A 72089-nucleotide genomic window follows, 5' to 3' on the forward strand; every position below is an offset into this window, starting at 1 on the left:
CACGAGCCGGAATGATTTATGTATAAGAAGACTCAGCTAAGCAAGCTGGTATTCATTCATGTTGAAAATGGTTTAGTTCCGAACGCAGACAAGGATGTTCTTTGCTGAATTCTGCGCTAATTATAATGTACTAATGTATAAATAGCGGGTACACTTGACTGACAGTCAGTCAGTCAACCCACGACTGCTTGGTGCTGTCGTACTTTTCTGGGGACAAGTCCACCCAATAAAGAGTATATTCGTGACTCAGTGTTGGCACTGCCTCGTTCAAAATGACAAAATACCGAGAAAGGACGGTTTTCTGAAGCCGACGCATACAATGCGGGAGAGCGCCTTCGCAACAGACATTCTGCTTTCCGAGACATGATGCTCATTGTCTGCTAAATTTGCATCCACAAGGCGCTTTATCTTTGCAAGCTTCTCGCGATACGCCTTGTACACGGTACAAACATCTCTACAGCTTATCTGGAGGAACTGAGTGCTATGGAAGAATATCCGGCAGGAGTCGACATATATTTATCGCAGCTCTTGGTCAGTTTCAAGGCAACAACATGACGCTGCTTGTAATGAAAGGCCTGCAACAAGAACGAGATTGTTTGGAGATTTTTCGAAAGGCACCTGTCTGCGCCGCAACATGATGATTCTTACAGGGTTGGTAATTCCAAAGACAGGGGTTAGTTTTTCTGTGGCAGCAAAGGGCAAGAAAGCGCTGGGATAAGCGCAGATGTGGAGGAGGAAGAATTCTTTACCAAAATAAGAGCTCGTCAGTGTGATGAAATCCTGCATAACCGAGGATGAGAATAAGAAAGAGTGCGCAGAGAGAAGATGCCTCGTAATGGAAAATGTAATGGAAATGCTTCTGTTCTGTTTATAATAAATGTTTGCGAAGATAAAGAACCAGTTCTAGATAACAAAGAGCGGCGTTTGTAGGAACCGAAAGTTGGACCATTCTTGAGAAAATATTTGTTAAGTAGAGCACAGAGATTGATTGAATACAGTCTTGATTGGCTGGTAGTCACAGTATATATGCGTGTTTATTACTCCCTTGTATTTTTTTTATTTAGATACCCTAAAGGCCCTTATGGGCAATACATAGGGGGGGGGGGGGTTAACAACAGGATATTTCAAACACAATTAGGGGGTGGGAAGGCAATATAGAACAACGTGGTAAAGATCACCGAATACAACAAGAAAATATAAAAAGAAAAAAAGGAGAGAATTGCATACATTGATGAAAAAAAAATCAACAACAACAACACTCCGTACAAAGCATGTAGATACACTTACAATGCGTCAAAGGCATAAAATTCTGCTTTTACCCAACATGCGTAAAACTGCGCTTCAAATTACTTACAAATGAGTCATGATCACGTATAGAAGCAATTTCTTTTGGCAGCTTATTCCAGTGATGAATAGCTAGAGAGAGCGGTGATTGTCGCAGGAGATTCGTACGCGCAAACATGGGACGCACTTTGAAGGGATGGTCGAGGCGGGCGAAAATCTTTTGTGGGGGTTTGATATGGGATGCTGTAAAGGATGACGGGGTATGATACAATCTGTGAAAGTGGGAAAGTAGTGCTAACAGTCGTCGTGTTTCTAGAGACGGTAATTGGAGGGACGCTTTGATAGCCGTGATGCTGGATGTTCTAGAGTATGTTTTAGTGATGAAGCGTGCTGCTTTATTTTGTAAAGATTCCAGCTTGTTTATTAGGTAAGTCTGATTTGGATTCCATATTATGGAAGCGTATTCAATCTTTGAGCGAACTAGAGCTGTGTAAGCTAATAATTTAGTTGACTGATTTGCTAAATACAAATTTCGCCTAATGAATCCAAGTGTTTTATTTGCTTTCGAAATTATTTCATCAATGTGATCATTCCATGTAAGGTTAGAAGTTAAATGGACTCCCAAATATTTTAATGTAGACACATTCTCTATGCATATGCTGTTCATAAAATATGAACTTAAGTGAACGTTACTGGCTCTGGTAAATGTCATTGTTTTTGTTTTAGAAACATTAATTTCCATTTGCCATTGCTTGCACCAAAGTGAAATTTTGTTTAGGTCGGCCTGTAAAATATTAGTGTCTTCAGAGGTGATAATTTGTCTGTAAAGAACGCAGTCATCTGCAAACAATCGAACTGTTGAGGTCAGGTTGTTACTGATGTCATTAATGTAAATTAAGAATAAGATTGGGCCAAGTACGGATCCCTGAGGAACGCCTGATTTAACTTGTGCTAAAGCGGAAAAGTGATCATTTACGGAAACAAATTGGTAGCGATTGGTTAAAACTTGAGATCCAATTAACAATTTTACCATGTATGTTAAGCCGGCTAAGTTTCATTACTAAGCAAGAATGGGGAACTTTGTCGAATGCTTTCTTGAAGTCAATAAATATGGCATCGATTTTTATGGAATCGTGAACAGCTTGATGAAGATCAGTTATAAGTTCAAAAAGCTGTGTTTCACAAGAGCGTCCTTTCTGAAAACCATGTTGATTGTTAGAAAAAAAGTTATGTTCAGATAAATATTTCATAACTGCGGAAGATATGATATGCTCAAGTAATTTACATGGAATACTAGTCAATGATATAGGTCTATAGTTTGAGGGCACTGATCGGTCACCTGATTTGTAAATGGGAGTGATACGACCGACCTTCCAGTCATCTGGTACAATTCCTGTATCTATTGATTGCTGGAAAAGGGCGGCTAATACGGGAGATATTATAGGTTTAGTTATTTTAAGCATCTTTGTGCAGATGCCGTCTGGACCTGGCGCTGAGTTATTCGAAAGTCGATCGATGGCCGATTTTATTCCTTCTGGTGTAATTATGAGATCATTCATAGATGAGTTAATTGAAGGAAACGTAAGGTCAGGTGGAATTGGATTTTCGTTTGTGAATACAGAGCTGAAAAACGAGTTTAATTCAGTCGCAGCTTCAGATGGTGAGAGCAGCACACCGTTATTAACGATTGGTATAGTGGATTGGGAAGAGTGCTTAGGGTTAATTACTTTCCAAAACTTTTTCGGATTGTTCATTATCATGCTGACGATGTCACCGTTAAAAAACTTGTCTTTCGATTCTTCAATTTCAGCTTTACATTTATTTGATTGTTCTCGGTATCGCTGCCAATCACCATGCGAGTGGGACAACTTAGCTTTAGAGTAAAGGCGTTTCTTTTTATTTATTGCTCTCTTCACATGGGACGTGAACCATGTGCTCTGTGTTGATGACGTTATTGTAATTTTGGGAACGTGCTTTTGTTTTAGTTCAATAAGCTTTCTTCGGATAGCGAGCCAGTTATCATTTGTATTGCGATAAGCCATGGTTTCCAGAACCACACAGAAAAATATGACAGCTCTGTAAGAATTGCGTCGATATTTGCACGGGAGTAATCGTAAATAGATTTCGTTGCCTTTTCTGGTTTACTACTTTGTAATTGGTATTCACAGTGTACTACGTTGTGGTCGCTAATACATTCAAGGACGTGAACCAGCATATTTTCCGGTTCGGTTGTGAGGACTAGATCTAGAATAGCGTTTCCACGTTTTGGTTTGCAAACTATTTGATGCAGATCAAATGAACAAAGAACATCAAGAAATTCCTTGCATTCGCTCTTCCTTGCGCAACCTAGGGGCGTACACGTCTGCCAATTTATTGTGGGGTAGTTGAAATCACCAGCAAGGATTATAGGTGAAGTTGGATACTTGTCTTGGATTAAAGTTAGGGAATGATTAAGACTCTCGATGAATTCAGATGTAGCATCAGGCGGACGGTAACAGACCCCGACTGCGCAAGTCACAGAGAGACAGACCTGAAGTGAAATCCACAAAATTTCAATATTTGACTTGTGTCAACAACGCGAGCACATAGATTAGGTTTCACGGCAGCTACAACACCACCTCCCCGTGCGCCCACCCTATCATTTCTAAATATAGTAAAGTTTCTAGAGAGCGACAGCTCGTTGTCCCCAATATCGGGTGTAAGCCAAGTTTCTGTCCCAAGAACAATATCTACAGAACAAGCCTCAATAAATGCACATAGCTGGTCTTGTTTGTGAAACATGCTTCTAAAGTTACACAGCAGGAGTGACAATGAATTGCCTTGATTAGCATGACTGTGTCAATCATTCTGGTTAGTTTCGTCCCCTCGTGCGCCAACATTAGGTTGCTCACTCAGCCGACATACTTCGGCTTCATTGCGCGTTGAGAGACAGGTTACTTTGTTTTGCGATGAATCAAAGGTGTAACATTTGCTTCCAAGAAGAAGTTTATCGTAGACCACAGCATAGTTTTCGTTAGGCTTACGTACTTCGCGAGCGAAATCTCCGAGTTTTTTTCTGATGAGCTGAATTCGGGCAGAGAAATATTCTTCAATCCACACGCGTGGCTTCTGCAGGTCCTTCAATTTGGAAGCATTTCTTAAAATGATGCTCTTGTCTTTAAAACTCAGAAATTTCACGACAATTGGTCGAATGTGACCTGCTTTAGGTCGACCTATTCTGTGGGCTCGCTCTATTTCGCATGCATTGAAGCCTAGCTTAGTTAACACAAACTGGTTGATGATGCGTTCAGTGTCAACCCATGTTTCTTTTGGTTCTTCCGGGATTCCCTTAAATATTAGGTTATTTCTGCGCATGCGGTTATTTAGGTCATCAACAACCAGATCGGCCTGCTCCAACTGTTTAGTTTCTATGCTCTTCAGCTGCTCCTGCGATTCCTGAACGGCTGAGTTAACGGTGGTGACGTCATGACACAGGTTATCAACTGCTTTTAGTCGCTCTTCGACACCACTGAGTCGCCTTTTGATGTCAGTGACGCTCGTTTGAATATCCTTTAGTTTCTTCGAAGTGGCTTTCTGAAATTTTTCATTTGACAACGTTAACTCTTTAACAAGCGCGAGAACTTGGCCCACCTTATCCGGGCCTGGGTTGGTCTCTCCGTCGCCAGCACAGAGTATCGAATGAGCAATACAAAACAAAACCAAGGAACAGCGTCCACCCATGCGCCAGCAACCAGTAGCCAAGGCAGGCCTAAGCCATATTGGCGAAAAACCACTGGCAAAATGGCCATGCGCTACAAAGCGGCCTATCCGCACACGGTAAGTACACAGATCAATGCCTATGGTGAATCAAACGACACTCGGGATTTGCAGCCTAAACAGTACCGAAGTTGAAGAAGCTCTCGTCACAACCCACTCACCTATGATACATGAAACAACATGCGTGAGCTGCGAACAGTCGGCTGCAAATCCCGTTCGGTGCTTGTGGACGATCCATTTTGTAGGCGACTGAGTGTAGGGCGCTGCTTGCGATGCCAGCCGCTTCTGCGTGGGTTGGGGCGCAGATCGCCTGCGCGATGGAAGGCGATCAGGCTGTAGCCACGAGGCAGCTCGGCAGGTGGTCCGATGACCAGCTATCAGCTTGGAGCGCCACAATCTTCGTGTCGTCGCTTGGTCGCTTACTTCTCGAAATTGTCAGAGCCTATGATACATGAAACAACATGCTTGAGCTGCGAACAGTCGGCTGCAAATGTATTTTCAAAATAGATGCACACAGTAGAGCGGAGGACATCCTCAACCCTTTTTAAGCAGTTTTTATGGGCTTAACTTCATTGGCAAACTGCCAAAGAAGCAAAAGTTTGAATCTTGAGAGCTGTCATTAGAATTTTGCACGAATCGTGTGTACTGCGAATACTGCCTAAAACGGAGAAGCCCTTCTCACATCGTGGCTCGGCTCTCTCCAGGATTGTCAAGTATAGAATTGTTCTATCGTGCTTGCGAGCCGCTGTTTCAAAGGCTTGCGTTGACAGTCGTTTCCAGCGTTGTTCAGCAAGTAGAATAAGCATTGCCAGCTACCCAGAGTTTGTAATAATGAATACGTGCGAAAAGGTGGCAAAGTTAGCTAACGCGAGAGGCATAGTAGAGGATAAAGAAATCTAGCAGAATCATAACGTCACCATAATTCCGTATGTTCAAAGGCTGGCCCACAAGTTAAAGTATGTGATGTACGGGGATGGTGTGAGATATGTTTTCGGTGCCAAATGGTCTTACTGACGTATGTGTAACATTAGCAAAAAAAGAAGAAAGCCAGTCAGGCAGCTTCGAGTCGTTTATTTGGGAACGAACCCAGTGGCCCAAGTCTGCTCGGCAAGACAGCAGTCAGTACATACCCAGTAATTCAGGCTACTAGACAACTGAGATCTCTGCGTATGTGAAGCAGCTTAGGTACAAACCGCAAGTGAAGTCCCCGAATAATGCTAATCGCAATAAAAGTACTTCAAGAAAACAGAAATTCGTCAGCGTAGTATCCAAAAAAGTGCTTTCCCGGACTCCCGGTGGTTACTGCGCCCGAAAACTTACTCTGAAGTAGTTTCTTGTATCGCGATAGCAATTATATAAACACTCCAGGCGCATTTCTGACGTCTGCGTTGCCTGTGGTTCCGTAAAGTCTAAAGCCCGTCTCAGATGGTGCGACAGGAGTGACGAAAATAGGTGCAGTCACCCGTGTCCCAACGCGATTTTTAGAGTTGCGATTTCACATGACTGCGATGTCAGCAATACAACTTATGCAACACCCATGCTTGCCTGCTGCCATGTTTTGTGGCACACGATGCATAATTCTTAATATAATAAATCAAGCATAGTAAATCAAGAAAACGTGTGCATTATATTTTATTAACCTGTCTTTTTTAGGAGCGATAAGTGCCTTTTGAGTTTAAACACGTTATGAAGTTTAAATATTTTTGTTTGGAGTGAGCAACGGCGGTTTCTGGAGTTCAGTGCGAAGAGACACGGCATACTTAAACGAGTGCTGTTTCCAGCTGTTTGTTCAGCGCTGTGTGTTTTCTCACGTGCACCCTAGGTCCGTGCCCTTCTGCCTGCGCTACAACAAATTGCAAAATCACCTATTAACAAGCCCATCTAGCTGCCCTCACCGTATATGTAGTTTTCGGAATTCGGCTGCAGCGAACTTGTGTGAGCGCAAGGAACTTCTCCTGCTACCGTGCTCAGCATCAGCTTCACGACAAATGATGTGTGTATATTGCTTGTGATTAGGCACAAGTTGTGGTGCCTGCTCCCAGCCATATTATTGGACCACACGCAGCAAAATGCACCGACCCGAGAGTCTACGTCTGCGCCTGAAGAAAACCGCCGACGGTCTCGGTGTGTGTGTGATTACTTTACGTGGATTGGTTATTGTTCCCCGCAGGCGCGTCTGCGTCAGCAGGCGTTGGTGTGTTGCCACACCACGTACCAGAGCACACGAGGGTTGGACCCTCCTGCGTGTAGCCGTGCGCGGCTTAGCCGTGTCTGGGGAAAGGGGGATCCTGGGCGTTGAACCGATGCTGGTGTTTGGACTGTTAAAGGCCCCCGGGCAGAGGCAACACATCCCTTAGGCCTCTGCTTCACATAGACGGCACCTCCAGAATGATGCACCAGGTGGAAATCGGCAGTAGCCTTTTCCTGTCTCTCTCTCCTCAAACCTTCGTCTTCATCTCTGACTTTTTGACCTTTCCTGTCTTCTTCTCTCTTACATTTACTTCCTTTCTCCACTGCGGCAAGGATTAACCTTGTGTGGCTATCCTACCTTGGGTACACCATATCTGGTTATAGTGACGGCGTACGGCTGGCATCGTGCAGGCTTGAACTCAAGCTCTGCCCCGTCCCCTCGTTGGCTGCGTGGTGGGCGGTCGGCGCTGTTGCCGAACATACACATTTTCCTATGGCAGCACAAGCCTCTGTTGTCTATGATCGGCGTCTGAAAAGATGCCGCACCGAAGTATCATTCCAATTCTCCTTTCGAAGCAACGCTCCATCTTTCCCCAAGTACTATGTTGTCCACAGCGAAACCAACATGCCAGTAAGAAAGCTATCTCCATTTCTTGTAGCCAAATGCCTGCAAGATAAAATCGGACCGACATACAAAGCTTCCAAAATGTCTAGCGGGGACCTCCTCCTAGACCTGAACCATAAAGCTCAAGCAGACAAGCTCACTGAGCTTACCAGTATTGGCGACGCGACAGTGACACTTTCAGCCGACAGAACACTTAATACAAGCAGGGGAGTTATATCTGAAGAAAACTTTATTGGTTTAGGCCATTGGGAACTGCTAGAAGGTTTCCAGGAACAAAATGTTACTAAAGTACAAAGAATACTAATCCGCAGAAATGACCAAGAGATCCCAAGAAAGCATGTCATACTTACATTTGGAACAAGCGTAATGCCTACCTCTCTGGATGCAGGGTACGTAAAAGTAAACGTCAAACCATATATCCCGAACCCAAGACGATGTTTCAAGTGTATGCATGCCGAGGTCAAACAACCTGTGCTAAATGCAACTCAAATGATCATCAATGTAAAAACTGCACTTCTTCCTCATATTGTGTTAACTGCAAAGGAGACCATCCAGCCTACTCACGGTCCTTTCCATGCTGGAAAAAGGAAAAGGAAGTCATTGCACTAACTGTGAAAGAAAAAAATTTCGTTCTTTGAAACCAGAAAGCGGCTATCGTATCTCCCGCGAAGAAGTTATGCCGATGTGACGCAGGCGGGGGCAGCGTCAGAGAGGCCTCCGGAGTGCTCCGAACCCACGCGCAGTGGTGCCACAGTGACTCCTCCCGCCCCCGTGATGGAAGCAGCCGACGCTACTCCATCCTCTTCAAGTGCCCTGCAGACACCAGTCCCGCAGGGCCCTAAGATAAAGGGAGCTCCAAGGCCCGAGACATGTGTGTCGGCGCCAGACTCCCAGTCTTCCAGCGCCTCAGAGAAAGCGATGGAGGTCGGCATAAAAACCCCGGTGTCATCGACACCGAAGGACAAGCGGTCTCTCGAGCGCGGTAAGAAGGACAAAATCCCAATAACTATTCAAAATATGAAACCAATAACCTAAAGGTTGTCGCTCCTTTGTATTAGCCTTCTTAAATCCATGTCACCTAACATGTCACCTCTTATTTTTGCCGTAGTGCCATTTCTGACCTTTCAATTTCAAGATGACTTTTATTATCCATTGGAATTGTAGAGGTCTCATACACAATCTATGTGACGTCAAAGACATAATCAACAGCTTTTCACCAGTTGCAGTATGTCTCCAGGAAACAAATCTCGGTCCAAAAAAGTGTCAAATTCTCAAAGGTTTCACCGTTGTCCGAAGGGACCGCGATTGTTCCAGCCGTTTGTCAGGTGGAGTGGCTATAGTCGTGCAGGGCGGCACACCTACCCGAAATGTACAGTTGAATACATCCTTAGAAGCCGTAGCTGTAACCATTCTTACAAAACCATCACCATTTGCTAACTGTGCATTTCACCCCACACCCAGTTCACTACTAAGCAATTAGAAAATTTAACAGATCAATTACCGGAACCATTTGTTTTAGTAGGGTATTTTAATGCTCACTGTACTCTTTGGGGCAGCGTCAAAACGGACCAAAGAGGACAGTTGGTTGAAGATTTTATCTTATCCAATAAGATCTGCCTTTTAAATTCAGGTGCCCCGACGTACTTTTCACCAACTTCCCGCAGTTTTACTTGTCTAGATTTAGTTTCCTGCTAACCATCTCTTTTTAATGATCTTAAATGGGAAGCCGTCGACAGTTCTTACGGCAGTGATCACTTGCTCGCAATCATCAAACTTTTATCATCACCACTAACCTTAGTCAAAAGGCCACGTCAGTGGAAATTACAGCTCGCTGACTGGCAGGCTTTTATGGAAAACGCGAAACTGGAAGCTGTATTTTCACAAGGACTAAGCATTGACGAACTCAACAAAAAAATCACTGAGGTCATAATATCTGCAGCAGAAAAGGCAATACCGCAATCATCCGGTATTTTGCGCGAAACGCTAAATCCCAGGTGGACGAACGAGTGTACCGAAGCCAAAAAGACACAAAATTAGGCCTGGGGAATCCTGCAGAAGTACCCCACTTATAGCAACCTTTTAAATTTCAAACAGGCCAAAGCCAAAGCACGATTTATTCGAAGACAAGCAGAGAAATCGACATGGCAAAAATACATATATTTAATTAATAGTACCGTCACGTCAAAACGAATGTGGGGAAAGGTGAGGAAATTGAAAGGAGAGTGCACATCATACACAATACCACTACTCACATGTCCAGGCACGCAAACAACACTACAGGACCAGGCCGACTTATTAGGCGAACACATTTACAAGGTCTCCAGCTCAGCAAACTATTCAAATTGATTCCTAAAATATAAAAAATCGGCTGAAAGAGAGAGACTGCCTACCACTGGGGCTTCAGCTGAAATGTACAATAACCCCCTCACAACGCATGAATTAAACAGAGTTCTCTGCTGGTAAAAAAACGGCGACAGGTCTTGACCGTGTCCACTACACAATGCTGGCACACTGATCTCAGGCATCGGTAGGGGCACTTCTTAAATTTTTCAATAAGATATGGGCATCTGGGGTTATGCCTACAGAGTGGGAAAATGCAGTAGTAGTGCCGTTTTTGAAATCAGGTAAACCCGCAACGTCCCCAAGAAGCTACAGGCCCATTGCGTTAACAAGCTCTCTAGCCAAATCCTACGAGAGTATCATAAACATAAGGTTCACATTCATCCTTGAATCAAGGAGTCTAATAGACATGCACCAGTGCGGATACAGAAAAGGCTGCTCGACAACTGACCACCTCGTACGACTAGAATATGAAATACGTAACGCGTTTCTACACAAACAAAACTGTCTCGCAGTTTTTTCGATCTAGAAAAAGCGTATGGTACCACGTGGTGGTATGGAATTTTAAGAGATCTGGCTGACTAGGGAGTGCGTGGCAGAATGCTAAACTGTCTATCTGATTTTGTGGCAAATAGAACATTTCAGGTGCGTCTCGGCACAATACTTTCACGCACATTTACACAGGAAAATGTCGTTCCACAGGGTTGCATTCTGAGCACGACACTCTTCATAATCAAAATGAACTCTGTTAATAGGATCATTCCATCCTCTGTTATGCATTCAACATATGTCGACGATTTGCAAGTGGCTTGCCGCGCCTCGAATCTACTCACTTTCGAAAGGTAACTACAAATAACCATAAATAATCATAGACAATGGGCGGACAAAAGTGGATTCCGTTTTTCAACAGACAAAACTGTTATAGTTCTCTTCTCCCAGAAACGAGGGTTACACTGCAATCCAGTTCTCACATTGGATGGTACAACCTCGCCGGTCAAAAACGACCACAAATTTTTAGGTGTTTTGACAGACAGCTGAACTTCCTGGCCCACATTAACACAACTATAATTAAAGCAAATAAAGCAATAAACATCCTCAAGGTGTTATCGCACAAGCACTGGGGATCTGACCGAACTTGTCTACTACATATATACCGGTCCCTTGTACGTAGCATCCTCGACTGCGGTAGTGTAGTTTATGGTGCAGCTAGGTAGTCATACATGGAGCGACTTGATCCAGTTCATAATCTCGGCCTAAGACTGGCGAGCGGTGCCCACATAACATCGCCTGTCCAATGTTTATAGGTCGACTGCAATGAGCCTTCCTTACAGCAACGCAGAGCGCTACTTACACTTTCCTATGTACTACGAATTCGATCATCACCACAACATATATGCTACAGCATAGTAACATAGTGTAAATCACGGGTACACTACACAAACACCGAACGTGATTCGGCTACTAATCTTACGACACGAAGAATACTGTCAGACTTATGATGCTCCTTATGAGGCCCTGCAGGTTGCTGAAAGGCCACCAAGATTGCCACTATGGCACAACTTTTTACAGCTGTGTGACTGGACACTAACACATCTAAAGAAAAAAGACATTCCACAGAACACATAATGCAAGAGTTCCGAGCTATTAAGAAAAATATCAAAATTACACGGAATTTTACACAGACGGCTCCAAAACACCAGAACACGTAGGTGTCGGAATAATAACGAAAAAATTGCAAAATAGCATTCGGATAAATAATTTTTCTTCAGTGTTTAGCGCCGAAGTTTTTTCGATATGTACGGCAGTAGAAAAAATTACCAGCGACAAGCAGATGGATGCTATTGTTTATACCGATTCATTAAGCGCACTCAGACCTCTAAACCTTAACTCTGCGTCTGAATCCCTACTTGGTCTTATCCTAAACATGTTGGCCTATAATGAATACGGAAGCACTTTACGATTTTGCTGGGTCGCAAGCCATGTTGGGATACTAGGGAATGAAGCAGCAGATCGATGCGCATTCGTGGCAGCGCACAAAGGTATGACACAAACAGCCATTCCATACAGAGAAAGTATCCGAGCGATTCATAAGACCTGGCATCAAAGTGGCAACTAGAATGGGACTTTTGCATAAATAACAAGTTACACACAATAAATCCTCTGCTTGGAGAATGGAAGTCGTGCAGCCACCATCAACGCTTATATGAGGTGATCCTATGTAGACTGCGAATAGGGCATACACACCTGACACACAGTTTCCTACTTGAAAACGAAAACCCGCCAAATTGCGAGAAGTGCCATGAACCACTCACAGTAATGCACATTATCAGGACATGTTCACATATTGAAACACAGAGACGGAAGCTTTTATGTAACCTCTATAACTTAAACATACCTTTACACCACGCCTCAATACTCGGAGATGAACCGCTTGTGCCCTTCACTGACATTTTGAGCTTTCTAGAAGAAACCGTTTTTTTATAGAAATTCTAAAGTAACGCAGCTTTCGCTGCCTAACATTTGATCTCTAAATATCTTGTGGCTGGCGCAGCATAGCGCTAATCGCTTTTGCGCCATTAAACCCGAATTAACTAACTAGCTACTTGAGAAGGGCACATGTAACCAGCAAGCGGAAGCCTCGGGAGAGCACCTGTGAATAAACTAACTGTGTGTAAAGGCACATCGGACGTACCTGTTTTCGCGGCTCTGCCATTTCCGCCTACTGAGTTCTGCAAATGTTTTTACTGAAGGACGTTTCTGCAAAAACATTTGCAAAACTCAGTAGGCAGTAATTGCCTACTGAGTAAGTTTTAGACAGAACTCACACTGTTTGTTTTGCGACCCTGCTTAGCGATGCTACTGGAAATTGTTGCCGAACTCCAGTTTCTTATTCAATTCTGAAAAAAAAGGAGTCTATATAATTCAACGCTGTTATACGCTAGAAAGCTGTCGCAGCGGCTTCTGTTCGTTTTATATGCATTTTTACAGAGAACCTGTCTATGGCTAGGATCTGAAAAATAGATGTCCGAGATGTTGAGAAAAAACAAATCATCATGTAGGCCGATCCTGGTGATAGTGGAAAAAGGGTCTAAGCTCAATGGCATCTACCCCTGTTGACTCGGACACCTGTAACGCGCCCTTGAACTACCCCATAGATATCACAGGCACAAAGGTAAACAGATGCTTTTGAAAAAAATATTATGTACAACTTTTTAAAAAGAGGACCGTTAAAATATTATCGGTGCCAACGGCGCAAGCGCGCCAGTGCCACTGCTCACGCGTTCGTCGTAAAAATAAAAATAAATAGAAAGAGGAAGAGAAAGACAAATAAACAAATACAAAAAAAATTTAAGACGACACAAACAACGAAGTTAGGATGTTGTCAAAAAACAATGTGCAGTGGCGATGAACGCTGCTGCCCAAACCCTAGTCTAGATAGATAAATAGACAGATAAACTTTATTAAAAGAATCATCAGAATATCCGCTAATGATCGGGGCCCTATTCCAGGGCTACGCTGGCTTTTGCCATATTGTCAGCTCTCGGGATCAGCTTGAGCTGGTCGTCGAGGGCCGAGCTGGACAGCAGTGCCTCCCGTTGCTCCCTCGTGGTGTTCGTGTCGTGGTGTTCTATGTTGTGTAGCGTGCACTCCCACTTAATGTGACATATGGTTGGTGTGGCCCCGCACCACATTCATTCGTCCCTGTAGGTTGTGGGATGTATGCGTGTAATATGTGTAGGTTCGTGTATGTGCCTGTCCGGAGCCTACGCCAGGCAGCGGCATCCTCTGTCTTTAGATTTAGATGGGGCGGTGGATATCGCAAGCGACTCCCTCTGTGGTGGTTTACGATGGATGAATACTCGAGGTCGACAGGGTCCGGGTCTTGTGCAGTCGGTATGATAAGTGCTCGGTTATGCACGAGGATTCGTGCATAACCCTAGTCTATTACGATGCGCCTCCAAACGTCAGTGTACGTGTATAAATTTAAAAAATAATAAGTAAGAAAATAAAACAAGCAAAAATAAAAATAATAAAACAACCACATAAAATAAAAAGTGAAATAAAAATAAAAATGTAAAAGGCGAAGCGAACAACGAAGTTATGTGTTTGTGCCTTTATTCAACCAATATAGCATAATCACCACATAGAACTCACTATAGCTATTGAGCAATACAGCTTCGCTGGTCTTCCATCTTCACATGATGGAAGGGCTCTGAATTTTCTTTTTTGTTTTCGCCGAACTAGATACCCGAGTGAGGTAACGGACGTCGACACTAACAGATGATGACGTTCACATTTTTTCCGGGGCCAGGCTCAAGAGCTTCTTGGTTCATGCTTACAAATCCTCTGTAAGAAGACAAACATCCCGTAGAAATAACAGAAAAAAATGAGGTCATTGTTCCAGATAAAAGCACCGTGTTAAGAAAGCAAAAGACACGTTAGGGAAATAACTCATACACCTAAAAGGAAATACTTCATAGACGTGTATTAAAAATTTTGCGCTTGAAAGACGCAGAGGTTGTGTACAAATAACTACATTCTCGACGCACTGCGCAGAAAACGCCAATGCTTACAAAAAGAACACGCATTGGTACATTTTGACGGACACGCGCTGTTTGTACGGAGAATACGATGTTCTACTATGAATTCTGTAGGTATACACGCAGATTTGCCACCGTCCGAAAGGGCGTTTTAGAACGCGGCTCTTAGGTGCACGTTCCTGCGGCAAGCGTGGGCGTAACCGAGCGAACGAGCACAGCAGATGAGAGCGAACGCGAAGCACAGCGAAGGATGAAAAAAGCGGCGAGAACCAAGAGAGCGCGAGCAGGAGGGTTCAGTGCAACCATGAGGCGGAAAACGGAAGAGGGTAGGGGAAAACGCGACGAGAAAATCGCATTCCTTTCAATAGAATAAGAGCCAAAAAATGACAGCACACAAGAAGAAAGCCAGACAGGACAAGGCGCAGTGCCGCGCATCTCGTTGCCATCGCCGCTTTGCGGCCATGGCTACGAGATGGCTCCACAGTAGCGCACGTCGTCTGTATGGAAACAAAGCGCTTCATGAGCCGAGGCTGTCTGCGGCGTCTGCCGTGGATGGATGGATGGATGATTGTGGCTCAACCCTTTGAATCGGGCGGCGGCGACGCGCGCCACCTAGCCTTTAATCGTTCTATATGCATGCATACCTATGTATTTGCTCCTTTACTTTTGCGTTGATATTGTCCACCAATCAGATAGCCTCCGTTTAGTTATTTCTACCTGTTCAAAGTGTATTCTACTTTCACTGTCTTTAAAACCCAAGGCTTTGAATAGTTCCCCGTTAGATTCAACTGCAAGGTGAAGTTGTTTACAAGCAAGTATCAGGTGTTCCGCCGTTTCCTCCTCCTCTCTACACGCCTCGCATACCAAATCTATCTCCTGGTATCTGGCTCGGTACGTTTTAGTCCCCAGTACACCTGTCCTGGCTTCGAACAACAATCGCCCCCACGCGCTCCCTCTTGCGATCACCCGATTAGCGAGGCCGTCACGCCACACATGGCCCCATTTACAACGCGGTGCACGAGACAGATTGTCCGCGCCAGCCAATATATCGCGAAGTAAAAGTACGTATGCAGCTGCGCTCAAATTTCGAATTAGGCATAATCGTCAGTGATTCTTTTTTTCCGTACAAGAAGCCATCAGTGCCAAGGTGCCGTCGCTGTTGAAGTTTTCTTACTTGAGCAGATGCGCAGGCATTCCTCAATCTCGCGGAAGTTGTTTGCGTTGCCCTTGCAGCCGCTGTAGAAGAACTGCTCGCACGTTACACTGGTGGCGTTGTAGAAGTAGCGAGGGAAACGGCTGGAACACGCACCTCGCTTCTTTGGAAGGTAACAGATGGGCCTCGGGCGTACTGCGCAGAATACCGCGAACACGTACATCAGTCGCGATGATTTGATTTATTCTTCATTTTTATTGAGTTCTCGCTATACTTGAGCAATAGTATTTGAGCTAAACCGGCAGAGTACTCCTGTGCCTCCAGTGTACAAATGCGTAGCGTATAGCATGGTTAAAACAAAGTTCGTAAGCACGTACAGCAATCTTCTAAAACACCATGTAGCACAAAAATAGACTGCTACATAGTTTGCAATAATAAGTGTAGCATACAATATCTATACTGGCTATATTATATACAACATTTCAAATACGGATAAAACAGAAACATTTCCAGTATACAAAGCCGCGAATGGGCAACTACCATTTCTTATTGTTCAAATGTGATGATCACCCTGAGTAGCATATTCTTTACTTCGATTTTAAGAGCCATTTCCAGGTTTGTAAAGTAATGTCGTTGCCTATATTATTTCTGATCGATGTTGCCTTGTACAAGTGAGTGCTTTTTTTTCGAAGTTTGTTCTTGTTCGTGGAGCCTTGAGTGTTCCCTGGCTTACCGCTTAGCAAGAGTTAATTTGGTTGTCATTCTGCATACCAGATGACAGCGCCTAGAGGATTTGATGTGACGTGCTTTTGCGACCAATACAAAATAAAGCTAAAAGGTACATGATTTCTCACAGTGGTTAGTTGTACTTCCACTTAAGTACGCCTGGCACTGCACAATCATTTTGTCGGCGCACAAATCATCTGTGCTGTTGCATATACAGGCACAAACTGACACATTAGAAGTGCCACAATGCTTCGGCGATTGTGAGGGGAGCTAGTGTGTCAGAATACGCTCGATGCAATCCCGAAAATCTGGTTTCCACTCAGTAGCAATGCTTTGAACATCACTGTCAATCGAACACTTGCTGCCTTCCTGTGAGCATGAGGTGACAGTATAAAATTTGTGTTGCTGCAGTGAGCATGAGTGAGGATGAGGTAAGCATGAGGCGACAGTATAAAATTTGTGTTGCTGCAGTAAATGCCTCGCCACGGCCTATTGACTTTATTCTGAGATCAACTTACTTCGATTCCCTTAAGCATATTGCCGTATTCTTTCGAGCACATCGCATAGTGCAGAACTCCGCAAGCAGCGATGCAAAAGAATAACGATATACGTGAGGTCAGGAGATTGAGAGAAAGCTGTCAATATGAGTGATCAAACGTGGATACGGGGTAATCTATTGGTTGACATGAGCTAACTCCGATGAGGAAGTCATGTGCGCAGAACAGGCAATAAGTGGCGAAGTAGGCAACATGCTTCATGACAAACAAAGGAATACGTAGCCAAGGAGGTAAGATACACTGTGTGAAAAGACTAAGAACTTTAGGAATTTTGGAAATATGCCTAATACCTCCATTATGCTGGGCAGGAGACTTCAGCTAGACTAAGTATGACATATCTGTACTGAAACTCCATCTGACGGTGTGGAAAACTTACGTTCACAACTCACTCTGCACTCTTCAAGGGTCTCGTAGTTATTCACGTTGCCCTCACAGCCTCCGTAGATGAATTCCTGGCAGGTCTTGTTCTGAGGGTTAAAGTAGTAGCGAGTGTGGGATTCGTTGCATGGTCCTTTCTCGGGCGGATCTGAACAGGTAAACTGGTCGTGTACTGGAAAGAAGGTGAGTGAAAAAGTCACCAAGGTGCAAACAAGGTCGACCACTTTATAGGTAGGCCTCACAGCTTGCTCACAGGGTAACTAAATTTAACTCTAACGCTAACTCTCTGAGAACGTATCTTCAACGTTCGCCTATTGCTGCATTTGATGACATAACGATACGCGAATGACGCGCAATTCTTGTTGGCATTTGTAAGTATAGGAGCTCATTCAGAACAGGGAACAGGGCCTGCGTTTCTTCTCGTAGCGACCAAGAATTCAAAGTGGTACATGGTTTACTAACTGTTTTTTTCTACTTCTTTCATACGTGACGCTAACTCAAGCCTGATACCTGTGGGATCAGTGGACCAGCGCTGGCGAAAGAGAATCCCTGCTGCGCGGTATTGTGTGAAAGGAGAGGGCATCGCCTTGACGCCCCGTCACCCTCGCTCTCGGAAGTCTGTTATCCGCGCGTTCCTTATCCGCGCAAGCTCAAAGCGCTGAGTTGTGCGCCCTAAAGGGCTGTAGAAAATAGCGCCTTTTCCTCTTCACAGTCACACTCTCTCTCCACTCAAACTTTGCCGCCGTTCTCACTGCGCCTCGGTAAGGTCAAATCAAAACACGTCAAGCGTTTTGATTTGAAACACGTTAACGCGGTCGCTTTCCCACGAGTAGTTAACTACTCGAAGGACTGCTCAACGGCGTTCAACTGAACATAAATGCTTACGCATTCACAACTCATGAGAAGTGCATAGGGATTTTTTCTGAGGGGCCAGGAGGCTGCATTATTGAACTAGAAGCAAGAAATGCATGTAGCATGTCACGAAGTGATGCTGTACGCCGGACCACCTCCTTGTGCACACTTTGTCTTGCTCTCCCGTGCTGGTGAGGTAAGCAGCGCAAAGTAAATATTCTTTGAGCACTTCTGAGTTGTTATACACCCATAATTAAGCTCCCTATCATTTCGGCTGTAATATATAGTAAAATCACCACAAGTGATACTGCTCCTTCAGCCACAGCAGCTTCTAGAAAAAAATGAAAAAGACGTGTTCGCGTTTTTCTTCACTACTGCGAGCAGAGTTAATAGCATGCGCGGGTGGTATACACCGTTACAAGAGTTTTCGTGTTACTATTACTTAATCTGTTTCAACAATCTCTACCTGAAGTAAGAAAATGTGCGTGTAGCAGCGTTGACCTTATTAGCTTTTATTACTTTCTTTCTCCAGTATGTCTACACAGATGGGTCGGTAAACTCAGCAGCTCTGTTGCTGCAGTCATCATCCCGGCAAAATGTGAAGAAATCAGGCTGAAGACTTCATGTGTGACCTCCTCGACGGGTGCAGAACTCGCGGTACTCCGTACTGCACTTGATTCATTAATCAGAAATCACCGCAACAATTGACAATCCTTTAGTGATTCCAAGGCACCACTTCAGTACGTACAATGTCCTTTGCGCGATGGCCCCAGTGAAGAAATGGCCTCAGAATTTCGACAAATATATCATGGTAGCCATGATAAGGGACACAACATAATCTTTCAACAGCTTCCAGGACATTGCAACATCAACGGGAATGACCACGCAGACGAAGTCGCCCGATTTGCACATAAAAATGGTCAAGTTGTCTTGGTTCCGCTTTCGTGAACAGACGCTGCGGCTGGGCTGCGATTGATGCCCAATAATTGTACTTTGCCCCTGTTGGATTCGAACGTTTCCGCCATGTGTCGTTTCCGTTCACTGTGTCCGGATATACGGATGCAGCTACCGCCTGGGTTAACATGACTTGAGCAGACCATGCTGTGCCGCCTGTGGCTCCACGTTGCATTTACAAACTCTAATGCTTTCCTTATTGCAATGGCCAAGAGCCTCGCGTGCGACACATGCAGCAGCGACGAGACGCTCGCACACATTATCTGTGTGTGCCCGTGATATAGTGCCCAAAGAGAAGTGATGTGCAGAGTGCTGGACCAATTCGACAATCGTCCACTATCAGAAGTAAAAGCTTTATGTCAGTGTTCACAAAAAAATTACCGACGATTACGTTACTTCCTAATGCGAAATTTGAGCGCAGCAAATAAGCTGTTTCACCTTTTCGATAGATTGAGGCAAAGAAATCGAGCAACACATGTATGCGCTATCACAGAATTTTTTTTTTATTTTTCACACGTATTCCTTTAACAAAGACTCCACTAACAGTTCTTGACAGTCATGAAGGAAGCTTTGTGGTCGGAGAAATAGACTGATATATGTTCGACTTGGTACACCAATGCTTGATTCTCAAAGACGAGATCTATACAAGTGCCTCGCGAGGTTGTCACAGCCGTGGGACGCGTTACGAGCGAGAGGAACGGGATGTTCTCCCGCATGAGTGTTAGGAAATTGCTGTTTGTCTTTATGTCAACATTAAAGTCCCCCACTACTAACATCGGTGTGGATCGATGGACGGTTAATGCGAGTTGCAGGAAGTGCACGACGTCTTTCGTGAGTGCGGTAGGGGCGAAGTAGGCAGCTACTACCAGCAAGCCGTTGGGCAACTTTGCGGCGCACAGTTCGCCAACTTCAAAGTTCGAGCCGGCGCTTTGACAACCGGAGACTCGCAGGAAGGGGTGGGAGGGGGGCGGCGTGTACACCCAGCGGCAAACGATGGGGGCAGAAGCGCGTGCAGCAAGCGGACAACACGATAAAGGGAGGAGGGAAGAGATAGCAGCGACTGACTGATGCCGCTGACGCCGATAGTGAGTCAACCCCAGCTGCGGAGTTGGTTTCAGGGACAACGCCGCCGATGCCGACACAAGCAATATGATACCCTCGCTTCCGCAGCGCTAAGAACCAGGGGGGGGGGGGGACCCTTTCCTCCTCTTTCTGCATGGCGGCGACGGTGTTCTATGCAGTCACGTTATCTTGACTCTCTAGCGGCGTCAGCGGCATCCAGCGGTATCAGTCGGTCGCTGCTAGCGCTGGGGGGATGAAAGGGGGGCGGAGCTGGTTACGAGGCCGACGACAACGCCGACGCGAAACCCAGGAACGGACGCCAAAGAGCTGCGCTCTAAAACATCCACGCTCACGGCCTTACCAGCGTCACTAAGGCCCGTGCGGTCTACGGGTCTTCACAATAGACTTTAAGAACGCTGCCCCGAACAGCTCCATAGCATACGCAGTATGTTTGTGTTCGTCTGTCTTTCTCTCCCTTTATCTCCCCCTTACACTCTCTTTCTCTTTTTATTCCCCTCAACCCTTCCCCCCGTGCAGAGTAGACAACCGGAACTACCTTCGGTTAACCTGCCTTCCTTTCTATGTATCATTTCCCTCTCTCTCTTTCTCCAGTGGTGAAACTTGTGCCAACGTAATGGCCGGATTCATTTCTGCTACCGAGTTTTCATTCAGTTCATCATGCTTCCGCATTTGTATCTATATGACCTCTTATTTTATCAATTCGTTTGTCCCTTGCACAAAAACGTGCAATGACTGGGCGCAGGTAGTTATACCATGGGCGACGTGCCTCGATGTCACGTAAAACTCTTGCTTGGGCTAGTTGATTCATGCTTGAATGTGTAAAGGCCAAGGCGCAATAGACCATGACAGAAGAAGAACACAAACGACAGGACCGGCGCCTGTCGCAGCTGTCGCAGATGTCTTAGCTGACGAGGAAGATATCGGGGCGCCCTGAGTTAGGCATGCTAACACGCAATATGTACAGTAGCTGCACGAGTGAGCAGGTGAAGTGGCGTCAAAGCACCGATAATGCATTTCGCTCGCACAGCTTTTCCCCTTTCCTTCGCTCTGCAATACCGACGGTATGCGCCGTGTAGAATTCGCGCACTCCAGGCTGCGCTGCTACTCAGCACAGGATAGGTGCACAAAGAAGGGGGAAGGCCCTGTCCCTTTTGTTGCTCCCAACACGGACCTTGCCCGCTGCCAAAAGAAAGTGGTCGCTCTCTGCCTCTCGGAGAAGGAGGGACCCTTGGCCATACCTTTTCGTCCACATTCTGCTTTTGCCTGCTTTGCTTGCGCCACGTTCTGCACCCGAAACTTGCATCATCAAGACCATAACTTCTTCAGTAGCAGCGGATTTAGGTCCACGACTACAAGCTTGTGGCCGCTCTGCTATCGGGTGAAACAATAAGAACTAGCCGACCACAGCAAAGTAACGTCGTTGGAAAACTGCATTTACTTCGAAATAAGCTATTGAATATACGAGTATTGTTTCAACTAAGCACATTGCCTGATATGTGCACTTCTGTTTCTGTAGACATCGTACGGACACTTACGAACATGGTGGCTATTACACCGCACCTTTTTTTTGTTTTTTTACATAGTCGGTGTTGCAGCGTGCATGTAAATGCAGTATGTTTTTGAAAGCCTCCAGCACGGTACATTCCGGCTGAAACACTCAAGAAGACCAAATTTCGATTGCCGTAATTACTGAGGAAGTACATTCTGCGAGCTCACTGCTGTTCAGATCTTCCTGCTTCGCAAGATTCTATTGTTATGCACCTTGGCTATTTATCATGAAATAATGCACCCTTTCACTGTTATCTCTTTTCTAAAAGCTTATGCATTGTCAAAGGCTAAGTACAGCTACGCACAAGCACTCACGAAAAGTCTCGTGATGAAGGAGAAGCACAATTGACCATGTATGGCTAGTTAAGGGCCAAAATCGCATATTTTCATGCAGCGGCGTTTGTTGCCTAATGTGTTTATTCCTGTCGTTTTGTCATTTCTAGCGTGAACAACCTCGTTGAAGGAAAAGATCATGCGTGTGGGAGGTTGCCTTCAATATAATGAACGCCATCACGGGCCGTACAGTTCAACTGCTCTGCAGCCTGGATGAGAAGAAAAGCAAGAGGACCTCTTTTAAATGTCAGTATGCAGTGTGACAAAAGGCGATATGTGTTTAATTGCTGACTTTTGTGCCCCTTGCATATCTTCTGTACCGCTGGCCACGCTGGCATAATATAAGTATGTGTATTGCATGCAAGTGCTGTCTGTCTGTGAGACACAGCAGGGCGACTTTGCAGATGCGCAAGACTTCATAAAAGATGACAGCCAAGCGACGACGACTGTGCTAACTACAGAAGTCGACATTGCGCCGAAGTGGCTCGACCCGTTCAGCCTCTTCCAAGTGCTTGTTGTGCGAGCCTAGCCCCAACCCTATCTACCGTCATAAACATATTTCTATAGGTGTTACGAGCAACATCAAAACGAGCTACAATTGCATAAACCTATTTCAAGACCTCTCAAAAACTATGTAGCATTATTTGGTGATATTATAGTAAATCGTTGCATCTTGTATATTACCGTGCGAAACTGCAGCACTCATTTGTGCAATTTAAAATCGTAGCGAATAATGGCATCGCCAACATACATCACAACCTGCCAATATGACCACGCTATTGGGTGGAGTCGGACACTAAATTGACTAAAAGCGGCACAGCCAACTATTGACCAGCACCAGCGCTGCCAATAGGCAAGGCGTGGCGTATACAATAGCTATGAATAGAGAGCCGGCTCTCTGCCTGTATTGGCGCTGCCAGTCGTTACCTAAATTAGTCCTTTGTTGGCATGACAGCAGATCTTCAGTGCTGACGCGGGTAGCGTTGCCGCTTCTCGGCTAATAGTTGTGCCGGTGGCTGCCGTGATATGGTCATGCTGGTGCCAGCCTTTTTGAGCTGCCTGGGTACACCTTCTGCCACGTCATTCCGTTAATAAGACGATAGCTTTCTAGAGGCGTTCGGGTTTTCGCTTACATTGATCATCATTATCGATTGCTTCTCTACATTTCTCTCTTAATTTCTCCTTTGGTGCGACGGCACGAGTTCACGTGGAGCAGTTTAACGAAGTCTACCACGTACGCGCTTTCTACAAAAGCGTGCATCTCTTCTTATTATTGTTTAGCGCTAGTTACCGCAGCCTGCCTCTTTCTTGCGACGGGTGTTAGTTGAATTCCTTAAAATTTGTTCTCGTTCTTACAGTCTCCTTGCTGCTACGCATGTACGCGCATAGTACGTGGGCGTGTACTTGTGCTCGCTTTCTAAGAAAACATCCTTGTTGCATAGCCTAAGTATAACGCCTCTAAGAAAGAGGGCAACATATAGAAAAGAGCAGCGCGATTCCTGTACAAAGCAACGGTAAAGAATGGTAAAGGAAAAAGATAAAGGACTGTATGTGTCTCTTCCCTTGCAGCAGTACCGCCTCTTTACTACCAGTGTTGCCCTCATGTGGCTACAGTGAAACCATTGAAGAGCGAAACGTGCAGGTTCGGAGAATAGTTTTAATGCGGAAACGACTAACGATGCACTAGAATTTCGCTGCTGTGGATTTTCGCCTGCATTGGTGTATGCAGCAATGTGACTAGGTATATACTCCGTAGACTATCGTTTAATAATGGCTTCTACTAGTAGGTTTCAGCATAATATAGCCCAACACTACTATCGTCTGACGTACTGCCGTGAGCAAATTAAGAACGGAAAGACACACCTCAAGAAGTGCAAAAAATTTGGAAGTTGGTGCTTGTTGTAGAAGACGCAACATCGTGGTTAATTCAAATTTCGACCTAAGGTGGAGATTTCTGTGCTTGCAAAACGAGAACGGCGGTTTTATACAAACGGTGCCTGCAAGAACACTGCATTTGCTGTGATGTCGTTTTATTTGTTGGGAACGATGTGCATATTTAACAATGGGCAACAATAGGAATGGCAGCATTAGACAAATTAGAGTAGTCATAATTGTTCTGTTGTTCAGTCCATGTGAGATGAGTGGCGTAATGCTTACTACTGTTTGTATCTACAGACGAATTTACTCACATTCGAGGCCTTGGAGGATCCGTGCGACGCGTTTATCAGCACTGTGCCAATATTTAAAAAAATTCCAGCACAACCCATCTTACCACGGCTGTCAACGCTAATGCGATTAACATTCAAGGTAGCGACACGAAGTATTGCCCAACATTTTTATTTACGAGCTGTAGTGCCTGGAGGAAGAAGGGTAGGAATGCGAATCGCAGTCATACACCCGCGGGTAACCAGCCCATACAAACTACACATTGTCTACACCTTCGACCGCCACACATGCAGCTTCGCTAAATGCGGCCTCGTACCCGCAATTAGTTTTGTCCAGTTTCATCCAGCCACTTTTGGGGTTCAGCATACCTCACTTGAAGCGAACTACGCCACGAATTCATAGGTGTCTTTATCAAACGTAGAACATCTATTCTCGGGTAGAAGAGCTCCCGTTCTGACATTTCTTAGACGGAAGTGTAATTTACATTTTGTTTCGCGACTGAGAGTGACGCTTCTAGGGAAAGATAACAGTCGCGATCAGCACGCCAAAAGGGCCGAAGTACGCTAAGAATGCTAATCGAAGTAAAAAAAAAAGTTTCCAGACAAAGCAATATGTCAGGCAACTTCCAACGCACCAAGAGTGGGCTCCACGACGGCGCAGACTCCGTGGATACCTGCACAACAAAACCAGAACATTAAAGCTAGACACGTCATCATCATCATCATCATCATCAGCCTGGTTACGCCCACTGCAGGGCAAAGGCCTCTCCCATACTTCTCCAACAACCCCGGTCATGTACTAATTGTGGCCATGCCGTCCCTGCAAACTTCTTAATCTCATCCGCCCACCTAACTTTCTGCCGCCCCCTGCTACGCTTCCCTTCCCTTGGGATCCAGTCCGTAACCCTTAATGACCATCGGTTATCCTCCCTCCTCATTACATGTACTGCCCATGTCCATTTCTTTTTCTTGATTTCAACTAAGATGTCATTAACTCGCGTTTGTTCCCGCACCAATTCACTACGTTCCTGTGAGTAAATCATCCCCCCCCCCGCCCCCACTCCTTCTTGCGGCGCTGTTAATTGCAGGCAGGTGTTGCCTGGTTGAAGTCTGTCGTTCTCCTCACCTGAAACGCTACAGCAGCACGTGGCACAGCCGCGTTCCCATTGAATAGGAAAGGGTGCATGCACCGAGAACTCTAGCAGCTCATGCCGCGCTGACCATATCTTTGGTCATCTTTGGTCTATGCAGAGTGTCGTCGGGAAGAGCGTTAGGTCTTCGGCCGTATAATGTTACCATGTGGGCGTTAATATTTCACCATATTTCTAAATTTTCTTTCTCTTCACTGTACACAATAAGTTTTCAACCGCTTGACCTGTGGCATTTCCCTGTAGCCTTATGCCATTCAACGCAGGCAAGTAGTAAAACACCATTTTTCGGACTACAGCCCAACAGGTCAGCCAATTTGGCCCACCTGCTGACCTTTTTGCTCATTTCCCTTTAATTGTCTGCGCGTGCATTCGTTACGGCGCTCGACACGTGCGCGTGCGTGCGCTTGTAACCCGTGGCTACAGCTGCGTTACAGCTGCGACATGGATACAGCGGCGTGTCGCGTTTCCTTGCTCGTCACGCTAATAATTATGCGACAGTGCTTACATGTGGCTATTCCCACTTGGGCTGAAACTAGTCGTATGCTGTTCTTGTCAATTGGCACACGGCGGCCGAAGAAGAGCACACGCTGCCTACGCGTCTCGTTTTCCTTCTCTATCTCGCTCTCTATGCGATACGCTAGCGTTTTCATGCACCGCATGAGATAGCCTACCCGAGCTGCACTTACATCAATGCAACAGTAGGGTGCGATATATTTTAGCGCATCGCGGTAATTATTATTGCGGCAGTGTTTACATGCAAACATGCGGCGGCAGCCGAACATCTGCTTCAAATGCGATTCGCCTTCAGAGCGCATTAACGTCGTTCAACTTAATGCAATGGGTTAGAAATGTCATTGGATGCGCCGCTTGCCTCATTCATACACGCGCCGCATATAAGGACGAGGACTTCCCCATTGTGAGTGCTTGGTACTTGTACGGCACACTACCATCTCGAAAGCCTGTCATGACAATTTCTATATCGTGATTATAACGCAGCGCGTCGCTGAGCGTTGCGCTCATATCTGTCGGCGAAGCGCGCCAGTTTGTCTAGTTTCTTGCCGTCTAGCATATCCTGATTTCTTCTATCGCGATGGTTAGCAGTGTTAGTTGACTGTGCGCAATTTGTTTGTGTGTTTGTGGAAGACATTCTCGGAATTAAAAGCGCGCGTGCTTTTACACACGGTCTCACGTGCCATCCCAGTCCTGGCTTTGCATACGCACGGCCCGCAGCTATGGCGCGGTCTGCGTTTAATGCCACGATGCAACTTCTGGGCACGAGCAAGCTCCGAATCAAACTGAGCCTGCTCTCCCGTTTTTCCTTCTCTTCTACGCACATTGCCTACGCCCTTATCCTGCGCTACTTTACTCTGGCACCACATGCCGGCTGCTATTCCTTTAGAGACTCACGCAAACAACGCCTAAGCTGACGGACTTGCAACAGGCGATGCTGTACTTGCCCTGCAAAACGCGGGAGCGGTAGCCCGAGCAGCTTTCAAGTGTGTGCTCGTAGTGTGCGTACATAATTAGATTCGACAGCCTTCCCTGAGGTTTTGGCCGTCTGGCGTAGCAATACAATTACGTACGACGCTCTGGCAGAAGTGCGAGAAACAACGCAGCGGCAGAAGCACATTTGGCCGACTCCAAAGGAAAAATAGAAACACGTCTGTTTTAAATTACGAGGTCACTGCGCTTATGTTCATTATAGTTTTGAGGGCGATTGCGCATACAGTGTTCGAAGCGCCTAAAACGAACAAGAAAGCGTGAATAAACGTAGTTGTGGGAATCAGTTTTATACTCCATGCGTTGACCTCCGCGGTTATTGCTCCGGTGTCAGTTGGCACAGTGCGAAAATGGACGAACCGGGCAAACTCAGGCGTGAAGCTGCTGCGTTGGTGTCGATTCTGTGGTGTTTTGCGCTCTGGCTACTGATTCTGTGCATTAGTAACAAATTAAAGTGTCAATAATTGCGCGTTTTATATCCCGTCGGGTCGCCTGCTGGGAACCGATTCAGTGTTGTAGTGAAGCAAGGAAGGTGGCATCTGTCTTAATATTATCGTTTTACGCCTTCAAACAACGTCTGGTTAAATGGGACCTTCATCTGTAGAGACCTTTAGGTATATTACACCTAATAACACAGTGAAACTTGGACCTTTGTTCACAAAAAACTCTTACGCTGGAATTGTTCATAAAAGAAAATTCCACCCGATCCTAATACTAGACATACCATTAATGAAGGGGGCCCGTCAAGGGCAAACATCACTTCCTAACGAAAAGCTTTGTAAATTTGGCCCCCGTTTCTGATTCTGAACGCCTGAACCAGGGCCGCTGGATAACACAAAGTGAAAAGCCTTACTGGAGAAGATCGAACAAATTTTCATCCTGTGATATTTACCCCCTCCGCTGAAGAAGCGCTGTACAAGACATGATATAGCATGCTTAATAAGAAACTGAACGAGTACGTAGAAATAAACAGATACATGCATGCTATCATGGATGCAAACTAACTAGCGCGCCAACGTGTTTTAGCTGTACAATAGTATTATATTACACCACTGTGCAAATCAAAGCTACGGAATCAAACTACTCTACGCTGCATTGCAATAGAACGCTATAAGCATACAGTAACTGTTTTGACTGCCAATATTCTGGGGAGGAAGGTAAGCGGCGCCAAAGGAAAATGTGATGTCCAGCGTATACCGTCTCCTAAGATGCCTCTGAGGGAAGCAGGAAGTCGACATTCAGTCACAAAAGTTTAGAGCTGTTATCACTCTTGAGTGGCACACTATAGGCGACCGTGTAGCGGCCCGTTGTGCGTACCTTTATTATATTACCACTAGCTAGTCAAGAGCAGCGTAAGGTGACGCGGGTGAACGGATGGCCTTCTTGATGCAGGCTTTCAATTTTCGCTACCAAATAAATATGTTTGCGGCTCACCACATGCAAGGCCGATAACTGTCAGCAACCCGACTGTCTTCATGGTGCGCGAGCAAGGTACTCCCAATTGGCGGACCGGTGCAAGGAGTGTGCAGGAGACGTCTGGCTGAAAGGTAGACTACGAGAAAGATAACTCCCTTGCGTTTGTGCGCCGTCTGCAAGAAAAAGCGCTCCTGGCAAAAATACGGTTATCAGTTGCCGGAGGGGCTTTTGAAAGCAACGATTAAAGTCTTTTAAGAAGACTTTCCAGCTAGTACGCCTACGTGGATAGAAAGAGAGAAAGGCTATGTGGCTGAATATCCACAAGGCCTGACCACCTTTTTCTGATACATGTATAGTGAGTTTCTCTAATGCGAGAAATTTTACAATGAATTTACACATCATGTTGATATTTTTCAGCCTTTAAAAGAAATGAATTGAGAACCCATTTAACTTTGTCAAGGGTCAGCGAAGCTCCAGCGCATTACGCAGGGTTTGATAAGAGAGCATGTGCCTAATAGAACGCAGCTATTAGGTGCCTGTTCCTGCGTTGAGTGTGGGCGTCCCGCGGCGTAACCGAGCGTACCAGAAAAGCCAACGATGAAAGAGCGAATGCGGAGCGCAGCGGTGGGTGAAAGACGGCGACAGCGATGAGAGCGCGAGGTGGACAGAGCAGTAGAATGGGTGTATGAAGAAATGTGTGAATGTGTGTGAATGTGTACTCATGTGATGAAATTGTGAAACAGTGCAGGACATCATAAAATAATGTCAACGCTTTGAGCAGGCCAAGAGCCGCCACACTGCAACACCTTTCACACGTCTGCCAAACACAGCTGCGACATCCTCTGATAATGACAGGCTAGGAGTGCAGCGACCAAATGACCTGACGCGGATAATGCGTCGAGAACTTGAAGCCATATCTCCTGCAGCCATTATTCCCGCCCCAGTGTGCCGACCATTTGCCTGCAGCACCATTAGTGCACGCAAGATTCCGCAAGGAACTCGCTAATCTTGGAGTTAACTCTGCACGTGTCGTTGCCGCTGAGCAACTGTCTCGTGCTCGAAGTCCATCATCTGGTCCGCGGTATCCTGCACGTTAGCGAAGTCCAGCCGAGTGGCGAACCGCAGGCGATCGGCCATTCTGTTTTGCCTCGCGGCGTATCGGTCACGTTGCTAGCCATTCTAAGAACCGTGCTGTCTCCTTCCCTCTGCGACCGCCATTCATCAGTAATCATCGCTCCGAACAGCGTCGTTGCCAGTCTACATTGGCGCCGCAACAGCCAAGCAACGACATTCGCCCTTCTTGGTCGCGCTTCCTCGTCGTGATTTCGACGTCACCAGTCCCGTTCGCCACCAGCTCGTCGACGATCTTCCCTATCGCCGCAGGCTTATCGCCCATCGTCCCCGATGCAGCCCCGATGCCCGTCTCTGGAAAGCTAAGCGGTGTAGCTCCTGGAGGTGACGATGCATTGGCGACTCGACCGCAAAACCATCTCATCACATTGCCGACCAAACAGAATTTGATGGATGTTTTAGTCTATGGTGTCAGTGTCCCAGGGCTCATTGACACTGGCGCGAACGTATCGGTGATGAATGGCGAATTTTGCCGACGCCGAAGGAAGGCATGGGTAAACGACGGCGGTAACTATGACTCTCTTGAGTTACTTGACTCTTCAGTAAATTGACTTGACACTTGAGTAACTTGATTCTTTTGCTTCTGGTGAGACTACAAGAAACTAACAAATTTCACCCACTACAGAATGGCTTCTCCAGCGATCGGTCAACACAGTCGAACCTGCTACTATTACAAGGACTCATGAAGCACGCTAAACGCTTCAACGGTCATTTTTATGCTGCCTCACTCGACCTACGCAAGGCTTTCGACTCCGTCAGTCATCGTGCGCTTCTCTCTTCTCTGTGGGAGGGAGGGCGCATGATGACTACGTGTTGTTGATTGCTGACCAATATTATGGTCAATCGACTACCTTTTCTTATCGAGGCAGGTCCGATGGGATTAGAGTGTTCGTGCAGAGGGGGATCAAACAGGGTGATCCCCTGTCTCCATTTTTGTTTAATCTGGCTATTGATCCCCTTCTTCACGACCTCAACTCCTCCGGATACGGTTATAAAGTGGAAGGCGCGACTGTGTCGGCCCTTGGATACGCCGACAACCTCATTTTAACCGCTTCCAGCTATGAAGAAGTGGTGAGGAACCTGGACGTGGTTCAACAACATTTCAAAAAGATTGGATTGGCTTTAAACCCCAAGAAAACCCAGTATTTTGGGTGGAGGTACGAGGCCCATCGGCTCAAGTGGTTCGACTACGACATTACCCGGCTTCGGCTGGCGGATGCCGTGGTCAGCCCCAAGAGCCGAAACGAACCTATCAGGTATCTGGGTCTCCATCTCTTTGTTAATAAACCCCCGAAGGCTTCAATTACATTAATCGAGAAAGAATTCGCATTTTTCAATTAGGCCAAATTGAAGCCTTTTCAGAAATTAAATTGCATTTCGACCTTATTGGTCCCGAAATTGTTATATGCCACGTCCAGCTTCCTCCCAGTTCTATCTATCTCTGCAAATATTGATAGGTCTGCCCGGCAGGCAATTAAGCGAATTTTGCACCTGCCGGCATCATTTTCTGATTTCATGGTTCATGCCCCGCATCGAGCAGGTGGCCTGGGCGTCTTGGAGCTCTCTCGCGTATCGGCCGAATCACAAGTTAGGTCCTTCGCGAGGCTCCAGCATCTAGGCTCTCCGATCGTGGATGCCGTTCTGGATGGCACGCTTGACGGCTTCCTTCGGCAGCTGGAGGAGAAGATGGGCGTGCCGTTGGGGATCGTTGAGTCTCCGTCTCTAGATAAGGCACTACGTACAGCCTGAACATCACACTTGGAGGAGGTCAAGAAAAAATATACCAACAAAAGCCTTTTTGCTTTTGAGAGTGATCCAATTGGGAATAGGTGGCTCAGTCCGAATACCAAATTTATGAGTGACGGGGACCGCATTAAGGGCCCTTCGACTGCGGTCTAACCTATTCCATACGCGGACACTCTAATCGCCATAGTAGTGAGGATTCGGCAAAGCTATGCAGACGATGGCATAAGGCTCAAGAAACCACCTATCATATCCTTCAGATGTGTGCGGCCGTCCACCAGCCGCGTTGCTCACGGCATAACTTCATTGCGAAAGCGATAGTTATCAAACTTCAGGCACGTCACCCAGATGCTGACGTCTCAAGTGAACGCCTCCTTGTGGCCGATGACGGTGTCAGGCATCGGCCCGACATCGTGGTTGACCTCAAGGATAAAACATTCATATTGGATGTGGCGGTTGCTTGGGTGCCAGGACTTACACCCTTAAGGCCATGTGCACCCACAAGAGGCGCAAGTATTTGCCCCTTGTGTCACTTTTTCGAGAGCGTCAGCCTCAGAAGGGGGTGAAGGTCCTGGGCCTGGCGTTCGGTGCACGTGGTCTAATTTGTCCAAGCACCAAAAGGGCTGCAAAGGAAATTGGACTTCGGGAAGCGGAACTGGCTTGGTTAGCAGCCAGAACACTGGTGGGCAGTTTAGTCTGCCTTAACGGGTTTTCAAAACAAGTCGTCGCTTCATGACCAGGGATTTGGCAGCCCATTTACGTGCTTGCATTTGATCATCCATAATCGCACATCTCCATTCGATGTTTCTGATGTCATCCCATTTTCATGCGATAATTTTATGTTTTATTTTTATACATGTACTCTATACTCTTCTTAACGCTTTTATCTCTCTTTTTTTATCGCTTTTTACCTTTACCCTCCCCTTTTATCGCTTTTATCTTTATTATTTTAGCAGTACAATGCTGCATATATTTTCTGGCCATTTTTTGTGGCCCAACTGGGAAAATATCTTGTATAAATATATGTTTACAGAGGCTTCCAGCAAATATAGCGTGGAAGTCGACCCCAGCCCCCTAAGCCGCTTGAGCGTTGTCTACTTAATTCTTTTTGCATGCTTTCCTTTGGTGCCTTTTGTCTTTTCGCTTTAACTTTTTGTTTTTTCTAGTGAATGTCCTGCTATAGCGGCTGCTTGTGCCGTCCGTCTGGTATACTGGCCCCCCTCACCACGTCCTCAAGAAACAAGAAAAACATCGAGGCTTCAGGATTCCTGTAGCACCAATGGCGCTGGCCTCCTGCCACGTATTTGCCTACCGACAGACGGATGCTACCCCTTCACCACTTTAAAGGGGAAAATGAATAAATGAGTAAATGCGGCTAGAGCAGTGCGGCTCTTGCGCTGTCTGGTCTGCTCCAACTGGCATGGACTGGAGGAATCCGACTGTCGGTTTACAACAAAGCATTGCGAGGGCCGTTGACCATGGCTAGAGCAGTGCGGCTTTGCACTGTCCAGTGAGCTTCAGCTGGCATGGACCGGGGGAATCCGACTGTCTAATTAAAACAAAGCATTGCGGTGGCCGTTGTCCATGCTGACGCTGTGTGATTTCTGCCCAGTGCTCTAAATGTCGAGGTGGAGAAATGCAACAATCAGTGGGGAGACGAAGGGAGTAACTATGACTCCCTTATGATTAATCTCTTCAAGTGCGGCTTTTTGCCGTGGCTTATATTAGAGGCTTTTGAATGAATAAACAAGTAAATTAATTCAAGGTTAAACTGCATCCGATCGGAATGCTCCATTGCTTGCCGTCTGTGCCTCGTGGCAGCCTAGTTCTTAAGAAAATGAGGGTTTCATTCCAGTAGCGTTTATCGCATAAAGGGCATGCTACTGCCTTAGTAAACACAGCACTGGCGGCTCGGGAGCAGGCTTTTATGTGTTCTTCTGTTTTTGAACGTTTCCTGCGGAGTCGCCATGTTACATTTCCTTCCTGTACTTACATTTTCCTCATAATTGCGAGACCTGACTGCTTAGTGAGTGGCGTGCCATCTGGTGTCTGAAGGACACAAAAGTCAAACCAGAAAACGCTGTAGTACAGGCAAGAGGCGAGAAGTGGCGCTGCCGACGTTAACTTACTGAAATTGTCCGAAATCCGGCACTGCTATGCTGTTAGCATTCCTTTCTTACAAAGTGTGGCTTGCGACCCCTCGCGATCTCGATATTGCGGACATTCTGACGTTCACAGTTCTCCATGAAACGTCTGTAGATAAAAGAAATCGAGCTTTGAAAGTGCTGCCAGCATGGTGCATTAAGCCGCTAGGCCACCATATCCCTATGAACCTTGAGGATAATGGTTCTACTACCACTAAAAACATTGTCTCTCGTTTCTTTTTATCCTTTTTTTTCTTCCCAGTAAGAGCTGTTCCTTTTTTCTCCCCCGCGTCTACCTCTAACTTTGTAACTCACTAATCGGGGGCGGATATGGAACACTGGGCTTATTCTTGTTCTTACTCTCCTAATTTAAAAGTTAAAATGGCTTCCAACGTCCACGTACTAATGTACCCTCATTCTCATTTGGACTGTCATTTATGCAGGTTCAGCGAGCGCAGAATGGAACCACTGGAGATGCATTACGAAAGTAATCATGGGTTAATCATTAAGTGGAAAAGTAGTCGGTGTGCATTCCTGGGTTCGTAACAATCGGTTGCAGCTCATTTCTCATACTGCTCACAGAACAAGGACTCCTCCTTAACCGATACAACCTCGAGTGAGGAGAGCCTAGTTAGCTGGCAGAAATCGCAAGTCAGTTCTGCAGAAATGGAGGATGCTTCTTTACAGCCCAAAACCCAAAACGAGGAACTAATACTTAGCTATCCACCTCCTCGTAATGTCTGCCCCTTATGCTGGGCACAATTTTCTTGCAGAGTAAAGGTTGAGCAGCACGTCAGCAGCAAACACGAAATCACTGTAACCTGGCAATGCAGGAGCTGCAACACATTTAGTTACAAAACCTCTCAGTCGGCATCAGCGCACTTCACCAAATGCCGCGAAAATTGTCCGCTTCGCCGCCGTCGACTGGTGGAAACCACAGTATAAGTAGAATTATTCAAAATAAAGGCACTTCAACAAACTCCGGGCACATGGCTTCAGGAGGCTCAGGAAACAAATGTTGCAAGGCACAAAAAGTTGGTCGCCAAATTGAAACAGAGGTAATTTGGGAAAGGGCACTCCGGAAGGAGGAGGTCAGGCGGCTTGGTGGGAGCGGGAGATGCGCGCTGTCGTCGCCGCAAGGGCACAGTTGGGCTCGCTTGCCAGTGCCTATCAGTTAAGTTTCAACCTACCGGCACGTTCGGCGGTGGACGTGACATCCTTAAGTCGATCGGCAGAATTCCTACAATTTGAATCTGGTATACCGGAATCAGATAGAATTAAAATCTATCTGCGTGGCCAGTGCACACAGGAAGTCAGGCCGACCTCTGGAACTGTCCGTTTCGCTCTCCTTCACCTCTAGTGGGGACATGTCGTCATCAATCCCTGGGCCGGTACCTAAAACATATAGTGGAGACAATGTCCCACGCCCATTGTCCCCTGCCGGCGATACCGGTATGCCCCCAGGGTGTGCAAACCACAAAGATGCTCGCGACCCTGAGATCGCTGGAGCCACTCAGGGGGCCTAGCTGAGTATTCTTTGATAACACAACAAAGCTATGATGATTAACGGGCGAGCTGGCTAGCTGGGGACAGCGCTGCTGAATTTCTTTCGCCCACTCTGGCCGGAGGGGGGGCTCGATGAGCACCCGGCTCAGCCGAACAGGCCTGCTCCCCACCCTTTGACCTCAACAGCCGGCCGTCTCGATGGTCATAGGAACGGGGCCCGACTGAGGAGAGCGGCAGCGACGTCATCTCGATCCACGAATAAGGCCGAAGGCCTGTGTCCGCTTCTAGCTCGTGCGACGGGCTCTCTTTCCAGGATGGGTGCAGCCCTACGTCTTCGACTCATGCTACCTCAGAACCAAGTAAATTACTTAGTAAGAGTATCGATGACTCTTAACAACCTCAGCCTTATTCAGCCGCCTGGGTCGATTGCAAGTACGCCTCCGAATCCGGATTCGGATGAGCAGGGTAGGGTAAGGTCGGCAGCGGTGCCGGCTGCAAGCTCCTACTGCAGGTGGACGACGCCGCAGATACTCATTCTGGCCAGGGCCGAGCTGTCCCTTCCCCCCGGTGAGAAATACATAAATAAAAAATTAGCTGCTGTTTATCCATCGAGATCTTTGGACGCAATTAAGGGTCTACGGAAGAGCAAACGATATAGAGACCTTTTGGCCAGAGAATCTGAGCTCTGCCAAACTGGCAATAATAATGAGCCTTGCACCTTGTCCCCTCAGGAGAACTACGATGATGAAGTGCCCTCCACGGTAGAATCAAGGAATGTTGAAAATGTCACTCAGATGTTCTTAGACTACAATATTAATTTTCCAGGGCGGGCAGCAAACGCATGCAATACCCCAATAACAATGCCGCATCTGGCCATTATTTACGGACACTTTGGAATAAAACCAAGAAAACCGAAGCAGGCGAAGAACGCCAAAGTCCGCCCCATTCGCAACAAAAATAGAAAGGCTAGAGATTTAAAACGGCGGCAATATAAGGAACATCAGCGTTTATACAACCTAGGTCCGAAAGTCCTCCTAGAAGAATTAGTATGCCAGCAGAGGGAGCTTGGGGAAATTGAAATGAGGGACATCCACAACATCTTTGACGGCATTTTAGGATCAGATTCAATTACTGTAGATAAAGTAGGTGTAAAAGAAAATTCATTGCCTCGTGAAGCCAACCTTCTCTCCGAGGACGAAATCGAAATAATAATGAAAAACATGGGCGTGGGCTCGGCACCAGGTCCGGATGGCCTAAGTGTCCGTGAAATGAAAAAAATTCCGAGCGCCATCTGGACGATCATCGTTAATAATTTTTTGTGTTTCCGGCGCCTGCCTGATGATTTTCGGCAGTCCAGAACAATCTTTATTCCTAAAAGTGGCGATGGGTTGACTGCGGCTGAGCTTCGTCCAATCACCATTGCCTCGGTGGTCGTTCGTACCTTTTCCAGATTGCTTCTTTTAAGATTACAAGAATCTTATAACTTCAATAAATTACAAAGTGGTTTTTTTTTCAGACAGGGCTGTGCAATCAAATATCCTCCTTCTAAAGGGCGTCATGAAGCACGCAAAGAAGTTTCACAGGCCACTTTTCGCAGCCTCTCTGGATCTGCGTAAAGCCATCGACTGGATCAGTCATCACGCCCTTTTTAGGCTCCTGGGGAGGGCGGCTGCCATATAGCTTAGTTGGAAAGCATTAGAGACATGTATACTTCCCAGGCAACCACATTTACTTACAGAGAAAAAACGGACGATGTCAGAGTGTATGCCCAGAGAGGCATTAAACAGGGCGACCCTCTGTTTCTTTTTAATCTCACTCTGGACCCCCTATTAGACGACCTAAACTCCTCGGCATTCGGCTGTGCAATCAATCGTCAAACGATCACTGCAATGGCATATGCCGATGACCTGCTATTTGCCGCCTCGTCATACGAAGAACTGCACAGAAACCTGGAGGTTGCAGAGAAACACTTAAAAAAATCTGATTGGCGTTAAATCCACTCAAAACCCAATATTTTGGTTGGCGGTCCGACTCCAACAGGTTAAAATGGTTCGACTATGGCATTTCTGACATAACAGTTGGGGATGCCGCGATCGTCCCAAAAGGTCGTAACGAACCCATTCGATACCTGGGAGTTGACTTTTTCGTGAAGAAACACCCGACGGCTTCAATTGATACTATTCGGCGGGATCCTAATCTGATTAATTCGGCCCAGTTGTAGCCATTCCAAAAACTTAACTGCATCTCAACTTTATTGGCTACAAAATTGATGTATGCAACCTCCAGCTCTCTGAGAGTTCAACCGTTAACCCGGAAGCTAGACCGCGACATACGCCAGAGAATAAAAGCATCCTACATCTCCCGGCATCTTTTCCAGACATTATCATACATACTCCTCATCGAGCAGGGGGCCTTGGCGTGCTGGAGCTATCTCGAGTGGCGGCTGAATGCCAGGTAAAAGCATTTGCTCGGCTCCAACGCCTAGGCTCCCCAATCGTGGATGCGGTGCTAGAAGGATCGCTTCGTGGAGACCGGGAGGCACTCGAAGGAAAGATGTTTGTAACGGCCGGCCTCGTAGAGCCTAAATCACTGCAACGAGCTCTGCAGCAGGCGCGTAGAACACACTTGGAGGATTGGAAGAAATATTACACAAACAAAAGCCTATTTGCTTTTGAGAGCGATCCGGTTGGAAATGGGTGGCTTCGGCCAGATACCAGGTATAAGGGAGATGGTGGTCGCATCCGCTCCCTGCGCCTGCGTACTAACCTATTTCCAGCTAGGACGCTCTCTAACCGGTACACAACTGACGATTCCGCCAAGCTTTGTAGAAGGCGCCATCAGGCACAGGAAACCACATTTCACATCCTCCAGGTGTGTCCATCCGTCCACGAGCCACGTTGCTCTCGGCATAACTTAATTTCTCAGGCCATTATCAATAAACTGCGGGAAAAGCACAAGGAGGCTGAGATTTCGAGCGAGCGCCTCCTTGTGACCGGGGACAAAACCAGGCTAAGGCCCGACATTGTTCTCGAGCTCAAGGAAAAATGATAAATTTTCTATGTGGCGATCGCTTGGTATGCCAGAAGAGAAACACTGGAAGGCATGTGTGCTGCTAAGCGCCAAAAGTACCAGGCCTTAGTGCCGGTACTTCAGGCAAAGTGCCCTGAAATGGAAGTGACGGTCTTAGGGCTGGCACTTGGCGCACGCGGTCTCCTTTGTCCCAGCACCTAGAGGGCTGCCACAGAAATTGGCTTAAAGGAATGGGAATTGGCCTGGCTTGCGGCATGCACTTTGGTTGGCAGGCTTATCTGCCTCAACCGCTTTTATAAAGAAGTGATCGCTTGATCTGGGGAATTGGCAACACTCTTGAGGCCATCTTTGTGTCTCAGCCCGCATATCATTCTTTTTTCCTTTCTCTCTTTCATTTTTTTTAAATTTAATTATCCCCTTTCCATTCCCCACCCTTTCTTTAAATCACCTAATACTTATCAATTTTTTCCTCTTTTGTTTTAAACGCCACCCTAACTTCCAAAAAAAGTCATTTAACTCCGGTGCATTAGCTTTAGCCTATTGATAAACGTAACGGTAAATGTAATTGAAAAGCATAATGTTATAGGTAACGATAGAAGGCGAAATAAAAACGTACATCCTCAATAAAATAGTTTTATAGGTAACCTTGGAGCTTAAGTTTACAACATAGAGATTACGGTTAGATCAATATGATTTTTATTTAGCAATCTACATAACCTCTAGGGCCTTGATTACAGTCTTTTTAAGGGGTATTCAGATAGTGTGCCCACATAAACATGTACACAATATGTCGCTTTCATGTGCCTACCTTTTCCGGCTGCTGCATTGTTTTCATGGTTAAATGCCATTTATATATTCGGGCCACTTAGCTCGCCCCATCGGGAAGAAATGTCCGTGCACAATGCCTCCCCGGTGCTGTGCCAACTGCGCGAGAGCATCGCCGCGATGTCCTAGTCTCTTCGGCACGTCCTTTTTCACTTTTTTTTCCAGCATGCTTCACTTTTTGTGTGTTTTGTCTTTAATTCTTTCTTTTGATTTCTAGGAAACCGAGGAAGACATTTTTAAGCCTGTTGGAACCAACAGTGGACTAAAGCAACTATGTATGTATACCTACTACAAGTTAAGGTGAACTGGAATTCCGAGAAGCCTTCTGAAGCTGGCCAACTCCGGCCTCGTCTATGGTTCCTGGTTCCAGCATGGCTATTCCTGTACACCAAAGGGGAAGAAAATAAAGAGTGTTGCGGCTAGAGCAGTGCGGCTTTGCACTGGCCGGTGTGCTTCAACTGGCATGGACCGGGGGAATCCGACTGTCCAATTAAAGCAAAGCATTGCGAGGGCCGTTGACCATGCTGACCCAATGTGATTCTCACACCCGCCCACACCCGCTCATAGTTCTCACACCCGCTGCATCACGCACCCTCTGCGTCGCCGACGGAGGAACGCCTAACATGTTTGGTATGTGCGCCGTTTACATTGGCATTGCGGGACGCGCCTAACGACTGTTTTGTTTGCCGTTTTGGCACAACGCTCTTACGACGTTATACTTGGCTTAGACTTTATCGTCCCATTCAGCCCTCTGATTGCACGTCTAGTGTCATTTTGCTTGAACTGCCCCACCGCTGTTATAGACCACCAGTCACACAACCACGGTTATGCGCTCCCGAAGACATCCGTCTGTCGCCTCAAGCTACTATGTACGTCACTCTACTGTCGTTCCCATGTGTTCCTGATAGCGCCTATGTGTAATGTCCTACCGCTGACATACTACTTGAAAGACATTTGTGCGTTCCCCATACCGTGCTCACTGTTACAGGCAATCACATTTTGTTCCGTCCGACAAGATTCGCGCTGTCCAGAACTTTCCTGTTCCGTCTTCCACCGCAGATGTCAGAAGCTTTATCGGGCTATGCTCGTATTTCTGTCGTTTTATCCAAAATTCTGCCCGAACCGCTCGTCCACTCATCGACTTATTTAAGGAGGACGTTGGTTTCACATAGGGCCTTGCTCAAACCAAAGCCTTCGTCGTCCTCGTACACTTGCTAACGGTTCCTCCATTGCTGGCTCAAAATCGTCTCTCGGCCGCCACTGAACTACCCACGGATGCCAGTGGCCATGGAATTTGGGCTGTACCTGTTCATTGGAAATGTAACGCATAGTACGTAATTGCATTCGCCAGCGGCCTACTGTCACATGCCGAGAATAATTTTTTCAATTACCGAACGGACGTGCCTGGCGTTAGTTTGGGCAGTTGCCAAATTCCGCCCCTGTCTGGGCCATTTCTTCTGTGAAGGCAGCGCAGCGCTAGTTTCTTCTCTCGCGCCTCTCGACGTGGCCAGAGACAATGAAATGGCGCTCACTTCCCAGACAAATAAATAATATCGTCCAAGCTACCCGTCTATAACGGATAATTCAAGTGAGGTTTTATACATGTAGCCTCCTCTGGGCTGGTCTTCTGCGCCTTAAGGTGGCCTTGCCGCCTACTGGGTTATCTGACTGAGCTATCTCGGATGATCGGTTGCTATATCTAGAAGTTCAAATCCTTGTTTTTTTTTGGGGGGGGGGGAAGAAGTATGCCGGAAGTAGGGGTGAACTACATCCATTGTAGCTGGGGAATCGCGAAGCACTTGGCACTCTTACCCGTTCACGAGGAGGTCTCGCATGTAAGGCTCGAGAAGCTTCATGTTCTCGTCAGTGCTGCATAATGACAAAAACAGAACTTTTGTTTTTCTTTCTGGACACTGCGCCGAAAAGTGACCCGGCTTCTGGCACGTATAACACCCGCGAGCTTGCCTCGCCTCGAACCGCTTTCTGCGTTCGGCTTCGGCTGCCGCCGTCTCCTTACGTTCGGTCGGACTGCTTTCACTCGCATCCGCACTACGTGTGTCCGCCTTTGCTCTCATGGGCGTGAACTTCGGCCTCTCAAACTTGGAGCCAAATTCACCCTTTTGACCGTCCTTAGCTCCGCGAGCCCGACGCGTCAAACTCTTCGGCTAGCTCAGCGGCTCTAGCCACCGTACTAACATCTGGCCTATCCAAGACCCAGTACCGCACGTTCTCAGGTAACCGACTATAAAACTGTTCCAGCCCGAAACACTGCACGACTTTCTCGTGGTCACCAAACGCTTTCTCTTCTTTGAGCCACTCCTGCATGTTTGACATAAGCCTTTAGGCAAACTTTGTATATGACTCACTTTTACCTTTTTCATTTTCCCGAAACTTCCGACGGAACGCCTCCGCTGACAGCCTGTACTTTTTTAGCAGACTCGATTTCACTTTGTCGAAATCCTCTGCCTCCTCTCTCTCCAAGCGAGCGACTACGTCGGCCGCCTCGCCGGGTAACAAAGTGAGCAAGCGCTGTGGCCACGTTTCCCGAGAGAACCCCTGCTTCTCGCACGTTCGCTCAAAGTTAACCAGGAACAAACCAATGTCCTCTCCAAGCTTAAACGGCCGCATCAGGTCAGTCATTTTGAACAATACTCGTTCTCCTGCACCGTGTGCCTGACTTCCATTACGAGCGCGTTCCATCTCTACTTCGAGACGCTTCATTTCCAAAGCGTGTTGACGGTCGCGCTCTTCTTTTTCTTTTTGTTCTTTTCGTTCACGCTCATCTTTCTCTTGTTGCTCTCGTTCGATCTGTTCTTTACGTTCACGCTCATCTTTCTCTCTCTGTTCTTTACGTTCACGCTCATCTTTCTCTTTTTGCTCCTTAAGTTCGCGCTCCTGTCTTTTAGTCGTCTCCCTCTCCTCAATGGTTTCAAGGCATTCCGACAGCTCGTCATCCTCAGCTTCTAACTCAAGAATAGCCCTTAGCAGTTCTGGTTTTCTGAGTTTGTTTGAGACATCCAGACCCAACTCTCTTGCAAGCTCCAGCAATTTCGGTTTGCGCAACGACTTCAAATCCATGGCTGCTCTGAATGCTGCTTTCTCTACTGCCTACTATTGTCTTGCCGCAAACTAACCCGGCAGCAACGACAACCACAATTACCAGCTCTGTTTCTGACACTAACAAAAGCCTGGCAAAACTCAGAAGAAGAAAGTCCCGCACTCACCAAACCTCGCAGCCAAGAATTCAGCGCAGTCGTTCCGCCGCAGGCAACCAGTCATCACACAGGGCTCGTTGCACTGCTCCTGGATGGTCGTTGTGCTGCTCAGCATACAGTCAACCGCATATCTTCGCTGCTGGCCTCCGTTGTCGCGATCTCACCGCTGGCAACCAGCTGTTGGAATCCCACCGATGGCAATGGTTGTTGGAACCTCAGTGCTGACACCCGTTATTGCAGTCGCACCGCTGGCACGAGTTGTTGCAAATGGGTCGCAAGCCCCAAGGGTAGCGTTGGCCTGGCGGCCTGGGGCATAACTGGAAGCATCCGAAGGTCCGGGCAAAGCATGAGTCGACTGCTAACAGAACAACTTGTTTATTCTAGCATCGCAAAAGAGCGGCCGGTCAGGTCGACCGAAGTGGAGAGACGGAAGAGCACGCTTCTCGACGGAAGAATTCGGAGCCTCTCCTGGCCTCCGGGGGCAGCTGCTCTTATACTCTCGGAGTTGAGGGCAAGAGGGAAGGTCACGGGACTAGGTCACGTGACGGTGGGGCACAAACACGCTGAGAGACACGTTGGGACAAGGAGGTGACGCATCAGCCGGACCGGCGCCGGTCAGACCTCCTCGCTTCACACTGGGGGAGCTCCTCTCCCCGGCTGCCGCGCTTTGACAAGCGTGGGCACACACACACACACGCACACACGAAGACACGTGGCACTGAAACATGCCGGGACGCGCTTGGCGGGGATGCGTTGCGGCCGCTCCGAACGGGCCAAAATGTCCGCCGCTTTGAACGAAGCCCCGGCGTCCGTTGCAACCGCGCCGGCTATACCGCGCGTCGTAGGCGAAACGTAACAACTGTGAGGCGTACAGTGCGTACATTCACTGGAAACATTGCGATTAAGTAAGGCGTAGAGTGCATACATTCATTGGAATCACGCATACAACGTTGAGAAACGTGGCGGTTAGACGAGTCATAACAAAAAAAACAAAAAAACGTGACCTCCGTAATGGCTTATAACCCCGTAAGCAAGGAAAATAAAGTTATTCCATCCATCCATATTCCCATGAGGCTGAGACTACGAGCACACAGCGAAGTGAAGCGAACAGTGCACAGATTCATTGAAATCACCCACACAACACACACAACAGCATACGTTTCAATTCCTTGCTGAGAGGATGCAATGCAATGTCGAAGAAGAACATCGTTGGCGCGAGTCAGACCCCGCTATACGAGGGCGCGCATCCGCAAATAAGCATTGAAAAGGAGCCGATGAAGCCGAACTGCGAATGCGGCAACGCGACGATGCGAGACAGAGCATTACAAAGTGTGCAGCAGGCGTTCGCCTTCACGTGTTACAAGAGTGTAACATGCTGCCGAATTTTTATGCTGTCTTGATTGTGCACATTTCTGCAGGCGTATCTCACTTAGTGTCCTGCTAAAATTAGTTAAATTTGGGGATTTCGGTTGACGAAACCACGATATAACATGAGGTGCGACGTAGTGAGGCACTTCGAATTAAATTTTACCATGTGGAGTTCTTTGACGTGCACCCGAATGTAAGTACGCGAACGTTTGCATCTCGCCCTCACCGAATTGCGGCCGCCAGATCCGGGATTGACCTCGCAACCTCGCGCTCAACAGCGCAATGTCCTAGCCACAACATATTGTATTGCTGAAATCCAGCTATAAACAAGAAAAAAAGACAAGGAGACAGGGGTCAAATGATTAGAGCATTGGACTGCTGTGATGCGAGACAGAGGTTTGTTCACACCGTAGGTCACGCATGTTTATTTATTTATCGAAAAACCCCAAGAGAGCCGAGGCCAGCAACCTACCCACCTAGTGTGAATTTACTGACACAAAGCAAAGATTGTTTTACTATAAAGAAGATTGTGCGCTAATGGTTAAAGCACCGGGCTGTTGTGGTGAGAGACCAAGCTTTGATCCCACACATTCGGCCAGTCAGCAGCAGCAGGCACGGTCAGTGAATTCGGGGATGGTTCGCTGACAAAGCTTCGCTTTAAGATGTGCAGCGTGCCTCCGCACAATCGCACCTCGAGGTGGAAGTGGTAGGATATGTGTAGAGCGCGCGTGGCAGGGCCGGTGTGACGGCGTCCTTTCGACCGAGCGCTGAGACAAGCGCCATTCGAGAGCTGATAAGCGCAAAAGAAGATAATGAAGCGGACAGTGTCCTTCGTGACCCCCTCACCTGTGAGTGTACAAGAGCCAGAGTGGCTACCTCTTCATTCTCGATAAAATGGGCCTAAGCGGGAGCCGGCAATCGGAGCGTGCCGACGTGGCCACGAGCACTCTCTTCGCGGGGGCGCGTTTGTTTTAAAATAGAGGTGGGCCAGCATCAACTTTTTCGAATACCAACCGATGACGAATAGTAGGTATGAAATATCTAATACTCAAACAGAGCCACACATAAGTTACAGCACGAGTATTTATTTAGCTATAATTGGGTTCCACTTACGAACTGACTGGAGCGAAAGAGAAGCAGGTAATTATAAGAGATAATTGAGATCAGTCTTAAACAAGACATAACTAACTCTCGTTAAGAAACTACACAAATAGCCTCTCAACATCTTTAGAGCCCGGTTGATAAGAACCCTTCCAAGAAGCAACGGTTGCTGTATCATGACGTCTCGAAAAACGATAAATAAATGTTCTTGCATGACGGTGTTTATATATATATATATATATATATATATAGTGCCGCTCCATGCTAATGTAAAGGTAATGCTTATTTTTGAACGAAGGTCGGCTTCTATATTATGTAACCTATTCCATGTTTTTTCTGAAAAAGGAGAGGGCGGAGAGCGGGGAAAGGCATTTATTGCTCTCTCTCTCTCTCTCTCCATATCGAGCAGCTTTCCTTGTGGTATACACATCTGTCGCTGTCGTATACACACCGTTGCGAATGTGCAACGCAATCTGACAATTCTTATCATGACTGTAGCAAAGGTACGTTAGCATAAAACAGGCGTAATCATTTTTGAAGGAGAGCGAAATTAGTGACTTGTCCGAAAATTAGGTACACATAAAATTACAGCCACCAATCTCAGAATCAGGACGGCCTGGTTTAATTACACCTTTCTCGGCAGCACTGTCTGCATGTATTCAGAGCCATAGACAAGAAAAGTAGCGCATGGGTACTGCATAGATTCCGTTGTTTCTATTTTCACAAAACTCTTGGTATCTTTTAGGATTTTCTTCCCACATAAAACTGAGATGATAACGTTTTCTTGAAGCCGTTTTGCAAGGTCACAAAGCCATACGACCTAGTAACTGTTACAAGTGAATAAGATTTAGTGCATCTGATATTCAAATGCAAATGGAGATTTTAGTTGTAACAATGTCGTGCGTTCACAGCTCGAACTCATGCTGAAAAATATCAATTGATATACACCCTGCGTTACCGTACATGAACTTGTTCTTGCACAACAATGGCGGTAGTCAAAAGAGTGCAAGGACACCGGCTAGACTATCGTGACACCTTAGCCCCTTTAAACAGTCTCCAGCACACCTCTTCCTTTTTGTCAGTTCTGCCGCAGCGGCAGGCAAAATGGAGTGAAGCAAGAAAAAATAGGAGTCAGTAAAGATTGCTTTCGCTGCAATGCTGACCGTCTGTCGTCGTCGCCAGTCTCCTCGTATCAGAGAACATGCAAGGTGTGTTTCTCTGAGGTACCAGAATCAGATTTTATTACTATATTGGCACGTGTACTTGTTTACCGGGTGAGCGCGTTTTCTAACATGGTCACCCGGTAAACAAGTAGCCCAATCTCATGAAAAATGAATGTTTTCTCTCTCTCCTTCTTTCACCATCTAACAAATGGTATCGCTCAGCTTAGGACGCACGTGCATGTATCGGAAGTTTCTCGAATGTTATCGATGGTTCTATCCGCTGTCTACTGTCGCGGAACCTCGTGTAATCTGACTGTATGCGCGACGCCAATTCTGCAGTGTTTTCTGGACGACACGTGGGCACCAGCAACTGCTCTGGAACATTCGATGACTCATGTATAAGTGCCGACGCCCCTGACCCGATGGTCATATTTTTGACGGTCGCCGACTGTGCTCGCCGCTGTCGTTCTTCTTTGAGTGTATCGTGTTTCTGAGGGCGCAGGTTCATCCAGTAAAATGAAAGTTTCGTCATTCAAAGTTTTGCTGATTTCTTCACAGCCACTATGACGTGACATCTGGTGGAGGTGCTTTGCATTCATGCACTGGACGCCCACAACAAGTCCCAAGCCCGAACACCGAACACAACACCAACGACCACCGAGCTAGCCGCACTCTGCAAGGACTGCTCCTGGAGGACCACCAGGAAGATCGTTACCAAGTCAACAACGACAATGACAGTCCCGGCGTGCTCACCGTGCTTCAACAGCCCAGGTAGCCGCCTACCTTTCAGGGAGCTTCGTCGTACGATCCGGAAACCTGCTCGATACTTTCGAAAGAGTGTCAGCCTTCAACAACTGGACCTCTCAGGATAAGGTACGCCACGTTTAGTTCTCCTAGGAAAATGCCGCGAGGATGTCGTTCGAGAACCGGGAGTCCACCCATAAAACGTGGGACCTATTCCACAGTAACTTCCTGAAGACCTGCACGAGCGTCGTCCAGAAGTAAAGGGCAGCCCGAGTGATGTGAAGGAAAGGGAAGCCCGAGTGCAGCCACCTGACGAAAACGTTCTCATCTTTACGGGAGAAATTAGCCATCTATTCCGCCACGCCGACCCGGAAATGTCCGAGAAGACATTACACCTGCTCAGGCGTGGTATGAAGCAAGAACTTTTCGGTGGAGTGATACGGAGTGCACCGAAGACAGTCCAAGAGTTTCTTCGCGATGCCACAAGCACGGAGAAAACACTGGAAATGTGGAACCGACAATTCAACCGCATCACGATCTCAATAAACTACGGCGGAGTTCAATCAGTGGGCGCCAGCTACCTGCGTGGGACTATCACAACGGTTCTGCGGGAGGAGCTCCATGTTGTTTCCTTCAACGCAGCCTCAAGAAGCATCCATTGCTGACATCGTCCAAGAGGATATTCAGCAGTCACTTCGAATCCCCGAACCACCGCGGCTTGAACCGCAAGCGCTGACCTAGGCCGCCGTAGCCGGCCATCACGCTCCCCCTCCCGTTGCCCAGCGGAGCTACCCAGGGAAAGCAGTTGTGTGGCGCCCTCCAGACCACCGCCCGCCCTAACTACCGGTGGTGGCCATTCCAAGTTTTAGGACTGCGAGGCTTCGCCTTCATTGCGCCGCGTCCACAGCTTGGCGAACAGCCTCGTGACATCGCCGATTACATCGCAGCGACACAGTGGGAGCTCCAATGTTCTTCGCGTTCGCCGTCACTAGGACGCTACGTGTCGCCAGAGAGCCTACCATGCACTGGTCCAGCCCGGGGTCGGTCCGTAAGCCCTGTACGGAAAATCTTTTAGAGCGCAGCTCTTAGGCGCCCGTTGGTCGGTTTAGCTTCGGCGTCCTCTCTCGGCACATCGGCGCGAGCCAGCACAACGAACGCTGAAATGGCGAACGCGGAGCGCAGCGGGGATGAATGACGAGGACAGCGAAGAGGAAAGTATGGTGAAAAAGTAAAGAGGAAAACGGAGTGCTGCACAAGAAGTACTTCACGGCGGCGACCAGGCATGCGGCGAGCGCTTCCACCGACGCCATATGAAAACAAAGCACTAGCACGGGCGTCGGACTCACTGCTGATCGCTCTAAAGTGCGCTCTATCGCTTTTTCTAAATCGCTCTAATTGCTCTTTAGGGCTAAAAATCGCCTCTAAAGTGCGTAAAATCCATCCACATGCCAACAAATAAAGGCGTTGTCTTCTTGTCGATAGGCTGCTGGAACTTTTCGATGGCAGCTGTCTTCTGCGGGTTGGGGCGGACTCTAGCTTTGCTGAAGACGTGGCCCATGAACGGAAGCTAATCGTAAGCGAAGCGGCACATTTCTGGCTCCAGAGTGAGCCCTGATGACTTGGTGGCCTCTAGTACTGTCGCACGCCACCTAAGTGTGATCGTCGAAATTTTCGATGAAGACGACGACGTCATCCAAATAAACAAGACAGGTCTGCTACTTCAATCCTGCTAATACGGCGACCATCACGCGCTAGAACATTGCAGGATCCGAACACAGTCGGAATGGCATAGCCTTGAACTCATAGATGCCACCTGGCGTGATGAAGGTGGTGTTTTCGATCCCTCTCGTTGACTTCTATTTGCGAGTAGAGAGTCTTGAGATCCATCAATCATAACTACTCCGCATTGCAGGCCCAATCCAATGCGTCGTCTATCCGTCGGAGGGGTACACGTCCTTCGTAATGTTGTTCAGTCGACGATAATTGACGCAGAAACGTAGGGTTCCGTCCTTTTTTACTTCAACAAGACTACATAATAAAGCGGTCGCGCAGCATTTCGTAGACTTGTTGCCATATAGCTTCACGTTCTCACGTTGACACTCGGTAACGGCTCTGGCGGAGTAGCCGGGAGCGCTCTTTGATTATCATACGATACTTTGCTACCGGTGTTTGCCGAATAATCAATGACATCGAAAAACACTGTTTGTATCGTCGGAGAAGACTTCTGAGCTGTTGCTGCTTACTCATGGGGAGACATAGACTTATGTCCAAGTCTGGTCTGGGAACTATGGTCAGCGGGGTAGATGCTGCAGAATCCGAGAGGATAAACGTATCGATCGTTTCCACAATTTCCTAGATGTAAGCAATCGTCGTGCCTTTGTGATGGGCTTGAACTCCTGCCTGATGTTAGTGAGCATCACTTTCGCTATCGCTCCCTGTAGGCGATTCCTTTTGCGACATAAATATCACGGTCGAGCCGTTGGTCGAGTTCGATGACGCTTTCTACGTCTTCGGGTGTTTCGGTGCCAACGGAAATGACAGTGCTGCAGAGAGGTGGAATGCCCACTTGGTCCTCAAGTAGAATCTAACCACGCTCAATTAAAGGCCTCTCCATCGGTATAGCTTGGTCTGTGGACATCGTTATCGACTTCGACCCGAGGTGGATGACTGTGTCGTGTTGGTTCAGGAAGTCCATGCCAAGAATTACGCTTCGTGATCACTGTTGGAGGACAACGAACGTCGCAGGGTAGGTGGTCATGACCTGTAATTCTTGCCGTGCAGATTCCAGTCACCATTGTGAGGTGTCCTTCAGATGTCCGAATTTGAGGGCCGTTCCATGCAGTCGTGACTTTCTTAAACTTGGCAGCGAATAATCCAGTGATGACGGAGTAGTCGGCTCCAGTGTCACAGGCACGGTGACTACGTGGCCATTGAGAAGCACATCGAGATTGCTGGTTCTTTGCCTTCCGTAGCAGTTAGGTCTGGGCGTCGGCTCACGGCTGCATAGCGTTGACATGTTGCTCGTACGCGGCGTTGTCAGGTCATCTTTCGTAGGCGTATTCCTGACTTCAAGGCTTCGTAGGGATGGCGGCGTGTCGTTGCTACGTCGTCGAAATAGATCTTGAAGTGTTGTCGTCGTCGGGGGACGGCCTTCGGAATTTCGACGTGCAGTAACCGCACCTCCATCGGTTGCTGTTTTTAGCTTTCAGATAGCTGCTTGCGGACCGCCCTGGACTAGGCAAGTGCATGGTCCGCATTGCGGTGACAGGTAGCGGCCTGGCGACGGGGAACGAGACGGTTGTCGAGAGCTCCACTCAGTGGCGGCGAGGTAGTCGCCGATGTTACGAGATCGCTCCCCGAGCTTTGGACGCGGCGCGTTGACGGCGAACCGTTGCAGTCCCAAGTCGCGGTATGGGCTTCGGCGGTACACATGGCCGCCTTCTCCGCAATCGCAGCAGAGTAGACGGTGGTCGGTGGCGCGAAATGTCGGTCTTCCTCGGGACGTTTCGCTGACCGACGGGTGGCTGAGGTAGAGTCGCGTAGGAAGAGTCTGGCGGCGGGCGACGGCGGCGTATGTCATAGCTTCTGGCGTGGGCTCTGGCAAAGGTGGCTGCAATTCAGTAAGCACAAGTGATCGCATAACCTCTTTGACGATGTCGGCTATTGAGGCCACATGAGGCTGCGATCTTGGAAAGAGCTTCTGCAGTTCCTCGCATACGACCGCTCTGCTGGTCGCTCCGTGTAGTTTACCGTCAGTGTTCGGTGGTTATATTTCCTTGTCCGCATAACAAGCGTCTTCTCAATGGATGTGGCCTTAGAAACAAATTCATGCAACCGTCTTGGGCGGGTTGCATGTCAATACGGCGAACTCTTGCTTGATACCCCTCATCAACAAGCGAACTTTTTTTATTGTGCCATATCGGGATCGGCGTGTCTGAACGCGCTAGTCATCTCTTCCGTAAAAACAGTGATGTTCTCATCGTGTCGGGAGCTCCACTTAGTGGCGGCGAGGTAGTCGCCGATGTTACGAGATGTACTCGGGCGTCTAGCGTATCTGCGACCCTTTCCTTGCGCACGTCGCTCGTAAATGCCCGCAGAAAGCCGTTACGGAACAGGTCCCATGTTGTCAGGGTCGACTGCCGGTTGTCAAACCACGTTCTGGCGGAATCTTCTAAGGCGAAGTATACATGCCGCAGCTTGTCGTCAGAGTTTCAGTTGTTGAAAGTCGCGATTCGTTCATAGGTCTCCAGCCGATGATCCACCAAAGGTTGGTGGCTGCCGAGGTTGTTGCAGCAGAATGGTGGACGCTGGGTCAGCCATCGTAGTTGTTGACTTGGCCTTGATTCCTGTGGTCTTATCTAGAAGAAACCCCTACTCCGGTAGCAGTCCTTGTAGTCTACGGCTAGCTCGCCGGTCCTTGGCGACGTTGGCGTTGTCCTCGGGTGTAGGGCTTGGATCGCGGCCTTTTGGGGGCGCTCGGCACATGAACGCACTTGAGCCTCCGCCAGATGGAGTTTAGTGCCCACAAAAGCAAGTTGCATTCAAAGCACAGCGATAGCGACGAACACGATCGGCGAACGTCGAAATCGGATCTGCGGGTGAAGCTCGTCGGCTTTTATAGATGAATCATCAAAGGTTCCAGAGTAATCGCTGGTGCGCGCGTGTCTTCCAGAAACTACTACACAATTCGCATGACTCATGCAGTCAGATTACGCAAGGTTCCGTGGCAACACGCAACGGATAGAACCATCGATAACATTTGAGAAACTTCCTATACATGCAGGCGCCGCCTGCGCTACGCGTTCATGTTTAATGTTTGTTATTCGGTGAAAAGCGGTCGCCCCAAAGAAGTTGAACAAGTACACGTGTCAATACTGCAACAGGGACCATAGCAACTATGGTCGCTTAGCGCAAATTGACAAACATATCTCGCTAGTTATCTCAGTAGTAAGTGCGGCCACTTATTTATCTATGGGCGCAACATTCACTTTGTGAACCCTGTGCAGTGTTAGTTACAACCAGCGTGAACGCCCGTGCTGTGCGTGTATTGTGAAGAAAGATGTGTATCGCAATCGCGGAATTGTTTCCCATTTATTTCGTATATAATGCCGCAAAGCGAGCATAACGGCGAAGCAGTTGTTGAGGTTAACCTCTGAAAAACAGCTAGGAACATCCGATACCTTCAGGGTTTCACAGTGCGACAAAATACTAAATGGCTGATTCAACAGTGCCCTTTCAAAACAATAAAAAAATATACACACGAAAGTTAATTACTAGCCAGAGGGAAAAAACTTGTTGTGGAGGGCTTAAATGACATGGATAGTTTTTTGTATTTGGGTCGGCGCGTTATATCTCTAAAGCTTTCATTTTAGCACGCTTTGACGTCTAACACGCTCTCGTGCGATATATATCGCGCGATGACGACAGGCAAAATTTGACGTCATTAGCTCATGTGTGTTTGAACAAGAGCTTCGACACAGTTTCACTGGACTCAGTGCACGGCTGCGACATTCGCAGCGATAATTTCATATTTTCACACAATGTGTATGCCCTTTTAAAGTGAGCTTTTCCTTTAAATGTATCGCACTTGCAAATTTGAAGGTGACAGCTTAATCTGGTCGAATCTTTCAAAGTTTTCACTGTGCCGCCTACTGTGAGGGCATCTAACACGGCTAGTCTTAAGAAGGCCCCGTGCAGCGCAGCAGCCTCCAGCATTTTCAATAAAAGAATTTGTGCATAAAACTAGAACGAAAGGAGAGGAAGCCATAGACTTGACCTTGAAGGCTAAGTTTCTGGAACTTTTTGTTAAATATGGGTCACATCTGCGGATGCTTACTGGACCCCTACGACATTATCATACGTGCAGACGCAGCCTTGGTGTCAGTATCAGTGGGTTGTCGCTTATGTAGCCCTTTATTAATCGCCATTAGGGTCGCCTGATGTGTCGGCGGTACAATTTTTTAGAAAGAAAAAGTACATATGTGACTGGGATATGCGCGCCATTATTATAAAAGTCATGCAGGTGTTTCAGTATTTTGGAGTATTTTGTCACATACGCCAAATCATTTTCTTTAGCCTAGCACTGTAGCTCATGACGGGGCCATTCGGCATATGGCGGAATGGCGTCATTGCCAATTGTCGGAAATACAGCCGCCGACCAGTTCAAGCATTAGGCTCGCAGCACCATGTTTACCTAATCGCTTGCGATTTGCGTTCCTGCAATACAGCCGCCGACCAGTTGAACCATTAGGCTCGCAGTACCATGTTTACCTAATCGCTTGCGATTTCCTGCGCGCTAGAATGTCTCTAGAGAGACTTCCACAATTGGTAACGTAACGACGATTTGGGTAGCGTCTTGCACAGTCAACTTTCGTGATGGTAAGTCAATAGACCGTGCGCACTGACCAGTTTCACGAAGCCATTGCCAGTGCATGCTGGTACTTGTAGTCATTCGGCCGCTCCAGCCGCCTTGAATGCCTGTGCGTCCTGTTTCCGAACGATTTTAGCAATTCTTGGTTTCTGTGGGGCCACGGTGCGATGGGAGGATTCGTCTGCTGCGTTCCTGTAGTACTAGTCAATCTGTGCCCCATAGTCCGCAAACGAGGCAAGCTAATGAACCAGCTGCATATATCGAAAACGTTGAATGCCTTCACTGCAATATGCTTGTACCCTATCAGTATCTTTTTTTTCTGGTGTCCCGCTGTACTGCTAATCTGATGACTGTAACTATACTACTGCTCAGATCACCTTGACTGTATAGTCTTTCTCGTTTTCATTATTATTTATTATCCAAACATCCCCAAAGATCACAAAGATGGGTATTATAATGGGAGGGAGGGCGCACACAATGTACACAGAAAAAAGTGCAATAAGGAAAAAAAATATTAGGGAACAATGACGAAACGCCACAAAAAACAAGTGAGGTTAAAGAAATAACAAATAAGGATATAGCATAACAGCAGCGTAAAAAAATGCCTCCAAAGAAGTAGGACGGGAACAGCACAAAAAGTATGATGAAAAATCAATCCAACGCAGTTAAAACTAATCACAGGCAAAGCGTTGACCGTTTTGAAATGCAGTCATTGCATGAGTGCACTGCAACGATAACGCAGGGTTTCCGAAGATAGTTTTAAGAACTGGCTGTGGCTTAGCTAAGGTTAAGCCCAGGATGCGAAGCATACTAGCCTTTATTTTAACGCGACAGCGTTAAGGAATTCGTGTCGCAGAAAAGCCGGTGTCGTCGGCGTCGGCTCAGGCTTGCGGCGCTTGCTCAGGCGCACATTTCGTTGTCGCGCCGAACGCTGCGTTGCTCGAGGCTCACCGCGTCCGATGCGGGGCGCGAAGTCGCTGCGCCGTAGCAAAGCCACCTAGAAACAGTGTCTGTAGCACGCCGCAACCTGCGCTTCTCATTCCAACGAGCAGCTCTGCCTCCAGGAGGCATCTCACCTCGTGAGTGTCTAGCAGAGGCAAGCGCAGCTGCTTATATACCGCCGCGACGCCGCGAGCGACGGCGCGAGTTGGAGCCCCGTTTCTCCTCTGTCGTGACGTCACGGTGTCACGTGGTCAGCCTTGAAGGCGACGCCGCGAGTTGGAGTCCCGTTTCTCCTCTGTCGTGACGTCACGGTGTCACGTGGTATTGAAGGCGACACCGCCGCGCCTGAGGAGCTGGGTTGAGCTCTAGTATTATGCTTCGCATAAAAACTGATCTGCAACCACAGTACCTGCTCTGGAAAAGGCAAATAGGCGGATCCGAGCTAACTGCGTGCACTTGCGACGCGAACGCTAGCGCGGCACTTGTCGGCTCTTGGTCCTTATACGCGGCTTAATCGGCCAGTACGAATCACTGATGAAAGTGTATCAGGGCTGCTCATATTGTACATCACGCCACGCTGGCGGAGTTTTCTAAGCAGCATCCGTACCATTCTCTTGAATGCAAATGAAAAACGCCGCCTAGCTTACCTAAGAACTTGTGGGTATCGCTGTCACCGAAATGTGCAAGTCGTGCACGGAATCCATGTAGGTAACCGCGAACACCATGCACTTCAAACCTGTTTCTAACGGGTATACAAACCCTATCATGTCTGTCGCTAAGCAAACAACGTTACAGTCACCGAGATGCACGTTTGCAAAAATAGTAACGCGAAACAACCGCATACATCAGCATGTACTACATACAGAGCACGAAAAAATACGAAACTCTAACTCAAGTAGTAACTTAGCGCGATAAAAACCAGAGAGACAAGAAAGGTGGACAAAGACAAGCGCTACTCGCAATTGTTTAATGGAAGGATAGAATCGTACATAGATGTCCTCTTGTCACGCATGCGCATACCAAGCAACAAAGAACATGCACGACAAAGGCGGTTGCGCAAGAAGTCAAATTCGGCATCTAGTAATGAGATAGAAGGTTCACTTACACACCTATCTCTATGTTTCTTGATAAAGAAAGCCTCAAATGCAAGCCTAGAAGAGGCGTTGTCGTTCCTACGTAGAATAGTAGTCTTATAAAATCGTGCGCCACACTCACACGCGGTAACATGCGCCACCATACGGGCGCCCTTACCCCCCTTTTCTTTAGTTTTTGCGAATGGTAACGTCATATGCTATATCCTTATATGTCATATCCTTATTTGCTATTTGTTTAACCTCACTTGTTTTTTGTGGCAGCACTGCGTGAGCCTTATTGTTTTGAATTAATGTCAGAAAGATTAAAATCACCCATAAGGGCGATGCTTGAACCATGGGCGTGACGTTGCATGTAGTCGCGAATGGCACTGATACACTCGTCACCCGAGTTCGGGCTCCGATAAACACACCCTAAAACAACGTTTCTACCTTCGCAAAGCAATTTACAAAATACCGCCTCAGCGTCTTTTACCTCAGGCAGAACGGAAAAAGCAAAACATTGTTTTATTAATAACGCCACTCCACCACCACGCGTGGGACGGTCTTTTCGGATAACGGAATAATTTGGCGGCGCGAACTCTTGATCAAGAATGTCGGACATGAGCCACGTTTCTGTTATAGCTGCTACATCAGGCTCATAATCAATTAACAAGTTTTCAAGTGCCTGAGGTTTGTTGACGACGCTTCTAGCATTTACAGTGAAAAGTTCGCTGATTTTGCGGCTCGGCGAGTTACAACACCGCTTATGTCTTTTCCGGTGATGTTCGTTGCTTTGCCGGCACGGCGATTTTCTGACCCTCTTTCTGAATCGTTTTTTTCAAGCGGCACTTTGTCCTCCTGCTCGTTGCTCCAAACATACAGGCGATTGTTAATGTATAGTTTGTCGAAAACCCGCGAAACCTTTTCATTGTTTTGCCGGTTTACCTTCGCGCTGTTCCAAAGTTTTCTTCTGATATCCCGCACGCGTTTTGAAAAGTCATCTGCAATGGAGAGTTGAGTGTCCTTAAGTTTGTACGCCCTTTTCAGTATTGTATACTTATCTCTAGAATCTAGTAATTTGAAGATTACAGGCCGAATCTTGTTAGGTTCTGCTTTCCCTATCCTATGTACGCGTTCGATGGCTACTAGAGAGGCTCCGATTTCTTCCGTCGAGTAACGTGCTCTCCCTGCCCTCCACTTCGGTCGACCTGACCGGCCGCTCTTTTGCGATGCTAGAATAAACAAGTTGTTCGGTTAGCAGTCGACTCATCCTTTGCCAGCACCTTCGGGTGCTTCCAGCTGTGCCCCAGGCCGCCAGGCCAACGCTACCCTTGGGGATTGCAACACAGATGCAACACGGGGTAGTTGGAGAAGTATGGGAGAGGCCTTTGCCCTGCAGTGGGCATAACCAGGCATATGATGATGATGATGACGTACTACCACCGTCGAAACGAGTCATGTGTGAGGCTTGTACTGCAGCGCGATAGCTCTTTCTGGCATCGCTACGAACACTAGGCGCAATCGAGCGCCGCCGACGCGAAGACTGCACGTTGCCTCCGAAATGCTTGGCGCGCCGCTGAGGAAAGCATCACGTGACCACCTGGCTCCTCCTTTCCTGCGCTTTTTTTTCTGCACGCGCTGCACCATCTTGTTGCTCGGCCGAGCAGACCGCGCTGCCTCCAAAACGAGAAGCGTGGCGCGCCGGTACCTAAGAACACGGATAATTGTTCCCTTGCTTGCCGCACACTCAGTGGCGCATACTTGGTAACCAAAGTTGGCGAGAAGTTCACTGAAGAGCCGCACATACCCAGTCCACCAATGGCGCCGATCGCCTAAATGTTAGCGTGAAAGGCGTTCATTAAAAGTGCCACATACCCAGTGCGTATGTCGCACTGCCTGCTAATGCGCCTGGTTGATGTCCTGCACGGACCGTTGCGAGGTGAGTTTGATTCCTTTCACCGTCGGAGAAATCTAAAAGATATCTGTACTCATTGTAGAGCGGCACATTACCAGTGGCGCATACCTAGTTACCCAAGTTGGCGTCAAAGACGCTTGTTGAAGAATGGCACACAAGTGCTGGCCCGTACCCTATGACCCAATTTGGCACCAAAGAAATTCCTTGAAGACCCGCTCACGCTCAGTGGTCCATACCCAGTGCTCTAAGTCGGCTTCGAAGAGCTTCCTCGAAAAACGGTACTTGCACAGTCCCGCATCTACAGCGACCCAGGTCAGCGTGGAAGTGGTTCGTTGAAGAGCTGCACGTATGTACACATTTCCACACACACTGTGACCCAAGTTGTTCCGATGATAGGCCTCGAACACCGTTACCTCACCGCAGCAGCCCGATGCGCTACCTATTCGACCACAGACAACACAGTGACCCTGAAATGCGGGAAGAACAATAGATACAAACATATCGATAGAGCTAAATAGAAAGGTAACCCTCAGAAAGTTCGTGAATTACCTTAAGAATTCTAACGCATGAAAAGAAAAGTCAAGAACAGAAAAAGATAAGAGAGAACAGCACAAGCATAAAAAATTCCTCTGCGCATCTTATGCTACAAGAATATGATATATTTTCCGCTGGTCGCGCGTCCAAATGTAACGAAGCACACAGAGCCCATCTGTCAGTTTTGAAGGCTACGTTCAGTTATAGTTATATGCTTATAGTTATATGAAGGCTACGTTCAGTTATATGCGTTGAGTTATAGGCCACTTGCCGGACGTTCATTCGCGCCCGTTGAATGTGTGGATCTAAGGCAGCAATCGGAGCATAAAAGATGCCGTAATATGGGCTGCCGCATTGATTTTGGCGACCTTAATTATAGTAGCGTGCATTGATATCTCGGTACACGTGCCTTTCTACATTTGGTCCTGGTAGTCGGAACCGCGTTCTCAGCCGCAAAACGCAATTTGCATTGACATCAACGCGGTCATTGTTAGACAACACGATGTAGAGAAGCCTGCTAGACTAAGTTTCGTTTATGAAATTTAAAGAAAACCCTGTAGACTACCTATAATATTAGAGCGTACCTGCAAAATGATTTAGTCGTACTTCGCAGATAGTATGCTAACGTTATAATGCGTTTCGTCCACGTTCACGACCGGCCATAATGGCGCGAATTTATTTTGTAAAAATGATGTTTTGATGGACACACCTCGCATTTTCTTCTGTTTGACGTCACCAAAACGCAACCTTTCAGTTAGTCTTCTCTGGAGACACATGAGCGTCACACGGTTGACCCGCTTGACGCTCACAATAAAGTGTCAAGCAGATGTGCACATTATCTGTCACCTTGTTTTTTTTATTGGCACGACAAAATCAACACGCCCACAAACATCACCTTAAAGGTCTCTAACTTGTGTGTTTTTTTTTTTCTTTTTGGAAAGCGGACTTGCGAACACCTTTTGTGAGCTTCATGTCGGCTCTAATTCATTTTCTGCGCTCTGATGGGCAGATGACGATGACAAAGGTTTACAAAGCAGCAAAAACTTTTTTACAGCAAACCAAGCCTAAAGGACAATGACGTGGCGAGTCTTGTAGTAAGTGAAGACGTCCCACTTGTCCTGAAGCCTATTTGACGTAAAGTTTTCTCCATGCCACATGCTACTTGAATTGCACACATTCAATACTAGAAGGCCGATTCTAATACATGTTTACTACAAGAAATGGTAATGGCAGCAAACGGAATGTGTTGCCGAGTTAGGACGCGAGGGAACATCGCCGCTGTACGTCTGCATATAACCCATACAAGCCCATGCCAACATTTAAGGAATAACATTTAAGGACAGAGTTGCAATGTAGCGTCGTGACTACATAAAGGCGGGCATTTTCACGACGATTAATGGCAGCAATATTGTCAATTGCATGATTGCTCCCCTTCACCTAGCCGGGACCGTAAAAAAATGCATCAACTCTAATTCATCTCCGGTGCGACAAATTTTCATAGCGCAGTTACAGTTATGCGTTTATCATCTGAGCTGGTGCTGATATTGTGCAGGAACTGTACTGCTTTCATTTTATCGCACTTTGATAAACCACAACCTAAACTTCTGTACTAACATCGTATGCCTCAAAATCGGTTCTGTGAAAGCCTTCACTGGACAACTTGCATATTTGATGAGATCAGCAATTCAAAGGTAATCTTAACGCATATTTATTGATATTTTTCCGTTCTAGCTATATATGTGCTTTCAGCTTTACCCAAATCTATTTCTGCTAGAATTAATAAAGAAGAGGATGATTAAAAGCACTGTGCCAGTGCTGCGAAATTTAATTGAATTCTTTGCAGACAGCCCTTGAAAAATAAAAATTTGAAGGGCGCTTAAATTTCGCCTTTAGGAGTAGAACGCGATAGCATTCAAAGATCCCTGACTGCTTCTCACGCTTCCCTCCAGCTGCAACGTATGTAATAGTAATGTTTCCCTGAAAGCGCTGGCAGGAACGCTATGCACAAAGGGGTCATACCATGCCAAACGTCCTGACCCCAAAAGTGACCATCGCTGAAGTTCCAGAAAAAATTTCGGCTATATGACTTTTGTGTGAATAAGATTTCGCCAAAGTATTTTCGTCGATAAAAAATTGTGATCACATGATCACTGTTTGAAATTTCCGGGAAGAAGCAAAAGTTGGTTGGAGGTAATTTTTTTATTCAAGTCTGAAAGTAGGTACAATAATAAACTTTATTTTAGAGCATTGTACTGGCATCCTTCCTTCATATTACGTTATAATTGAATGAATTTTAGAATTTTCTGAATTAATTTGGCTTAGTAAAAAAGCAAAAAAAAGTTGTGTTTTCAGACAATTCTTGCATAAACTGCGTTGATTTTCAGCTGCAATAATTTTTCTAACTTTTTCCCTTTTGCTATATTTTATGTTAAAGATAATTCACAATTATAAAGAAATATATTTTTTGAGAAATATACCTCCGAAGTTGGAAAAAAATGACTTTTTGGCGAGATTCAGGCCACATTTAAGCATTAAGGCCCTCCAAATAAAAATGTCAGATAGGTCAATATACACACCGGCCTCTTAGCTTGTGATATAGAAGGTTTCAATCGAGAAAATTTTGTTTGAAGCTAGAAATTTTTTTTTTATGTCAGCAACCCATGTCAATAGTAGGCACTGCATACGTGCCGCCGCTCTCCTTGTTGCAGATTAAAGTTTTGATAAATTTAACTACTGCAGATTAAAATTTCTGACGTTCTTTAGGTTTTTCTTCTTTCGGTGCGTAAGAAAACGCAAGGAAAATGCCTTTACTAAATCCTTCTGGGGATGTTTGTTTATCCTTACCTCTGTATTCATGTGTTTCTCCGATGAAAATGGTGTGATCAGCTAACAGACGTACAAGGCGGCAGACGAGGCTTCCTGTGAGCGAATTTTAAGGGAATGCGTACAAACGTTGTCGCAACGAAGGAACATAGGAAAGAATATGGCACATAACTCGATCCAACACGTTCAGAATGGATGCGAAATCCAGGCTTCAGTATCATGCCTTCCAGCATCAATTTCTTGCAATTCTAAAGGTAAGCAAATGTCTCGAGCACTGACTTGCGATTTCAAATCTTTGCGCAGTTCACCTAGAGCGCCTGAACTGAATCAGATTTTTCTACGAGACTAATATTCCAAGGCATCATCTAAAACGATGCTTGCTATATCAATTGCGTGATCTTTTCGTGAACAGACTGAGGTTATATAATCAGCCCATTTACAGTGCGGCATGTTTTGAGGTATGTCAGAAAAGCCAAAATCTTAGACAATGAGACCGACAGAATGCAGTGCAGCTAAAACGAGCTTACTCCTGGAGGCTTACTGGTACGCTTGGCACTATTTTTCAGGAAGCGAACTTCCGCCATGCTCTTTCGGCCCAAAGAACTGCCACAAAACAACTTCCTGCAGCGAGCAGCTGCTGACAACTGTAGTTAGTTTGACTGACATAGATCGGCGTCTTCTTGCACTGCGCTCAAGAAGAAGCCTGGGTGACGATGCGACAATTTTTATGCGCCACAAACAACTTTACCTTCATCGATACACTTCTAAAGTCGCTTCGAAGTTGTGCTCAGACCCATTCTTTAGACATGCGAAGCATTGCCGGGGGTCGACAGTCATCACACTGGCCGTTGTTGATGCCCACCCTTTTCTGGGCCTGGTTCCAGGAAATCGAATCTGGGAAGCTTGCAAGCGGCACTTGTATAGTACTCAAAGAATGGCAAATTTGGTATTGCCAGAAGAACCACTCGACGTTCTGTTCGGAGGTAGTGAAAGTGAGCCTGAATCAAGTGGTACAGGAACAGAAAAGGAGGTCTTAGAAAGAGGTGTTGGCAGCAGCGTAAAAAGGAAGCTCCAGCTCGGAAGACAGACGCACGCTAAAAAGAAAGTGGAAACAATGCGAGAAAACGCGAAGGGAATAACGACTACGTCCCCGGAAATGTGCCAACCATCGACCCTTGACAAACGCGAGGGCGCTGAACTCCTCCTGAATGATTATGTCTGCTTGATGCAATACTTGAAAAACAAGTTTTCCCAAGAACGTAGCCGAGAAAAAAAATACAGTACCTCTCTTTAGCCCCCCAATCTGGGTGTCGTGAAAAAATAATAAGAGTTCTTTGGTGCATCGGAACGACAAGTTCGCGAGGCAATGAAAGTCAAGTCTAACAGTGGGATTGTAGGCAGGCCGCAAACAAAACGTGGTCGTCCAGTTAGTGAGAAAGTGAAGTCATTGGTCAGAGCTTTCTACGAAGATGACTCTGTGTCTTTATGCCTACCAAGAAAAAAGGAGACTCTGAAAGGCCATCAAAAGCGACTATTGTTGATGAACCTGAAGAAAATGCATGAAGAGTAAAAGAAGACTTACAATTTAAAGTGTGGCTTTTCAACGTTCGCCGTTTTGCGTCCTCCCCACTGTGTTTTGGTTGGTGGAAGCGGCACACACACAGTGTGTGTCTGTATGAGCCATCCGAACTTTAAACTAATGCTTCATTCTAGTGGGCTCAAGGAGACAACTGAAGAGCTCCTGGCTACACTTGTATGTCGACTTGATAACCAAGATTGCATTTTCGGCAAATGCGCATCCTGCCCTGGCATAAAGCACGCTGAGAATCTGCTTCAACAAAGTCTTGCCCATGTATCAGAGAGCAGAGACAACATCCTTGTCCCCTGCAGGGGCGTCTGCGTCAGCAGGCGTTTGGTGCGTTGCGACACCACGGACCCGAGCATATGAGGGTTGGACCCTCCCGCGTGTAGCCGTGCGCGGCTTAGCCGTGTCTGGGGAAAGGGGGATCCTGGGGGTTGAGCTGATGCTGGGTGTTTGGACCTTTAAGGCCCCCCAGTGGAGGCAACACACCCCTTTGGCCTCTGCTTCACATAGACGGCACCCCCGGACTGACCCACCCGGGGGAAATCGGCAGTCGCCTTTTCCTGTCCTCCTCTCCAATCTTCGTCTTTCTCTCCCACTTTTCCATCTTTCCGGTCTTCTCTTCACTTCTAATTACTTCCGTATTCCTGGCGGCAAGGGTTAACCTGGTGTAATTATCCAACCTTGGGTATTTTATAGTAGGATATAGTGGCGATGCATGGCTGGCGTCTTCAGGCTTCCAATCCTGTAGCGTCCCCTTGTTGGGCTCCGTGGTGGGTGGCCACCATCGCCGCCGAATTTTCCAATTTTTTATGGCAGAAGCTTTTCCCCCATTACCTGATCGCTCCCTGAAGAGGGGACGCACCGATGAACAGTTCAACGTTTTCATGCAACCGAAAGTGTCCTTCCCTAAATACCACGTTGTCCACAGCCAGCACGAAACCAAGACTGTCCGAATGATATCACCATTTCTTGTAGCTAAATCTATCACAGAAGCAATAGGCCCAGCTTATAAAGTTACGAAGATGGGAAGTAGCGATCTTCTACTAGAAGTTCGCGACAAGCCACAATATGACAAACTATCAAAACTTGTAGCGTTTGGGGACATCCCCGTTTCTGCAGGACCACACAGGTCGATGAACACAGTGCGCGGTGTCATCTCAGAAGATGACCTTATCGAACTTACCGAAAGTGAATTACTAGAAGGATGGCAAGAACAGAACGTCGTCAAGGTACAAAGGATAAAAATAAGGCGAGATGACAAAGAAATACCAACCAGGCACATAATCATCACATTTGGAACCAGCAACTTACCAGATTCAATAGAAACAGGATACTGCAAACTGCGGGTAAGGCCATACATTCCGAACCCACGCCGATGCTTCAAGTGTCAGCTGTTCGGGCACGGTTCGCAAAGCTGTCGAGGGCGCACTACGTGTGCAAAATGTGCATCAAACGAACACTCGTCCGACACTTGCACTTTCGCCACACGTTGCGCTAACTGTGAAGGGGACCACCCCGCATACTCTCGTTCTTGCCCATCATGGAAAAAAGAAAAACAAATAATCGAAATCAAAGTCAAACATAACCTTTCCTTCCAAGAGGCGCGCAAGCGCTTCTCGTTGAACCAATGTAGTCCGTCCTACACCGATGTGGCGCGCCGGGGGGCAACGCTACATCATTCGGCGGCCGCGGAAGTCACGCGGAGTGTGACGGCGGTCACGCCATTAGCCCCCCTGGCCGGAACAGCCAGCGCTGTAGGAACAGCAGACCCTCGGGCCTGTTGAACCCAGGGCCACGGCTCGTGCAGATCGGCCCACCACTCCCGAGAAAATCCCCGCTCCGCGGGCAGTATCCACCACCTCAGACGAGGTGATGGATACGAGCACAAATCCGGCGTCTCAGACGCCCAAGGAACGGCGCGGCTCCCTCGAGCGCGCCGGGAAGAAAGAGAGAGCTCGCATCAAGGGGCCTGGAAAGGCCTCGTGAGCTAAGCTATATTTCTTAGACACACAGCACAAAACACATACATTATGGATACACAGATAATACAATGGAATGTGAGGGGTTTACTCCACAACCTAGACGATATTAAGGAACTTTTACATAGGTACACCCCAAAGGTGCTGTGTGTCCAAGAAACATATCTTTAACCATCACAAACAAACTTTCTCCGACAGTATGCCATTTTCCGGAAAGACCGCAACGACGCCCTTGCCTCGTCTGGCGGTGTGGCAATAATTGTAGATAAGGGTGTTGCATGCCGGCAATTACAGCTTAAAACACCCCTAGAGGCAGTTGCAGTCCGTGCGATATTGTTTAATAAACTAGTAACAATTTGTTCACTATATATCCCCCCGAACTGCCATCTTTCAAAAACGGAATTACAAAGCTTCATTAATGAACTGCACGAACCTTATATTGTTGTCGGAGATTTCAATGCACACAACACCCTTTGGGGAGGTTGTCGTTGTGATGCCAGGGGACGCTTAGTAGAAAGCCTCCTCTTCACTACAGGTGCATGCTTACTAAATAATAAAGAGCCTACATTCTATAGCGTGGCAAACAAAACATTTTCATCGATCGATTTGAGCATTGCATCTGGTACACTCGTACCGTATCTAGAGTGGAACGTGCTTAAAAATCCATATGGGAGCGATCATTTTCCAATTCTCATAAAATCAACAAAACAGGATCAATGCTCCCCATGCGTCCCCCACTGGATAGTCGAGTCAGCCGACCGGAAGCGTTACAAAGAACTCACCCGCATGACTTGGGAAGACATATCTGCACTTTCTATTGATGACGCCGTGGCATATCTGACCGCATTTATTGTTGATGCAGCGTCACTGTGTATCCCTGAATCAAATGGATCATCCACTAGGCGACGTGTTCCCTGGTGGAATGCGGAGTGCAAAGAAGCTCGTAAAAATCAAAATAAGGCTTGGAGTCACCTTCGCGAATCTCCAACTGCCGAGAATCTTATCAATTTCAAGAAAATAAAGTTACTAGTTGGAAGAACACGCCGCCGGGCCAAGCGGGAAAGTTGGCAAAAATACACCAGTAGCATCAGTTCATATACAGACGAACGGAAAGCCTGGAATAGGGTCAACAAAATAAAAGGCCGCCAAACTCACCCACTACCTTTAGTAAACACACAAGGAGACACTATTGAGGACCAGGCTGATTCGCTAGGGGCACATTTCCAGTACATTTCGAGTTCATCGCATTACTCAGATACATTTCTAAGATATCAGCGACAAGCGGAACGACAGCCTCTGAACCGGAGAGGAAATAAAAATGAACCTTACAACCGGCCATTTAACATGGTGGAATTTCAGGCTGCATTGAACTGTTGCAATAAATCAGCTCCTGGAGGCGATCGAATAGTTTATGAGATGATAGAACACCTACACGCCGAAACACACAAAACACTACTATCACTCTTTAATTCCATATTCTCTGCCAGTTACATTCCATCTGCCTGGAAGCAAGCAGTCGTCATTCCTATTCTTAAAGAGGGCAAGGATCCAACTTCGGTCTGCAGCTACAGGCCTATAGCCCTGACATGCTGCCTATGCAAACTCTTTGAGAAAATGGTAAACAGACGGCTAATCCATTATCTTGAAAGTTAAATATACTAGACCCCTTGCAGTGTGGTTTTAGGGAGGGTAGATGTACGACAGATCACCTTGTCCGTATGGAGGCGAACATCCGAGATGCCTTCGTGCACAAGCAGTTTCTATTAGCCGTATTTTTAAATATGGAAAAGGCATACGACACAACCTGGCGTTATGGAATTCTTCGTGATCTGGCTTGTATGGGTGTCAGAGGCAATCTCTTGAATCTGATCCAAAGCTACCTTTCTAATCGTACGTTCCGTGTGAGGGTTGGTAAAGTGCTATCTCGTCAATTTACACAGGAAACAGGTGTGCCACAAGGAGGTGTATTGAGCTGCACGCTCTTCATCGTAAAAATGAATTCCCTCTATAGCGTCATACCACGAACAATGTTTTATTCAGTGTATGTGGATGACGTACAGATAGGATTTAAATCATGCAATATTTCTATCTGTGAGCGACATATACAGCTTGGCCTAAACAACATATCTAAATGGGCTGACGAGAATGGATTTAGGTTAAACCCCCAAAAAAGCACATGCCTTCTATTTTCTAAAAAGAGAGGTATATTACCTGACCCTGCTATTTATCTTAATGGACAACGGCTGTGAGCCATGAACATAAATTTTTAGGAATAATCTTAGACACGAAACTAACATTTGTCCCTCACCTTAGGTATCTGAGAGCAAGATGTCTGAAGACAATGAATTTACTAAAGCTCTTGTCCCGCACATCTTGGGGAAGTGACAGGAAATGCCTTTTGAGCCTCTACAAAAGCCTTATACGGTCCCGCCTCGACTATGGAGCAATAGTATATAACTCTGCTGCGCCTAGTGCTTTAAAAATGCTAGATCCCATTCAGCACTTGGGTGTACGCCTGGCTACAGGCGCTTTCAGGACAAGTCCCGTAGAAAGCCTGTATGTGGGAGTAATGAGTGGTCATTACATCTCCAAAGGACATATTTAACTTTTTCCTATGCTCTGAAGGTCAAATCACACGTGCACCATCCATGTCACTCATCCATTCATGAAGTGTCTACAGCTAGAATATTTCATAACCGCCCAGCTATTAGACCTCCGTTGAGCCTTCGTTTGACTACACTGGCAGAAGAAACAGGTGTCTTAATCCCAGAGAATGTCCTAATGGCACCCACCCGCCTGCTCCCACCATGGGAATGGCAGACCATTGAATGCGACGTCTCTTTTGTAGAAGTATCTAAGAGGGCGCCAGAAGCACATATACAATTCCATTTTCATGAGCTTCAGGAGAAGTACTCCTGTAAAGAATATTATACAGACGCTTCCAAATCCTCTAAAGGTGATTCCTACGCAGCTCTCGGACCTTCATTTTCAGTATCCGGAGCACTAAATCCACGCACAAGTATATTTACAGCTGAAGCCTACGCTATACTCTCGGCTGTTCAAAACATAAGGCTCACAAAACTTGCTAGGGCTATTGTATTTACAGACTCATTAAGTGTAGTCAGAGCCCCACTTAAACCAAGAAAATATAAAAACTCAGTTTTTAGTGAGCTGTACAGTCTGTTGTGCTCCCTATATATGTGCAATCAAGTGACTGTGATATGCTGGGTACCTGGTCACAAAGGTATTAAAGGCAATGAAGCTGCTGACGAAAGCGCTGGGTCAGTAACTTTTAGCGATGCAGATTCAAATATCCCCATCCCTGCCACAGACCTAAAGCCTTTTCTACGCAGTAAATTGCGGAATCATTGGCAAGGCGAATGGGATAAACAAGCAATGAATAAGCTTCACATAATAAAACCAAAACTGGGGAACTGGGTAAATGGGAAAATAGCAAGGTACATGGAAGTATTTCTTTGCCGATTAAGGATAGGCCATACATACGGCACCCACGCTCATCTCTTGACTGGGGGCGATCCTCCAACTTGTATTAGGTGCGGCAACAATCTCACTGTCCTCCATGCTCTTATTCAGTGTCCTGCAATAGAAACGGGGAGGAAAAAGTATTTCCCTGCTGCATACCGCGAGAATTTACCCCTTCACCCTGCATTATTTCTTAGCGATGAACCTCTTTTTAATCTGCAAACATTCTTAGAGTTTTTAGCCGAAACGGACACACTGAAAATCATCTGGCCAGGCAAATTTTAAGCACACGAATAACAGCCCTGCATTCAAGGGCTCTCCTGAAACTCTGGTGTCAGTGTTATGGTTTTTATTGCATCATCTTTTAACGAAAGCCCATTGCCATAGCCCACATCACATCCTAGTCACCGTCATTATTTTACCACCTATATATTCCACTCCACTTACAGCGTAAGTTTTTTAGGCCCTTTTACAGCCATATTGCATCTGCCATGGTGAGTACATTGTGCATGTCATCCACAATACATCGTCAACCTTACCACATGTCATGGCGCTCTTTGGTCAAACCTGGCCCTTGCGCCATAAAACAGCACACATCATCATCATCACAACATCCTTGTCCGGCAATGGATAAGTGGAGTCCGCTGTAGACTCGAAACCATGGTTTTGACATTATAAGAGTTTTCCGAAAAGTTCACAGACATGTTGAATCAACTTAAGATCCACCATGTTATCGGTAAGCAGCAAGCTCGCTACTTTCGAGAACTGAAGTTTAACCTAAGCCAACACGAGGTCGTCGTGGTGTTGGATTTCGCGGAAAATTACAGTTTTATACTTCAGGACGCACCACAGTCGTACCGCTGGGTTAACACCCAAGCTACAATACATCCCGTAGTTGTATATTTTTGGAAGGCGCAAAACGACCCTGGAGAGGTTTCCACGTGGTGTTTCGCTGTTGTTTCTGACTGCCTGGAGCATGATACAGTCGCAGTACACACATTTACGAGTGCAGTGCTCGAGGTGGTGAAACAATATCTGCCTGAAGTAAAAAAAATTCATAATTTCTCTGATGGAGCTTCATCACAATATAAAAACGAAAATAACTTTTTGAATCTTTGCTACCATGAACAGGACTTAACTTATCGGCAGAATGGAATTTCTTCGCCACTTCACACGGAAAAAGTGCATGCGATGGTATCGGCTGCACACTCAAACGTCTGGCAGCAAGAGCAAGCTTACAGCGGCCATATCACAGCCAGATTCAATCTTCAGAGGATCTGTTTGACTGGGCCAAAAGTAATATCAAGGCAATTACAGTGATGTGGGTACCTAATTGCAAAATCCTAGGAACAAGAACAGAGCTTGCTTTGAGATTCAGCACAGCAACCGGTGTTGAAGGAACGCGATTATTCCACCACTACAAACCAGTGACGGTTTCAACTCTTCGGGTTGCTATCACCTCATACTCAAATACCGAAGAAGTTGAAGTAAAGAAGCGGGCATGAATACTATAGAGTATTTCATTTGCCTCTAAAGTTTTATGTGTTGAAGAGTTGAACATGAGTGAACGAAAAAACGGAAGGCAACCGAGAAGTTGAATCAGGCTCTAATCTCCAGCTGTGAGCGTCTGTGGCCCGGTCAACAGCTGTCTTCATTCTGGTGCAGAACAGCAGAAAATAACCGGCCGTGTTGTCTCCCGCTCTGCAGGAGGCAAAGTTAGCCATTAACTGTTATTGCAAGACACCCACATCGATGCCGTGTTCGCCAACCTGACAGCCCCGAGCCACACAAATGACAAGAGGTGAACTGACAAAAACAGGCCATTTACGATGTGTTTAGACTGACGTCAAGCGACATAGCCGACACAGTCAACGTTTTTTCGGCGAAGAGCCGGAGTGCATATGTGAGCCCAAAAACTCTCTGGTGCCTCATACGCATCGTGCAGGGAAGACTGAGCTCAGCACTGGCTGGTAATTACATATATTGCTGACGTAAAAAATTTTTTTTTCGCTTCCAACAAAATTTACTCGAATGAAACTTTCTATATCACAAGCTAAGAGGCCGGTGCGTATATTGACCTATCTGAAATATTTTTATGTTTAGGGCCTTAATGCTTAAATGTGGTCTGAATCTCGCCAAAAAGACATTTTTTCCCAACTTCGGAGGTATTTTTCTGAAAAAATATATTTCTTTATGATTGGGAATTATTTTTAATTTACAATATAGTAAATGGCAAAAAGGCGGAAAAATTAGTGCAGCTGAAAAGTCAACGCACTTTATGCTAGAAATGTCTGAAAACGCAACTTTTGTTGCTTTTTTACTGAGCCAAATAAATTTGGAGAATTCTAAAATTCATTCAATCATAACGTAATATGAAAGAAGGATGCCAGTACAATGCTCTAAAATAAAGTTTATTATTGTACCTACTTTCAGACTTGAATAAAAAAAAATTACCTCCAACGCACTGTTGCTTCTTCCCGCAAATTTCAGAGTGATCACGTGACCACATTTTTTTTTCCGGCGAAAACACTTTGGCGAAACCTTATTCACACAAAAGTCATCTAGCCCAAATTTTTTCAGGAACTTCAGCGATGGTCACTTTTGGGGTCGGGACGTTTGGCATGGAATGACCCAAAGGCGAGCTTTCTGGGGCGAGTCGCTCCTATCAAGATAAACCTCAAGCGGCAGCTGGAAGACGGGTTTGTATTCGACTTTCCGAGTAACAGAATGATCTTTTCTTGTATATTCAAGTTATCATCCAACGCTATCATGTGTGGAGGTAGTCTGGAAGTCGTACCTTATGGATTTTCTGACGCATTTTACTTTGAAAAATTTCTTCATTCAGCAAGGCCTTTGCGCAACGCGGAAGGCCTGCGTGGATTGGGATGCGTAGTTCTAGATGTGTTCTTTTTTCTTTTCGCGACGCGGCGCCCCCAACACTACTGCGTAATACATATCAACTTCTGCACTTTTTTGACGTTAGACGCGTCACCAACGCCTACCTTTCGAACAAGGGACGTACGTCCTGGTGTGGAATAAGCAGTCCTGGCCGCCTATCACAGCCACTGCCATCGTTAAAGAGCGGTGTAAGAAGGCCTGCCTAGTGCATCTAGCTCCGTGTCGGCAGCCTCGGGCTTACGCTTTGTTTTCCTGGCAGACAGTGTAAAAGCGAACAAGGCACAGTCGCGCGACCTCCGATTGTTACTTTTTTTTCGTCACCATGAATATGTATATATGTATGTATGTTTGTGTGTGTGTGCGCGCGCGCGCGCGCGCGCGAAATTAGGCTAACAGTAATGGCATTGCAGCCAATAGGAGGCAGAGAAAGAATATTTATTTATTTATTTATTCCTCACAGGCCCCGATGAACGATGGATGAGGGAGGTATATCAATAGAAATACTTTACAGAAATAATAAACCAGAGTACTGGTGCAACAGACGCGGTATAAGACAAATACACAAAAGACACAAGACATAGCGGCAACTTCCAACCACACTTTATTCCTTGAAACGGCGATTTATTAAACTCAGCAGCAACACGTGAAATACATGCATTCATCGCCTTCTAGGGAGGCGATGAAAGTGGTTGATGATGATGTGTAGTGTTTTATGACGCAAGGGCCAGGTTTGGCCAAAGAGCGCCATGACAAATGGTAGTGTTAACGATGTATTAAGGAAGATGTGACTTGGCTGTAAAGTGGCCTAAAAATAGTCGCTGTAAAGTGCGTAAAATCTACGTGCTATAAAATTATGGCGATGATTAAAGACGAAGACTGTGAAGATTAAAATCCATCGTAAAAGAATGATGCATTGTTTAAAATATGCGAGACGTTAAATTGCTTACAGCACTACAGCCTCGCCAGAGCCCTTGAACCACAAGGGCCTAGAGGCCTGTGCTTATTCAAAATAATTATCGCAGCGACATCCTCAGAAGAAAGGAAGCGCTACGAACGTGTGGGGCTAATAACATGCAACACAACATCTTTCAAAAAACCTAAGACGGCGTTGGTGTCAAAGAGTGGTTCTGGACCAAGTAAAATAACAGGATGAAGGGGGATGTGGTGCCTGTATGCTAAGAGAAAATGTTTTTTTCTTTCGGGTTCGGCTTCCCGACACTCCAGTAGGACGTGGAGGACGGTCAGCCTCTCCCCGCATCTACCACAGGTTGGAGACTCGTTTCCCGTGAGTAAAAAGTTATGTGTGCCAAAAGTGTGTCCTATTCTTAGGCGGCAGAATAGAACATCTGTCCGGCGGCATTTTGTTACAAGAGGCCAGAAACCTAATTGTGGCTTTATTACATGCAGTTTATTATTGATTTCTTCGTCCCACATGCGTTGCCAGTGGCTTCGTAGTTTCCTTCTTAAGAAAGGCTTCAGGTCTGTGACAGGGACCGAAGCAGTAGGATTAACTGCATGCAATGAGATTGATGTGGCCATCTGGTCGGCTAGAACGTTTCCCTCGATGCCCCTATGTCCAGGCACCCAGCATATGATCACATGTTGGTTAGATACATATGCTTTGCACAGTGCGGAGTAGAGCTCATTAAATACTGGATTTTTGTGATTACAGAAAGAGATCAAGGCCTTCACAACACTGAGGGAGTCCGTATATATAATTGATTTCTGGAGTTGTGATTTAATTATATGCTTTACGGCCGACAGTAGTGCGTAGGCCTTTGCCAGTGCGTAGACCAGTGCGTTTCCCGCTGCGGCGAACACGTCCTCCTAGCAATCGACATCAAAGGGGCTTTCGACAACGTCAGCCACCAAGGAATCCTAGAAGGGCTGGCCAACACCAACTGCGGCGTGCGAACGTACAAGTATGTTCAGAGCTTCCTGAGCCACCGCACGGCGGAGCTGAAG

At 46.8% G+C, this 72089-nt stretch overlaps 1 protein-coding gene across 1 annotated transcript; it reads right to left on the minus strand.

Moving 5' to 3' along the window:
• Positions 1-14380: 14380 nt before the first annotated feature.
• Positions 14381-28668, minus strand: LOC139048053 (BPTI/Kunitz domain-containing protein-like). Its single transcript, XM_070522433.1, has 5 exons — positions 28571-28668; positions 25121-25159; positions 17549-17722; positions 15911-16084; positions 14381-14542 (listed from the first exon to the last, which is right to left on the minus strand). The coding sequence occupies exons 1-5, from the start codon at positions 28611-28613 to the stop codon at positions 14532-14534; spliced, it is 441 nt and encodes a 146-aa protein (XP_070378534.1). The 5' UTR covers positions 28614-28668; the 3' UTR covers positions 14381-14531.
• Positions 28669-72089: the final 43421 nt, after the last annotated feature.

The sequence above is a fragment of the Dermacentor albipictus genome, chromosome 7 (assembly GCF_038994185.2).
Source record: "Dermacentor albipictus isolate Rhodes 1998 colony chromosome 7, USDA_Dalb.pri_finalv2, whole genome shotgun sequence".
Taxonomy (NCBI): domain Eukaryota; kingdom Metazoa; phylum Arthropoda; class Arachnida; order Ixodida; family Ixodidae; genus Dermacentor; species Dermacentor albipictus.

Coding starts and splice junctions, on each gene's coding strand:
- LOC139048053 (XM_070522433.1), bottom strand. CDS start 28,613: ATGAAGACAGTCGGGTTGCTGACAGTTATCGGCCTTGCATGTG. Junction 17,723..25,120: donor CGTCGTGGAGCCCACTCTTG/GTGCGTTGGAAG, acceptor CCTTCTTTCCAG/TACACGACCAGTTTACCTGT. Junction 16,085..17,548: donor GTGCAGAGTGAGTTGTGAAC/GTAAGTTTTCCA, acceptor TATTCTGCGCAG/TACGCCCGAGGCCCATCTGT.